This window comes from Pleurodeles waltl, chromosome 3_1 (assembly GCF_031143425.1).
Source record: "Pleurodeles waltl isolate 20211129_DDA chromosome 3_1, aPleWal1.hap1.20221129, whole genome shotgun sequence".
Taxonomy (NCBI): Eukaryota; Metazoa; Chordata; class Amphibia; order Caudata; family Salamandridae; genus Pleurodeles; species Pleurodeles waltl.
Window position 1 is genome coordinate 1453259075 of NC_090440.1, and position 72089 is coordinate 1453331163.

Sequence of the window (72089 nt, forward strand, 5' to 3'; positions counted from 1 at the left end):
TGGGCCCTCCTGGGCACTGACTCCGGCGGTGGCGGTGGTCTCCTGACCAGTGACGATACTTGGGCCCTCCTGGGCAATGACTCCGGCGGTGGCGGTGGTCTCATGACCAGTGACGATACTTGTTCCTCCTGGGCAATGACTCTGGCGGTGGTCTCATGACCAGTGACGATACTTGGGCCCTTCTGGGCAATGACTCTGGCGGTGGTCTCATGACCAGTGACAGTACTTGGGCCCTCCTGGGCAATGACTCCAGCGGTGGCGGTGGTCTCATGACCAATGACGATACTTGGGCCCTCCTGGGCAATGACTCTGGCGGTGGTCTCATGACCAGTGACGATACTTGGGCCCTCCTGGGCAATGACTCTGGCGGTGGTCTCATGACCAGTGATGATACTTGGGCCCTCCTGGGCAATGACTCTGGTGGTGGTCTCATGACCAGTGACGATACTTGGGCCCTCCTGGGCAATTACTCTGGCGGTGGTCTCATGACCAGTGATGATACTTGGGCTCTCCTGGGCAATGACTCTGGCGGTGGCGGTGGACTCATGACCAGTGACGATACTTGGGCCCTCCTGGGCAATGACTCTGGCGGTGGTCTCATGACCAGTGACGATACTTGAGCCCTCCTGGGCAATGACTCTGGTGGCGGTCACATGACCAGTGACGATACTTGGGGCCTCCTGGGCAATGACTCCGGCGGTGGCGGTGGTCTCATGACCAGTGACGATACTTGGGCCCTCCTGGGCAATGACTCCGGCGGTGGCCTCATGACCAGTGACAATACTTGGGCCCTCCTGGGCAATGACTCCGGCGGTGGCGGTGGTCTCATGACCAGTGACAATACTTGGGCCCTCCTGGGCAATGACTCTGGCGGTGGTCTCGTGACCAGTGACGACGGTGCTAGCGGTGGCGTTCCGGACGCTGGGAAGGATGCCGCCCTTCTCCGCCGTGATGCTCACACCAGGCTGTGCAGACTTCTTCTGGCCCTTCCCCACCTTTGGATGAGTCACAGCAGACTCTCCAATCCCCCTGGGACCCCTGTGAGTTGTTTTGCCTCCAGGAGTCTTCACACGGTCCCGTCGGCCACTTTCCAACTTCAGAGCCTTTACAGGGGGTGGACTGGCAGTGCCTTGGCTCCGTGTCACACTGCCTGCCCTGGTGGCTGGTGCACTCCACACACCTTGAACATGCACCACTGGTACTGGAGGCTTTTTAGCTGAGGCGCTACGACGGGACTGATGAATTGGAGGGGGGGTCGGGGCAAAAAGGTCAACTTTGCAGAGGGACAGTTTCTGACGAACACTGGGATGGGTAGCTGGAGGGGGTCTGGGAGTGGAGGAAGAGGAGGTGGTTGCAGGAGCTGTCACTTTAGGTGTTTTGGGTGCAGGTGCTGGTACTGGAGGCTGTCGTGAGGTGGATGGATGTTGGGTGTGTGGGTGCCTGCGTTTGTGTACTTTGGGAGGGGGCGTCACAGACACACTGGGAGAGGACACAGGGGACGTGTAAATGGGAGTGGAGGTGGTGATTGCAGGTGAGCGGGGTGTGGTGCTGGGTGTTCTGGTGCGAGTCCTAGTGCCTGTAGATATAGTGCATGCAGGTGAGAGTGTAGACGACACTGGGAGGGAGGAGGGAGACGATGAGGAGGGGGACACAGTGGAGGCAGTGGATGTTGCTGTGTCCGTATGTGTGTGATGCTTGTGTGAGTGCCTGTGGGATGTGTGGTGTCTATGTTTGCCTGTGCTACTTTTGTGTGTTGAGTTGTGTGCATGCTGGTCTGATGGTGTGCTTGGGATGGGCTGGGGTACAGGGGATTGGGTCTGGGTGGAGGAGGTTGGAGAGGGGAGGCTAGACACAGGGACAATGGCTGCCATCAGTGCTGAGGCCAGAGATTGCAGGGTTCGCTGAAGGACAGCTTGACCAGAATGAATGCCCCCCAGGAATGCATTACCGTGTTGCAACTCCCTTTCTACACCCTGGATGGCACTGAGGGCAGCAGGGGTGACTGGGGCAGGGCCTGAGGTGCCTGGGGCGAAGGTGATGCCCACCCTCCTGGGTGAGGGGGCACGGGGCGAACGCTGAGGGGCTGCTGGGAGGGCGGTGCTGGTAGGGGAGGTGGCGGCTGTACCTGTAGAAGTGAGGCGCACAGATGGTGCTGCCACCACAAGGGAGCTCCCATCGGCGGACGAGTCCATGTCGCTGGTTAGTGATCCGGTGGCCGACATGAAGCTCCCCTCGCCCTCTGTCCCACTGGTGCATTCTGAGTCCGTGGTGTGGCTCTCCATGGCCATGTGGGATGCAGCTCCCTCGTGCTCCGGTGCCACTGTACCTCCGCCTGATGATGCTGATGCACAAAAGGACAGGGAGAGCACAAAAAGGGGGGGGGAGACAGAAGAAAGACAGGTTGAGTGCATGGCATACCGCTACAGTTGGCGGACAATACAGACACAGCAGCCCCCTGCACTACGCCGTGCTCCTGGCCTCTACAGATGCAATTTCTGGAATCTGGCCTACATGGCTATGGTGGACATCTGCACACATGGATGCCACAGGGGCATGTATACCTGTACTTGGCACTCTACTGCGGTGGGGTAGAGTGCCACATGGCCTGCATTACGGAGGGGCCTAGCCTATGTATTTCTGCGTGGCCTAGGTACACCCACAGCCCTCCTCCCTCAGCCAGCCCCTCCACTGCGCTCCAAGTACCCAGAATGAGGTTGTACTCACCCCCTTGTGTCTGCTGTGATGCCCTCAAGCGCCCATCCAACTCCGGGTAGGCCACCGCCAGGATCCGGAACATCAGGGGGGTCATGGTGCGACGGGCACCCCTCCCACGTTTGGAGGCCATCCCCAGCTGAGCCTCCGACGTCTTCTTGCTCCAGTGGCGAATGTCCTCCCATCTTTTCCGGCAGTGGGTGCCCCCTCTCTGGTGGACCCCCAGGGTCCGGACGTCCTTGGCGATGGCACGTCAAATGTCCTTCTTCTGGTGGGCGCTGACCTACATGACATGCACAAGGGAAGAATAGAAGTCATTACCAACTGCACCGTCGACGTGAGTGTCCCCCCTCCCTACCGTAGCCATGTGGCACATTCATTCACATGTATTAATGTTCCCTGAACTCTGCCCCCTTACAACCAGCCCTCTTCACCCAGGCCTAGCCCATAAAATGTGCTACCTGTGTACTAACCTGTTGGTCTGGAGGACCGTAGAGTAGCGTGAACTGGGGGAGGACCCCATCCACGAGTTTCTCCAACTCCTGAGCAGTGAAGGCAGGGGCCCTTTCCCCAGACGCAGCAGCCATCGTCGCTTCCAGACCGAGGTCACAGCAACACTTGCAGTGTAGGTCCTCTCCTGTCGAAGATCAGGTATCTAGTGATTGAACAGATAGAAAATTGCGGTGACGTCCGCGGCGGTGACGTCCGCGGCGTCGCGTATCATCACCGCCGGCGCACTTGTTCATTGGCTCCTGGGACCCATAGGGTCCAATGTTAACCAATGCAGCATTGCGCTGTGGTCTACGACCGCCTACTGCGACAGTGTGCAATGGCAACGCAGTTACCCCACAATCCCATTGTCCCAGTTTAGAGGTCAGTCAGCCGCCATTTCACGGGCCCACATGGTTTCATTTACTTCTGCGTCACACATAGCTAGGCCTACACTCAATACACATACAGGAAGGGTTTTGTGTTTGGTGTCAAGTTCTGTGTAACTGTGGGTACATACCTGGAAAATAGTTGACTCTGTGGTCGCTGTTGTCCTTCCTAGGCACCGTCATTTGGGACTATTGAGAAGATGGCGGAATCCTCCGGTGTACCGACCGCTGGTGGACCTGTTGACAATGGAGGAGCGACATTTAATCGTCACCTACAGGTTTGACCGTGCCACTATCCATGGACTATGTACCCAGTTGGAGCCAGACCTGATGTCACCAATCCGCCATCCCACTGGAATCCCCCCTGACGTGCAGGTGCTGTCAGTGCTCCATTTCCTTGCAAGTGGGTCTTTTCAGACAACAGTGGCCATGGCATCAGGGATGTCCCAGCCTATGTTTTCCAACGTGCTGTCCAGAGTGTTGTCTGCCCTGCTGAAATACGTAAGGAGATATATCATTTTTCCTGAGGTGGAAGATTTGGCTACAGTCAAAGGTGACTTCTATGCCCTTGGACATATCCCCAACATCATAGGTGCTATTGATGGGACCCATGTAGCTCTGGTCCCCCCCCACAGGAATGAACAGGTGTACAGGAACCGGAAGAGTTATCATTCCATGAATGTACAGATGGTATGTTTGGCAGACCAGTAAATCTCTCAGGTAAATGCTATGTTTCCTGGCTCAGTGCATGACGCCTACATCCTGCGGAAAAGCAGCATCCCTGATATGATGGGTCAACTCCAAAGGCACCGTATGTGGCTATTAGGAGACTCTGGTTACCCCAACCTGTCCTGGCTATTGACCCCAGTGAGGAATCCTAGGACCAGGGCAGAGGAACGGTACAATGAGGCCCATGGGTGGACTAGGAGGGTGATCGAACGCACCTTTGGCCTCCTGAAGGCCAGGTTCAGGTGCCTCCATATGACAGGTGGTTCCCTATTCTACTCACCGAAGAAGGTGTGCCAGATCATCATCGCCTGCTCTATGCTTCACAATCTTGCATTGCGACGCCAGGTGCCTTTTCTGCAGGAGGATGGTCCAGATGACGGTGTTGTGGCAGCTGTGGAGCCTGTGGAGCCTGTGGACAGTGATGAGGAGGTAGCTGAGGAAGAAGACAACGACAACAGGGAGTCAGTCATACAGCAATATTTCCAGTGACACACAGGTGAGAAAATTTTCATTTTTACCATTACATTCACTCTCACACGTCTTCCTCTATCCTGTGTGTAATTTCATAGGATTATTTGGTAACTGAGTTGTTCCTTTCCATTACGGTTTCACAGGTGTGCTTACCAACGCGTGTCATCTGCATGCATCCTTCAAGGACTTGTGATGTGTGACTTAGGTATGTTGCCTTTACAACTAGAAACGCATTTTTACATTGTCATTGATAATACATTTTACCAAATCACAGACTGACTCCAGATTGTTTTGTGGTTCAAGGGTGTTTATTTAAGTGCTCAAAAATAGAGGGGGGTTGTAAAATGGTGAGGGGTGATGGTGGAGGAATGTCCATGGCACAGTCCAGTGTATGAGTCTCACAGGTGCACTGCCCATATGGGCATAGGAAGTGGAGCTGGGGCAGTTTAAGTATGGACAGGGTAACAAAGTGGGACAGTGGGAGGACAATCAGGGTGGTCTCAGGAGTCTTGCCATCTTGCTCTGTCCTGTTCCTGGATCTCAGGGACCGCTTGCATGGTGGTTGTCCGTCTGCAGGGGTGGGGTGCTGGTGTGGTGGTCCTGTGGCGGGCCGTCCTGTCCCCTAGCGCCAGCAGAGGTGGTGGGCAGTTCATCGTCCATGCTAGTGTCAGGGGCCCCTTGGAGTGCCACGGTGTCCCTCAAGGTCTGCTGTATGTCCTTCAGCACCCCTACGATGGTGCCCAAGGCGGAGCTGATGGTCCTGAGCTCCTCCCTGAACCCCAAATACTGGTCCTCCTGCAGGCACTGGGTCTCCTGAAACTTGACCACGACCGTCACCATCGTCTCCTGGGAGTGGTGGTATGCTCCCATGATGGAGGAGAGGGCCTCCTGGAGAGTGGGTTCCCTTGGCCTGTCTGCCCCCTGTCGCACAGCAGCCCTCCCAGTTCCCCTGTGTTCCTGTGCCTCCGTCCCCTGGACCGTGTGCCCACTACCACTGCCCCCAGGTCCCTGTTGTTGTTGGGGTGGTGGGTTAACCTGGGTTCCCTGTAGTGGTGGACACACAGCTGATTGACCTGTCCTGGGTACGGAGGTTTGGGCCCGCTGGGTGGGTGCTGTGCTGGTGTTACCAGAGGGTGGAAGGTCAGTGTTGGGCTGTGCCTGTGCAAGGGGAACAGATGGTCCAGCTGGTCATCAGGATCCTGTAGGGCAGAGCTGCTATCGTCACTGTGGGCCTCTTCTGTGGGTGGAGTGGAGTTGTCTGGACCCTCCGGTGTGGTGACGGTCCTTCGTGATCCTGCAGGGGCATAAGAGCATGATTATTGCATGTGTGTGTGTCATGGTGTGCAATGGGTGGGTGTGCGTGTACCCCAGTGCAAGCAGTCCTGTGTGGGGGCTTGTATGATGATCGTTAGGGGTTGTTATGGGTATGTGCAGGGAGCATGCTTTAGTGATGGGTGTCCATGCTTAGTTGTGTCATGCAGGGCTTGGTGTTGGGATGTGTGGTTTGTGTTCTTAGTACATTAGTGAGGAGTTTGGGTGATAGGGGAGGGTGTGAGGGTGGGGGTATGTGATAGCATGCAGGTAGGGTGGGGGATATGATAGTTAAGATTTGACTTACCAGTGTCCATTCCTCCACCGACTCCTCCGAGGCCCTCTGGATGCATGATGATCAAGACTTGCTCCTCCCATGTTGTTAGTTGTGGGGGAGGAGGTGGGGGTCCGCCGCCAGTCCGATGAACCGCGATGTTGTGCCTGGAGACCGCTGAACGCACCTTCCCACGTAGGTCGTTCCACCTCTTCCTGATGTCCTCCCGATTTCTTGGATGCTGTCCCACAGCGTTGACCCTGTCAACGATTCTGCGCCATAGCTCCATCTTCCTGGCTATGGATGTGTGCTGCACCTGTGAGCCAAAAAGCTGTGGCTCTACCTGTAGGATTTCCTCCACCATGACCCGGAGCTCCTCCTCGGAAAAGCGGGGGTGTCTTTGGCGTGACATGGGGTGGTGTGTGTGACGTGTGGGGTGGTGTCAGTGTTGATGTGTGTGGTGATGTGTAGTGTGTGTGGTGTTTTGTGAGTGGATGTTGTGTGGGTGATGGTGCTGTGTGCCTCTGTGTGGTGGGATTCTCTATTCTGGGCTGTCTCTCTGGCCTTCGTGACAAATTTTTGGTCGTAGGGGTTTGTGGGTGATGTGGGTGTGTTTTATATAGTGTTGGGTGTGTGGGAGTGTTGTTTGTATGTGTATCAGGTGTGTGTATTTGGAATTGTCCAATGTGGCGGTGTTTTGGAGATGTGTGTGTATTTTGAGCGCGGCAGTGTGTACCGCCAATGGAATACCGCGGTTGAAAGACCGCCTCATGGATTCGTGGGTCGTAATAGCATGGGCGTGTTGCTGTTGGCGTGGAGATTTTGTTTTCGCCAGTTTAACACTGACCTTTGGTGTGGGGGACTTGTGTGGGTGTCTGTATTTCGGGGGATTCCGAGATGTGTGTCATAATAGCTGTGGCGGAATTCCACAGCCGCGGCGGTGTATTGGCGGTCTTCTGCACGGCGGTAAGTGGCTTTTACCACCAATGTTGTAATGACCCCCAGAATGTTATTTAACGTGTAAACACAATTGGACAATGTGTTAACACCATTATCAACAACGGTTAGAGCTTTCTCTGAATTCTCCTTATTTTACCTTAAACAGGCAGCAGCTTCCATTTGTGAAAGCTTCCATATTTCATTATATATTGCATATGAGAAAAGTTTTAGCATGGTTTTCGGGGACCTAGCAAGACATCTTGTAAGTCTACATCTTCGGAAAGGAGACTACGGTGTTCTTTTATAGCTGTTAAAGCGTACGTTTTTAAACATTGTTGACAAAGATTACCTAAGCTGTATGTGGTGACGATACCAGAGTATTGTGTAATGATGTTACAAGGTGTTTTGCTTTCAGTAATGACCGAGCTGACAAAAATCTCTGGAATGCACTTCTCAGTTCAAAGAAGACATTTATTATTATTTCACCATGAGGTTCCTAAAAGGAGATTAGTAGGTCGGAAGCACACATGTAAAAATAGTCAGAGCAATCAAAGGAAAATATACCCAAAATGATTCTCAACTGCAATGTACACAGCAAATATTTGTGGTTATATTATATCATAATTGCAAAGCAGAGAATAAAGTATAAACCGTAGAGCCTGCCAAGCTCTTCATCTTTCTCATGCCAGCAAGAAGATGACCCAGTTCAACTGCGAGAAAAAGATATCCACCCTCACGAGACAAATGTCAGGTTTTCGACATCTAATCCTGGACGAGGTCTTGGAAATTCCACCCCTACTGAGCAGGGCCACCTTTTTCTATCTTAACAAACCGAAAGGGCTTTCTGGATAAAACCCTCCCATGAAAGATACATTTTCAAACATGCTGGCTACTGTAGGTCAGAGTTGAAAGGAATACATTGAGAACTGGCCAACATCTCAAGGCATATCTCCCAATGCCAAACCGTTCCCTGCACTGAAAAAAACAAGTCTGGTACATACTTATCATGCTGACTGACTAAATGTTCGGTGATAATATGTCCTAGCTCTTCAGTGAGAAAAAAATACGAAAACAGGCAAAGTTTACCATGTGGAATATTCCCAGCACTTTTAACATGGCAGTGTCTGATGCTATGATAAAGTCAATAGGCAGCTAAACTGAATACAAAATGTAATCTGCAATTGGTGAACACTGAACAACTAAGCCAGATGCAAAGTGGTACAACACAAAGTCAGTGGTCAAAAATACATATTTCACTACATTTCCACCCTTTGATCAATGACTTTGTGTATTTTTCTCTTATTTAAAAAAATTAATAATCATAAGCAAATCAGGTTTGCATTGTATACAGCAACATAATGAAATGATAAAAGCAATCAATAGAGAGCAATGGAAGTGGATTAACGTATTGATCTTATAAACATTTAAATCAGACACACCTATAATAAAAAGTCTGAAGCTTATATATTCTGATTGGGATAATAACTAATTGAATAGTGTCTCTAGGACAGCAAGTTGGTGTAGAATTAGATGAAAACATCATGGGCCATATTTATACTTTTTGACGCAAAACTGCGCCGGCGCAGTTTTGCGTCAAAAATATTACCACAGGCTAACGCCATTTTGGTGCGCCGTGCGGGCGTCAAATTTATACTTTGAAGCACAGCGGTGCAAACCACAGGTGGGAGTAATTTATTTTGACGTACACCGCAGCGTCAAGTCGTAAAGCAAAACTACGTTAACGCGGCGGAAATGATTGTGGGTCGATTTACGACCCCGCAAACCGGATATGCGCAGTTTTTTTACGCAATAGCATAAAAAAAACGCGAACACTGCCATTTCACCAGAGGAGAGTCAAAATGGATCCCAGATGCCACTACAGACCCCAGGAAGATGACAACAGACCAGGAACCAGCCAGGAGGACCCACACAAGAACCAGGACACTTATAAGAAGAAAAGAAAGTGTCGCTTCAGTGCAGAGGAGCAGGAAATTCTGGTTAAAGAGGTGACGGAACACCAGCACCAACTGTTTGTCACTTCAAAGTTGCCAATCAGTAGGAGAGAGGCAATATGGCAACAAATTGTTGACAAGATTAACAGTGTGGCTGAAGTACGCAGAACTGTCATCGAGTGCAAGAAACGCTGGCATGACTGCAAGCGCAGGACCAAGGAAAAGATGGCCAGGAACAGGAAGGCAGCACTGCAGACTGGAGGGGGGAGTCCAGTACACCAGGAGGCCCTGGACCACATGGAGGAGATGGTGGCAGCCGTCATCCCTGAGTAGATCGTCACAGGGATTCAAGGACAGGACAGCACAGACTACCAGGAGACAACACACATGCAGGGTAAGTTGCATGGGGAATTGAAATTCACTAATGTCAACTGCAACCGGGGGGGGAATACCTACTACACATTGCATGTAAGTCATCATATACATGGAGTGGCATAGGTAAAGGGGCACGGCATGGGGGCATGGCCTGCACAGACAGAAGCTGGGGCACACCATTACACTACACCCACAACAGTCCCATGGGGGCATGCTGCCATGCCAACGATGGAGCAAAGGGAAAGCCACGCCAGGAGGGAAGGGCACAACTTCAAACTGACATCCCGGCACACGTCAGCCACCATACCCCCCACATTAACTAGGGCCCTCTTAACAACCTCTAGCCATACCGACAGCTAGAATGTAACTGCGACAACAGTTGCCACTACCACTTCCGCTCTGTGTGCAGCTCAAGTAGCCAATGGCAGTAACCACCCCATGGATCATACACACCTAAATTAGAGGGTTGAGGATGACAACTTCAACAATCCCCTGAAAAAAGACAAAGGCCCCAGTACTGTCAAATGTCAATGCCCATAGTTGTTGCAAACATCAGCCAATGTCAACAACAATAGGAGCTACACAGCACTAAGGACATACCCATGCTGCATATGTCAGGGTCCATCCTGTGCCTGGGTCACAATGTAACATCCAAATGTCATACTGCTCAGACAACAGCATTGAGAGGGGGGCACATGTAACTGGTAACTGAAATACACCTGCACAGTCAGAGGAGGAAATAGGACACTGATACGATTATCAGAGCAATCCAATGTACCACACATTCCCAACATCAGCTATACACATTACCAATGCCAACATCCATATCGTGTCATAACATTGCTATGCATAGGATATGCTACATGTCAAATACATTTAAGTGTATGTGAAAGATCAGAGACTGGGGCAGGTCCAGATTGTTAAGTGTGCTGCCAGTGCCATCAGAACACCCACAGCCAGTGAAAGGTCTCACCATGAGAATGGATGTACACGGAGGGTTGAGTGGGAAAAGAAGGTGGCAAATCACTATTTGGCCTAAAAGTACACCTAGAAGAGATGATACCGACAAGTCTAATAACTGAATAACGTACATGTGACATGCAGGTGGGCCATAGGCCTGGGAGAATGCCCATCTGAATGACTGGAGCAATAAACACGAAACAAGATCACAATGTGAATTCATCACAAGGCAGGCATGTCACATCACTCATGCCACAACACAGACACACTAATTGTACCCTGTTTCATTGCAGAGGAAGATGGATCTGCTGCGGATATGCCTGTCCCAGATTACCCTGATGACATGGATGACGAGCTGATAAACATTCCCCAGGAGACTATCCAAAAGGTCCTTGAAACTGTCCAGACCCCACCTTCAGTCACAAGGAGGAGCACAGAACAAGCAGCCATCGCAGAGGATCCACCCACCACCCCAATTGTAAGACCTGCCAGCTCCAATACAGCTGAGGACTCAGACGACACAGGCACCAGCTTTGAGAGAACTGTAGTTGGGGTACAGCGGGAGCTGGCCAAGGAGGTGCGGTGGGGATGCAAACTATGGCAGCCAGCCTAGAGGGGGTGCGTTCGTGCATGATGTCATCTGCAGATCAGGAAGCAGCTATTCAAGCCCTAATATCTATCTTGCAGGAACAGCAGAAAACCCAGAAGGAAATCAGCACAGCTGTAATACAGTTGACCCAACACCTACAACAGCAATCCTGTCAACGCATGCACGAATGCAACATTGAACCCCTCAGGGCTGGCCTGGCTGCCTACCATGTGATGTGGCTGCTATTCTTAAGAATCAGCAGATCCTCCTTGCTGCAGTACTGCCCTTAAGACCTTCACAGGTAGCAGCGACAGGGATGTCTGACTCTACGTCTTCTAACACTGAGGTGTGTGTTGCCCCTTCACAACCACCACTGCCAAAAACAGAGGAGGCAACACACACATCAGAGGAAGAAGACATGGAACAGATCACCTTCACACGGAAAAGTACCCGGAAGCACTAGTCCCTGCCAGATGGCCAACTATAACCAAGGTTTTGTAACATGCCAGCCTTACAACAACTCTACTCAATGACTGTTCTGCTAACCACTGTATATCTTGTCAGCCTGCCCAGTGATTGTCTCTCTCTTACTCATTGGCAAATCCTGTCCCTCTGCACTGTCTGAAACATCACCCCAGCATGTCAAAATCATTTCCTTAACCCCTTGTGTAGGATCACAATGCAAGATGTCACTCTAATAGACTCACAATCATGAACAATGTACAGATAGCACTACAGCACTTTTCAATATATAGCACTTACACAACAAATCTGTCTCTGGGTAATGTGACATATCAACTGTGCAGTGGATAACTGAAATGTGCCTACTGTCAAATTACGTAGCTTGTCATTACAACTGTGCTGATATTATGTAGTCAGATACATCTGCACAGTGCCCATGATTGCATCATAGTCTGTCTATCCTGAGGGATATATTTGATGAAGTGAGAAACCATACACCATTATGCTGTGTTGGACAGAATAATGCTTCCTCAAGGGATATCTAAGTCAGAAAATAGTGGCAGCAAAATGTTGTCACCATGCAATACTAACACATATAACACTGCACACTAATCTGAGCAAACACTACAAAAACTGCATGAATGGAGCTGTCTGAGTTTACATACAAATAGGTAATCATGCTGAACTGTTTCACAAATGATCAATGTGAGTCATGATAGTTAGAGATGAAGGTGTGCAAAAATGAATAGCCAAACGATGATATGGTGATTATTATAGGTGTTTATTTAAATTAGTTCAGAAAGTGGTGATGGTGATTATATTTAAAAGAAATTGTTCACGATATGTTGCCGCCTGCGTATACCAGCGGCCGTGTTCTGTAGTTCCCCCTCCTGTTGCAGGCCACCATCCTCCTCTTCCTCCTCTTCAGGCATGTGTGGCTCTGGTTCCAGGAGGGGATTGTTCCTTTTGATGCAAATGTTGTGCAGAATAGCACATGTTAGGATGATCTTACAGAACATCTCCGGGGAATATAGGAGGCTACCACCAGTGATGTCGAGGCACCGGAACCTTGACTTGAGGATGCCGAAGGTCCTCTCGACTATGGTGTGTGTCCTCCTATGTGCGTCATTGTAGGCATGCTCTGCTGCAGTACTCGGGTTGCCAAATGGTGTCATTATCCATGGCTGGATGCAATACCCCTGATCAGCTGCAAGAGAAAATGAATGGGATCAAGTTGATGTAGCTAGCCCCATTGAAATGACCTTTCATGGCAGTAGTTGTCTTGTGTTGTCTGTGACTCTTTTGTGTTATTATCTCGCATCCTAGGCTTGTAGGATGTACCATCTGCATCGTGTTGTTTCCTTGGCTGAACAAGTGTTTGGCTGCTGACCGTTTGTCAGCTGTATGTTTTGGGATTTGCAGTACAGTGTGCCCTCCCTAGCATTGTGACTTGTGATACAGGTGTCCATGTGTCTTCACTGGGGGTGAGATGATAGTTCCATACACAGATTCATTTTGACAGTGTTGTTAACACGTTCATATCAATGTACCCTGGACATCCCATACCTTTAGACTTATGCAATGGATTATTGTAAACGTCATTGGGACACTTACAATTTGCAAGGTGACACTTAGGCAACCCACTCCACACGTTGTGATCTTTGATGTCTTAACATTAGACTGTATACTAATTTCAGATGTGTGACAGGTTCAATGGTGACCTAAGAAACATGCCTAGCGATGTCATGACCTCAGTGTGTTCCTGTCGACATGTTGCTGTTGTGGAGAATGTGTTGTGTGTCCTCAAGGGTTGCTGTGCAGTGTGTATATAAGTAGGTTTTTGTACTTACCAACAAGTAGTCCATTGCCATACCGTCCATCCTGGAAGTGTTGGTGCAGTGACGGAAGACGAATGAGTCATGGACACTCCCAGGATATTTAGCCACGATGTTGGTGATCAATCCTTGGTGATCGACAATGGCCTGCACATTGATAGAGTGTGTGTGCTTCCTGTTGCGTTAGAGGTGTTCAGTTGCAGCAGGTAGCACAAGGTGTACATGTGTGCAGTCGATTGCACCAAGGACGTGTGGGAAGCCACTAATGAGGTAGAACCCCTGTTTTGTTTCCTGCTGCTTCTGAAGTGTGTTAGGGAAGCAGATGTGGCTGGGTGTAAGTCCAATGGTGGCATTCAGTACTTTGGGCAAAAAGGCAGAGAATGATGGTTGTGATATTCCAGCAACCAGGGCACCAGTTGTTTGAAAAGAGCCACTTGCCAGCCTGTGAAGTACGGCAATCAGCTTGGTTTCTGTTGGGATGGTGCGGGGTGTCAGCAAAGTGGGTGCCAACTGTGGCTCAATGTTTCGCAGCAGCTGCTGAATGGCCTGCCAGTTCAACCTGTACCTCTGGATGATGTTGTGTTCCCTGAGGCCATAAAGGGTTGTTCTGGGATGGAATATCTTCTCCTGCCTTCTGCGCTGCTTTTGGGGTCCCTGCTGGTGTTGTGGTAGCTGCTGTTGTAGCAACTGGGCTCTGCGTCTGCGTGCACGCTGGATAAGAATCACCTCCATGTCTCCCTTTTGCTGCTCTGCTGCTCTGCTGTTGCTTCTGTGTGTTCTGATTAAATACATGTGTGTTTGCCCCATTTTAACGCCTGCCCTGACCCAGGCGTTAACTTTTATACGCAGATCGGGCTGTGTGTCATTTTCTGGGTTCACCTCCCGGCTGTGCGTCATTTTTGCCCAAAAGCATAAATACGACGCACGGCCGTTTAAGTCATTTTTGGGACGGGAACGCCTACCTTGCATATCATTAACGCAAGGCGGGTTGCCACATCAAAAAAATGACGCACACAGCGGACTTTTGTCGTCCGCGGGCTCGAGCGTCAAAGTTTAAATACGGGGCAACGTTTGCACTGAATGTGCGTCAAAATTTTGGATGCACATTCAGCGCAGATGGAATATAAATATGCCCCCTTGTGTTCTAATCATGTAAAGGTACACGGTTCACCTGAAAGGTTTGCTGGAATATAAGTGTTACCATTCCAGACTAGTCGGGCAACTGGTAACTTAAACATGCTTAATGAGACTGTCAGCAGTCATCAAATGATAACAAGCCATGGGTTACTTCCAGTGGAAAAATTTAATCAAACAGGTTGACAGAACATCCATGGTACTCTGTATTGTTCCCATGTAGAACTTTAGATTTTGTACTTTAAAAGCAGCAGGAGCATTGCACAAAGGTTATCAATCAGGTTCAAGTTGGAGGTGCGGTCTCTCCCCCAACCCCACAAACAAACGCCCAAAGGGAGACCACACAGCACACTCATGGTCAGTGGCAAGTCGCAGTAAGATCTGTAAAGGAACAAGTATGATTTTTCTTGCAAATAACATTTGTCATCTGAAATGTGCTCTCCTTTCCTTGTTTTATAATCAGCAGGACGTTACTAGGGCCCTTTGCTATAATTTCTGCAGGTTCTGAAGGGCCATTTGAGGATTCAACCCACACCTTAGCACTGAGGTTTTTATCTGCTGAATCTCAGCTTCCCTTCCTTGCGCTGTCAGAAGGGCCAGGGCAGTCCCCTTCCTTATCAATCCTCTATACACTGCGAGTATGAAAAGTTGGACAATTCTTTCTCCAATCTGTATGAATAAATCAGGTTCTCCATTATTGAACAGAATAGCTTTGATTTCTATCTGTCCTGGTAACTTTCCTCTGCCCAATTGATCTTTGTGGGGCAGATCTCTATTGTGCGTGCTGACAAATAGGACATTGCAAAATCACAGTTTTAATCAAACCCAGGGGAATGTGCATCCCTCTAATCTCTGCCCACCTGTAAGTGCTTTTTCTCCCAGGTGTCCACATTTCTGATGCGCCCACTTAGCCATCCCCACCAAGTCAGAATTCTGGGTTGACATTTCTTCCTCTGAACCTTTGTCTTTGACGTCTGCAAGGGAATTGAACCAGCGTTCTAGTGAGTCAATGGGACAATGAGCATCTGTGACTTTACTCTGGTCTAACATTTCCCAAATTTCCTGCTACAACTCTTTGCTCCACACCTCCTTTGAATGAATGAACCAGTTATGTGCATGCCATGTGGAAGCCAAATGGCTAATCCATTGGCACTGGACCAAGAATCAGTGTAAAAATGACATTGTCCCAGGCAGCTTTTGGTTCAGAGCCTGACACACAGTGTACAACTCTGTGTATTGGCTACTTATTCCTTAACCTGTGGTAGATAACAACTTTTCAGTAACTGGAATGTATGACACTGCTTTCCAATGTCTTTTAGTACCCACGTATTTGAATGAATCATTAGTAAAACAAACATGGTTTCTATCCTAAGGGGACAAGAATTCAAATGTGCACTCCATTTCACTGGTGACTCTTTTACCTGTGGTTCCTTCTGCTCTCTTTCGTCATCCTGTACAGGGGCTTGTGACACTTGTTCATGTAGGGCTGCAGTGCCTGCCTGTCCTACTCAAGCCCTGTCTTGTAGCAGACCCAGTGTATGATACTAGTCTCTTGTGCATGTAATATACAGTGAGATTTAGGTGCACTCATCACCCCTGCATGATTGGTATTTCAGGGCTCAGAATTACATTATGACCTAGTGCCATTTGCTCATTACTCACTAGAGCCCAATAAAAAGTCAAAAGCTGTTTTTCAAAAGGAGTATAACACTCCCCAAAGTCAGGTAGTATTCTAATCTAAGCACCCTCGTCCTCCCCTATTTCTGCCACAAACTCCAGTTTGCATATTGTCCCTGACCAGTTACATGTAACTCAATGTCTCCCTCTTGCACTGTACACAAGTCTAAAGTCTGTTGAATTATTTCATTTGCCAAATCAAAACCACACAGCTGCTCCTCACTCCATTCAAACTCATGTTTTCTCCTGGTTACTTTGTACCAAAGGGTTACATTTTTACTCAGATGAGGGCTATACTTTTTCCAAAAATCAAACAATCTCATGAAACTCTGGCCCATATTTATATTCTGCTTGTGCTGGATTTGCGTACTTTTTTTTAACGCAAATTCGGCACAGAACTAAGACCATATTTATACTTTGATGCTAGACACTGCTAACGTCAAAATATCTCAGTGTGCATCATTTTCTGGATGCGTGAAACCGCCTTGTGTTAATGACATGCAAAGTAGGCTTTCCCGTCCAAAAAATGACTTAAACACCCGTGCGCCATATTCATGCAACCGGACAAAAATGGGGCACGACTGGGAAGCAGAGCTGGAATATGACGTAAATCCCGATTTGCGTCAAAAATTAACACCTGGGTCAGGGCAGGCGTTAAGGGACCTGTGGCTCTTTTCCATGGTGGGAGACCATGGAAGCAGTCCACGGGTGCCCTTCCCTGCACCCAGGGACACCCCTGCCACCTTAGTCCACCCCTGGAGGACACCCATTGATGGGGGGACCCATCTATGGTGAGTGCAGGGAGTGCAGGTAAGTATTTTTTTTAATTTATTTTAAGTGGCATGGGGGACCTAACTTGGGCCCCCCTACATGCCACTGTGCCCAATGACCATGCCTAGGGGACAGAAGTTTCCTGGGCATGACCATTGGGCAGGGGGACATGACTCCTGTTTTTGCTGAGACAGGAGTCATTTCCATGGGGGTTGTGCGTCAAAAAATGGCACAAGTCAGGTTAGATCCAATTTTTTTTACTCTAACCTGACTTGCACCATTCTTTGACGCACAACCCCCATTCTTCCCTATGCCTCCGCTGCCCGGTTAGAGTCATTGATTTTGACAAAACCAGGCCACAGCACTGGCTAATGTCATTCCATAAATAAGGTGCCCAGCTGGTGCGTTGGAATGGCGTTAGCCGGCAGTAAACTTTTTGATGCAAATCTGCCCAAGCGCTGATTTGCGTCAAAAAGAATAAATATGGGCCTCTGTGTCTCTTGCTTAGTGCAAATCGTAGCAAACTCTACAATCTTTTGTTTGACTTGAACCAACATCTCTCTATAATCTGGATTCCACTGAATGCCCAGAAACTGCACATTTTGCTACAGTACCTGTGTCTGGTCTGAATTAATTATACACAACAAACTTTGCAAACGTTGTTTGAATATATTGGTAACATCGTCAACTTCTTGCTAAGTGTAATCTTTTAAAGAATGCATTTCAACTCCTGCCAAAAACTGTGGGCTACTCTGTGCACGAAGTACGCTCTGCTCATGCAGCTCACACTGGCCCCAACCTTTTTTAACCTCCTCATTACTGGAATGTGAAAAGCCAGATTCTCCTGTAGCAGCTTGGCAGATTTCAGCTTTATCTTGCAATAATTTGTTCTGAACGACTTGCTCCTTTAAATTCTTATTTTTATATTCTAACTGTTTAAATCTCTCATGCATTTTTCTGTAAGCAGACAAAAGTATCCAAACCCTCCTGTCAAGAACAAAAGAGACATCATTCTGTTCAAAAAACACCTTTTCTAAATATGTAAAAACATTCAACACTTTTATTTTTTCCAAGCACCCATCCCAAAACTTAGAAATTCCTGATAAACAAGAAAACAAATTTGCTATAACATCATAAGGCATCGTAATTTCACAGGCATTTTCAAACATGGTTTGAGGTGCTTCCTTTAATTCTCCGTGAGATTACCGTATCCGTTTCATGACCTCTGCTGCACTGTCTAGCAGAGTCACTGCCCACATCCTGATCTCAAAATGTGTGGCATGTTTAGCCAAAATTGTCTCAAACCTTTGCTTTTTGAATTGGGGTTTTTGTTGTAGAAGTTTCTCTTCCTTTTTCGTGAAACTCTCCGAAGAGACTCCATTTTCAGTTTCACATACTTGTTTTGGTGGTCTGATTGCCCTCCTCTCTCACTTCGCTTCTCAGGGGAGTCCTGAAAGGAATGAGATGGGGAAGTATCAGCATACTGATATACATCAGGAGTTTTTAAAGTTTCACGATTTCTAAGATTGTTTCCTTTTTCTGTGCTCTCCGAATGTGGCGGTTCTCCTCTTTGTTTTTGTTTATCTTTACTTTTCAGCTTATCCCAGCATTTTTTAGAACCCTCTTGTGCTTACTTGGAATTATCCTTAATGGACTTACCTTGTAATTGTGGTTTACCTGGTCTGGCTCCCAGACTACTCTGACCTATACTGGAATAAGTCTTGGAGATAATCTTTGGCAGCTCGCTTTGCTGGTCTAGTGGAGGAACACCCTGGAGACAGTGGCCTATTGCCAATCCTACTGCTTCCCCTTTATTATTACTCAATATAATTGAGACTGTTGCAAAATTACCCATTAATTGTATCCCCAGATCCAGAGCAGGGGCCTCCCCGTACCTAGCTTGAATTTGTTTTAACAATTACAGAAGATTCCTAAGTGTTGGTAGTATAAATGGTAGCAAATACTGAGCCCCACGTGGCACAGTTATCTACTGAGGGAACCACCTCAAAAGGCAAGCACATTGTGAGAATTCTATGTTTGGCTTGGGGTCAGGCATAGGGAAACACTGCTTTTAGGGTGTTTATTTTTTGTACTAATCAAAACAGAATTTCCTCATATTTAGTGGGAACCTTACACATTATTGAATGCACAGTCGTGGGGTTTACCCTGGTTGTAGCCAAATGAGGTGCTGGAGCAGCCATCGCTGGGGTGGTATTTAAGGTCCGCATAATGAATTGTATTAGTTGTCTTTATACATCTACTAAATTATTATATAAGGGGTGTACATACGCTACTGGCATATTTTATACATTGGGATGTGGTGTATATATGGCTAAGACTGGCCATGAAGGATCATCATTAATTAGGGGACCTAATCTAACGGTATGTATAACATGTGGCAGGGTGCCTCCAAACCAATCCTGGTGTTCCTAATAAGAGAGAGGTATTTTTAATTATGCGTAAGCTCTGTATTGTGCAGGTGCGTTTGCTATTGTATAATCATGAAAATGGTGTGTATTTCCATCTACTGCAGGAAATGTGACCCAGGAATAGAAAGTTTCTCTTCTATATGCATTTTGTGCCTCTCCCACGAATGTTGCATCCCCGGCTTCATCACTTAGGCTATGAGTTAATAAATGTTGTGTGAGAGGTTGTGTCCTATTTACTGGAATTGCTACCCATTGAGGGTCTGCCATATTTTAAAGTGGTGGGTTCAGAGAATAAACACCAATTTGGAGAAACATTTTAAGGCCCAAACTTGAACAACCTACAGACTAAGATAGGTTCTACCTATTTAGCCGAGCAGGATTTTTCCCTAATACCATGGATGTGTCTGTATAAGGTAATTAGAGTACTGTTAGCATGCAAGAGAAAGGCACTCAGGAGATCCATTACATTTGTGCCTGACTAAAGGTTGGTGCTGCTATGTTGTAGGACTCCTCTACCTTGGGAATAAGACTGCTTAGTTTAGGGACTGGGTCAGTCCCACACTGACTTGTAGCTATCGGCCTGACTATGTCGGCTAGGTAGCAGCACCTCACCCAAATGTAGAAGGTAAGGGTGATTTGTGTCAGCCTAGAAACTTGACACTCTAACTCCTTAGGTAAGTCATGGTGGACCAGATCATAACTCTTTCTCTCAGTTACACAAAGTCTCACAGATGCTAAGGGAGACACAGGGATGGAGATTAAGGGGGTCATTACAAGCTTGGCGGGCGGCTACTGCCACCCGGCAAGTGGTAACCACTGTGCGGCCGCCAATGCGGCCGCACTCCCGCGGACCCCATTACGACATCCCCGCTGGGCCGGCGGGCGCAAACCAAGTTTACGCCGGCCGGCCCAGCGGGGATGAGGCCGCAACATAGGAGCCGGCGGTGTTGCGGCCGTGCGACGGGTGCAGTAGCATCCGTCGCGCTTTTCACTGTCTGCTATGCAGACAGTGAACAATGGCTGGGGCCCTGTTAGGGGGCCCCTGCACTGCCCATGCCAGTGGCATGGGCAGTGCAGGGGCCCCCAGGGGCCCCAGCACAGCCCTTACCACCAGCCTCTTCCTGGCGGTGCAAACCGCCAGAAACAGGCTGGCGGTAGTGGGGTCATAATCCCCAGGGCAGCGCTGCTTGCAGCCCTGCCCTGGTGGATTATCACCGCCGGGGCTAAAACGGCGGGAAACCGCCGGCCCCGGCGGTGCGACCGCGGCGCTACCGCCGCGGTCGTAATACGGGTCTCCGTACCGCCAGCCTGTTGGCGGTACGGACGCCACATTACCCCTGGCGGTCTCTGACCGCCAGGGTCGTAATGACCCCCTAAGTTTTAATATTTATTGAAGCAATTGCATCCAATATTAAAAAATGTGAGCTGTGATTACTAGGCAGATGAAACATAATACAGTGATGATTATGACCATTAGAGTTAAAAATATAAACAATCCCACCATCCTAATCTAATCATAAGATCTAGGAATTCCTACCTACACCGTAATGTCTATACCTGAGAGCAGAGTGGTGTTAGCTTTTCTGCCCATACTGGTCTATGGAAGGACCCCCAAGCCCATACCTAAAAGACGGTCAAGGGTCTCCCTGTTGTCTGCCAGCAATTCTCCAGGTTGGCAGGAAAGACAAGGCCAGGATCAACAAAGCTGTTAACGGAGTGGTGTCACCCTCAAACGGCCATGGCCCTCTACTCTCCTTTGGCTTATGAGGTGTTTATATAACAAAACATTTTGGCCCATATTTATACTTTTTGACGCAAAACTGCGCTAACGCAGTTTTGCGTCAAAAAAATTAGCGCCGGCTAACGCCATTCTGAAGCGCCATGCGGGTGCCGTATTTATTGAATGACGTTAGCCGGCGTTAGCCGCCGGCGCCGTCTGGTGTGCGTTAAAAAAAACGACGTACACCAGGCATCGCCGGCGTAGGGGGAAATGGGGCTTGGGCGTCAAGAAATGGGGCAAGTCAGGTTGAGGCAATTTTTTCGCCTCAACCCGATTTGCGACATTTTTTTTTCACTCCCAACTCCCATAGAAATGACTCCTGTCTTAGCAAAGACAGGAGTCATGCCCCCTTGCCCAATGGCCATGCCCAGGGGACTTCTGTCCCCTGGGCATGGTCATTGGGCATAGTGGCATGTAGGGGGGCACAAATCAGGCCCCCCTATGCCACAATTTTTTTTTTAAAAAAACACTTACCTGAACTTACCTTAATGTCCCTGGGATGGGTCCCTCCAGCCTTGGGTGTCCTCCTGGGGTGGGCAAGGGTGACAGGGGGTGTCCCTGGGGGCATGGGAGGGCACCTCTGGGCTCCTTCAGAGCCCACAGGTCCCTTAACGCCTGCCTTTTGCAGGCGCTAAAAAACGGCGCAAAAGCGGCCGTACGTCATTTTTTTTGACCCGCCCACTCCCGGGCGTGATTTTTGCCCGGGAGTATAAATCCGACGCGCATGCCTTGGAGTCGATTTTTTAGACGGGAACGCCTACCTTGCATATCATTAACGCAAAGTAGGTGTCCACGCTAAAAAATGACTCTAACTCCATGGACTTTGGCGCTAGACGCGTCTAACGCCAAAGTATAAATATGGAGTTAGTTTTGCGTCGAAATTGCGTAAAAAAAAACAATTCCGGCGCAAACGGAGTATAAATATGCCCTGTTATGTTCTAAGAACAGGCCTGATGTTATGATATGTCTATGGTTGAGGGGTGACTACGTAACGCTCGGAGTGACAATACTTGGTAAACTTATTGTGTACAGAGCATGACAGCCTTGAGTGGGGCACAGAGTGAAATGTCATGCAAAGGACTGATAAATGTAAAACACAAATGACTATGCCTTCTCAGGTAGGCAGTCGATTTAAATATAAAAACAACTAAGCTAAAAAGCAAGCTGTACCAAAATAAATAAACAAATAAAATGTGTATGTGTGTAAAGGGGCACAGACTCCGGGCCTACAGCTAAAATAGGGGTGCCCAATCTAGGTGTTAAAAGGAACCCACAACACCATAGAGTTTTGTCCCGATCAGATTTTAATAACATTTGCCAGGAATATAGATTTTGGGGGATATATATGAATCTCTTGATAGTATAGATAAGTAGCATAGGTATTTTGAAAGCTATAAGGCATTTTCATCTGTCTGTTGTTACAGTACTTTCAGCAAATACAGTATGTCACGAAAGTAACATGGCACATAGCAATGACAAGGCATTATGTGATTGGCTAATGACTGCCTTGCAAAAGTTAAAGGCAGCTATTTTGTATACTTTGGCTGTGTTCTGGGTTATGGCCTTCAATAAAGGCAAGTTTTAGGTTTTATTTCTTCCCTACCTATTGCCACTTTCTGAAAGTGGTAATAGGTAGGGAAAATTAAATATTTATATTTATTTTTAAAAAATAGACAAGTACCACAGTATTTCTTAGGAAGTACTGTGCTAATCAACACAAATTAAAAAAGAATCAATATGTTACAAAATGAAACATACACTGCACTACACTATGGGCCTCATTATGACCCTGGCGGGCGGCGGAGGCCGCCCGCCAGGATGCCGCCCTCCATAACACCGCTCCGCGGTCAGAAGACCAAAAGACCGCCCGCCAGCCCAGGGAAAAACTCCCTTCCCACGAGGATGCCGGCTCGTAATCGAGCCGGCGGAGTGGGAAGGTGCGACGGGTGCTACTGCACCCGTCACGTATTTCACTGTCTGCTACGCAGACAGTGAAATACTAGCGGGGCCCTCTTACGGGGGCCCCTGCAGTGCCCATGCCATTGGCATGGGCACTGCAGGGGCCCCCAGGGGCCCCACGACAATCCTTACCGCCATCCTGTTCCTGGCGGGCGAGCCGCCAGGAACAGGATGGCGGTAAGGATTGTCAGAATCCCCTCGGCGGCGCAGCGAGCTGCGCCGCCTGGGAGGATTCTTAGGGGCAGTGGAAAACCGGCGGGAGACCGCCGGTTTTCCCGTTCTGACCGCGGCCAAAGCGCCGCGGTCAGAATGCCCAAGGGAGCACCGCCGGCCTGTCGGCGGTGCTCCCGCCCCCGTTGGCCCTGGCGGTTCTCTACCGCCAGGGTCATAATGAGGCCCTATATCTTACAAATATGTGCCCTCATTGTAACATTGGCAGAACATACCGCCTACCGCCGCGGCAACGGCTGCCAAAAGACAGTCGCCGCGGCGACCAGCCGCCAGCCTGATTATGACTATAGCCGGATTTCTGCCAGAAGGATGGCAGAAATCCGGCTGTGGTCATGCCGGTGGACGGCGGTAAGGTGGAGCTGCTGCCAGAAGCAGGGCCACATCAGTAGACTGCCTCAGACCGTATCATGACCCATGATACTGCCTGGTGGTGTTCTGCTAGTGGACGCTGCTGCTGGCAGCAGCGCCCCGTCCCGTCCCGTCTCCTGCCAGAGGACCCCCTGACATCAGGTAAGTTGGGTGCTCTGACAGGGGAGGGAGGTGGGGGGTGTTATGTGTGGGTGTGTGTGTGTGTACATCTGTGTGTGCGTGTATGCGGATGTGTGATGCCTGTTGTCTGTGTGTACGTGTATGGATGTGTGATTGCATGTATGATGTGCTCTGTGCATGCATGTGTGCATGTATGTATGTCAATGTGTGTGGATGTGTGTATGAATGGATGTATGCATGCGTGGATGCCTATGGGAATGAGTGTGTACATTGGTGTTTGAAGGTGCGTGTATGTCGTGGGGGGGCTGGAGAGGGAGGGGGGCTGGGGAGGAGGGGAGGGGTGGGGAAGACCCCTATCAGTGACAAGGAAGGAATTCCCTGTCACTGATGGTACCTACTGCTTGGTTTTCGTGGCGGTAAGGTTGCCACGAAAACCATGCTGGTAGGCAAGGTCATAATTCTGCTGGCGGCTAGTGACGGCCGCCTGGCTGGAGACTCAAGTCTCCAGCCCGGCGGTCGTTACCGCTGTGGCGGACGGTGTGGCAAGCCAGACCGCCAATGTCGTAATATGGGGAATAGTACTGACAGCCTGTTGGCAATACTTTTTCCCATTTTACCGCCATCCGCCGGGGTTATAATGACGCCCATTGTGTACTACAGTGTATTTGTTACATATTTAATTCTTTCCAAAAAAGTCTACGGAGTTCTGCAATGATATCTACAAATTACAGTGCCACTGCAAATGTATTTTTTAAAAGGCACGGTTTACAGATTGATTCCTGACACCATTCCCATGTATGGGGGTAAGGCTTATGCTATAGATCGGGCAGGCAGAAAGGCACACCCGCTGTCCTCTCAGTATAGTCTTAGGGTCAGGTATGAACCTCTAAAATGTCTAGGACTCATTTCCCATGGTTGGATTGTTTACTATCTTTACCATGTTCATTAAGCTGGTTGACTTGCTTTGTTTCATTTGCCCAATTATTGCAGCTCATTCTCTCTATGTAAGATTACGATTGCTGCAATAAATGTATTGAAAACATATTTTAGTATATTGTGCACTAGTGCCAGTCCTTGGAACTCAATGTATCACAAATTTTATTTTGCCACTGCTTGCTGGTTGTAAAGACATACGCTTTGTCTCAATTAATCAAGTAAAATCGCATCATGAGGCTGATCCTCCACAGTAGACCTTGAGGACTCTTGGGTAGTTCCTTAACTCCTCTCACTACCATACAGGAAATACCTCTTTAAGCATTAAACAACATCAGTGTTGTTTCTCCTAGGTTGGAGAGGGTGGAGAGTTAACTTTTGTTGATTCCAGTCACAACTCCCTACTACTTCACAAAGTAACAGAGTTGTTTATGATGAACCACCTTTGGAGGTGTTTTCACACAGATTGCTTCAGGGTATTTTGTTGACATGGACAACTTCTCTACTGATTATTGTACCACTTAATTTCATGGAATACACACAATTCTTCACTGGCTTAAATGCACTTATCTGATCTGTCTATGGTCCTATTGTGGATTATATTTGCTTTGTTTCCTTTCTTCTTCTAGATTAGATCTGTTACTGTTTTCTTTCTGTTTATTAATGTGCATTATCTTCCAGAACATTCTAATGTGGGGCTGGTAGCTGATGTGTTGAAGCCTCATTTGTTTTAGCAAAAGTGAGACCTGTCCCATGTGAACATTTCTGCTGTTCCAATTCTGAATGGGATTATTTGTGATAAGGTCCCCTAGGATATTTTTGGTCCAACAAAGACTATCCAAATTCCATATGATGTTATAACACCTCGTGTTGTGCCTGACGAAGGAGATGTAAAGATAGTTTTTTCAAAGCTTCCCAAGCTTGAATATTATACTGTACTTGAAAGTGAGGGTATGCACATTTACTCAGCCAACTATGGTGAATTTTCTTTTACCGTCGCTATGCATACCATTACCTACCTACAGCTAGTACTCCAAGTACAATTTTCAATTATGCATAATGGGAACATTGCCCAACTCTACCAGTGGGTAGTTCAAAAACATATTTGGACAAAATTCCCTTATTTTTCTGGGCATGATCCTTCAGATCTTGTGGCTTATTATTTTAAAATAGCACTCTCAAAAGCAATAAATATTCTAACCAACACAAAATTCATTTATTTAAATTTGTTTGTTTCCCAACTAGCTAGTTGACTATTCTGGAGAACAAAGGATTGGCAAATGCAGGGCATGGATGGATTATTTAAAGTGTGTCTAATTCCATTGCAAATGATTTTTCTGAATGACATGGTGCAACAGACTACTTGCACCAGTCTAGCAAAAATATAAAAAAATGAATGTGCCCAGTGTTCCTTCAATAGCATGATTTAATAATTGGCAACATTTAGTAAATTCCATCAACGAACATCTCAATTGTATTGTTTAGAATAGTACATTCAATTCTACAATTTAAGGTTGCAGCAGATGGTTTTTGTGGCCAGTGGACACAAATGGTTGGCATGCATAGTTTTTAAACTCCCTGCAGGGTTTTAAAGCTACCAGACCTGACCCTCATTATATTCTGTCACAGCACACAGCGATTGTTACTATTTACTGTGTAGGGAAGCTATGTCACAATGGTTGCAACTTTCCACATTGTGAGCCGTAAAAGAGTACCTCTCTCGCCGCTCTGATGACATGGATTTGCAAGATTTCTTGTTAGGTCATAGGTCTCCCTTCCCCAAAATAATCTTGTCCACCATTTCAATGAAATATGGAAGCTTTCACAAATGGAAGCAGATATGTGTTTGAGGGAAATGGATCTGGCTAATGTAGAAAAAGCATTGGCTGTTGATGATAATGGAATGAACACATTGGTCACTCATATTGATACACTAAATACCACTGTGTCTTCTGTAATTTACATCATACAAAATAACATGACTTTTATAGCCTGGACAAAGTCAACTTAGATCCATCATGTAGCTGTGTTGGATATTACAAGTTCTTAAATAGATCCACGTGTCCTGAAAGCAGGTGAACACGACAGAGGTGTTCTTGCTATTAATTTAACATAAAAGCAACTAATAATGGTGAATAAAGAAGCTACCAACACAATGTGTAATCTAGAAAAGTTAAAGAATTGCCTTTCACTGCAGCTGAAACACCATCATCAGCATGGCTAACACACAGAGTTATCTCACTGCCAATTTCCACATTTCAGTTTAAATCATGTTTAAAACATTTTCCAGTAGGCAGATATGAGGCTTTAGAGTTTCTAACAGAAGGTGTGGGAATTACCTTTTGATTATATATGTATGAATGAGGAAAAAGAGGTTTTTCTTAGTGGAAACAAATGCAAAACTTCTCTAAGCCACTCAATGATTTGTAAACAGGTGACATTGCACTGTGTCTGTAATGCATCCGTGGCCAATCTGGCATGTTACTTCAAGGGAGTACCAGTTTCCTTGAGTCACCCAGTGTTTCAGCTACTTTCAAATGGAAGTTACTTGATACTGAATGATCAATGCTGTTGTGGGATCAAAGCAGGTGTCCCTCATGTGGTTTCTGTTTCTCAACTAGTGACCTTCTGTGGTAACATGCTTTTAGCTCCCATGCATGAGATTAGGGTAGTTAGCTTCGGATCTTCCATTCCTACCTTTAATGTTAAGTTTGACAAGCTGAGCTGACTGAAAGTAGCATTGTTTCAGAAAAACATGGCGCTTACATCCACCCATGAAACTTTTGAGTTGCCAGTTGCAAGGCCATCCTCTGAAATACAGTCCCTTTTAGACGCTCACTTTCAGAGACATTTCGGTGAGCTTGTGAGTTGCATTTTTAACGTCTCTAACACCATAGGTGTTGTGTACTTTTTAAAAGTGATTGTGCCTGAGTTTGTCAGCACTTTCCAGAAAGCTTTTGGAGTAATTCTATGTCTTATACACTCTTTGTTTTTGAGTGTATTTGGAGGCATACCACTTGTATTATTCCTAATTGGTGGTATTTTTATTCTACTTTTGCTGCTCCGCAATGGATGTCCCATCTCAAAGCCAAATGGTGATGGAACTACCACCCATTCAGCGGTGTCATGAATGTATGATATAGTACTTTGACATACATTTATTGGAGGAACTAAATGACAACTGGTCTTTGTCTTTCCGGCCACTATTGTTCTACTGTGTGCAGCGTATGTTCTGCTGTCTTTGGTGCCCTTTTGAGTGTGCACTCGACATCTGTCTTGCAACGCAATTGATACTATCTAAAGACATGAATCTGCTAAGGCCCACATTAAGGGTTCATTTTTGTAGTTGTCCTATGAGACTACAATTGCTTCAGGATGCCTTTTGTGAGCCATTCTAAATGGATATGGATGCTACAGTTCCAGGAGTCCTTCCTTGTGGCTTACCCATCGTAAACACTGCACAGGATGCTACCACCTCAGCAGCGGTTGAGGCCATCGACCATGTTTGTTTCTTCGACTTACTAACCAAGGCTCTTGTGGTTCTATCATCTGAGGAAGCCGGATCCATTTTGGATTCTATTGACATTGTCAATATGGATGACATCTTGAAATCCAGCACTAACTTTTAAATTTGGCTTTTGTTTTTAAACACATTGTTTATGTTTTAATCTGCTTATTTGTTAAGTCAGTTTGTTTGCTTTGTTTGTTAGAGTGAAAATATATTCTTTTTATTCCTTTTACAGTATGGGCTTTTAGAATACTATTTCACAAGCAAATGTAGGGTGTCGTGAGGACCTCTTGCACCCATTTGGCTTCCCCTGTTTCTTAGCTTCATTTTAAATTTCATATTTTACACGTTTTCAGTGCATCACTTTTAGCTGTGGCATTTGACACACTTTATTTCACTTTGCTTTCATTATATTATTCTATGAATATATTGTATGTTTTGTTTGTTTTACTTAGCCTTTTCTCAAAATATAATAGGAGGATTTCCTAATGCTTGCATTGCCCTTTCGGGAGACAGCTTCTAACATCTAAGCAAAGCATTGCTTTAGAGCTGTACTTCTAATAGAGTGTGGTTTTATTACAAAATCTATACACTTCCCCCTAGAGGGGCAGATGGGCATTCCAGCCACGACCATCCTGGGACAAATGCTGTGTTTGATATGCAGTTCTGTTGGTGCTAAACTGCCAGCTTTCTGAGTGGTTTCCTACACAAACTACAGGCTGATTTCTGACACCATTTCCAGGTCTGGGGCTAAGGCTAATCATATAGATCGAGCAGGCAATATGTTACGCCCGCTATACTCTCAGTATAGTCGTAGGGTCTGATAAGTACTACTAGAGCCTCTCAAACTCATTTATCATGGTTGAATTGTTTATTATCGTTACCATGTTCATTATGCTTGTTACCTTGTTTTGTTTCATCTGCCTTATCATCGCAGCTCATTCTTTCTATGCAGGATTACAATTGTTCCAATAAATGTATTGTAAACTTATTCTCATATCTCTTGTGTTTTCTCTGGGCATGCATGAGTAATATAACGAAAGGGTGAGATCTGTTTCCACGACGTCCCTGAGGAGCCAAACTGTTATCTCCAGTTTGCCATAATCTCCTTTCACCCTGGCACTGTTGGGGGTATAAGTGATGCACTGTGAGCTGGTTAGGAGTTGGGCCGGCAGTATATGATGGTGTGGAAGGGCTCAGTTCCCCACATTCTGAAGTTCTGCCATCCTAAATATGCAGTCCCATTATCTTAGTAGGAACCATCTAACGATAGTAACCAATATATAGGGCCCTAACCAAGAACTCAGTGAAAGGTTACTGAAAGCTACATAGCTGCCTATCATGTTTTGTAAAGACAGCCAGTAGCCAATCAGATACTGCCTTGTCATCGCTATGTACTGTGTTATTCCACAAAGTTACTGAGGTATGCTGCGCTACAATACATAGGTAAGTATTTTAACACTGCAACACTACTCTATGTGATGTTTTCCACTATGCCATTCCTCTCTATGCCACTCCACTCTACTCCACTCTACTATATGCCACTCCACTTCACACAACTCTACTGCACGCTAATCCAGTCTACGCACACTTCACCCTGTACTAATCCACTCTATACCACTCCACTGTACACTATTCCTCTCTACGCCAATCCACTGTACCACACTTCACTCCATGCCACTCCACCCTAAACCACTCCATTGTATGTGATTCCACGGTATGCCAATTAAGACCACTTCAGTGTACGCCACTCCACTGTACACTACTACACTGTGCCTTGCTCCACTCTATGCCACTGTACTTTACACCACTCAATTCTACATCATTTTATTGTAGTTAATTCCACTCTCTGCCAATCCACTATACGCTATTCCACTTTACGCAACTCCACTCTACACCACGCCACTGTATGTCACTCCACTCTATGCCATTACACTCTACGCTACTGCACGCTACGGCCCTCTGCTGTATGCCACTCCACTCTACTTCACACCAATCTAGCTATTTTCCTCTATACCAGTCTACTTTATGCTAGTCTACTGTACATTATTTGAGTATATGGCACGCTACTGTACCCTGCTATTCTCTTTGCTACTCCACTCTACGTTATGTAACTCTATGCTACAACACTCTATACTAACACACTGTACGCCACTCCTCTCTACGCTATTCCACTGTATGCCACTCCACTGTATTCCAATCCACTGTACACCATTTCACTTTATGGCATTCTCCTGTAAGCTCCTACACTCTGCCACTCCAGTTCATGCCATTCCACTCCACTCTACGCTATTGTGTTGCATACCACTCCTCTTTGCACCACTCCACAGTAAGCCACTCCACTCTAAGTCACTCCATTTTACGCTACTCCAGTATACTCTATTCCACTTTACACCACTCCAGTTTATGATATTCCACTTAATGCCACTCCCATCAATGCTATTCCACTCTATGACACTCCACTATAAGCGACTCTGCTTACAATAATGCTAATGAGATTTCCAATCACATAATTTGTGAGTACACAGTGCATAGGAGAGTGGTGAGCTATAGTTGCTACGAGTTTAATACAGTGTGTATGATGGTGCGCAAGTTATAATAATTTGGAGGTGTTGCATAAGATAGAAGTTGATGCTTATGTATAATTTAGAATGTCTATTTTTTGTGTACTGAAGGCCTGATGCACAAAGGTACCCCATATACGTTTGTGTACATTTGCACTTGCTGTAGTAACTTCACTACTGTTTTGGTATTTGCAAACAATGAGTGTAATTTACTACTAGTAATTTTACAACTGTGATTTTACTACTAGTACTTCCTAGCTGAAGTGTTGGCAGCGAATCATATCTCTGCCCGAGATCGACAGTATTTGCAAATTTGACACAGCCCTAGATATACAAATTTGGATTTCCTTACATTTCTCCTAAACTATTGAATGGATTTACACGAAATCATTAAAGCACAATCTGCGTACCAAGACCTAGCTTCCTGCCAACTTTGGTGCAATTCCGTTCAGCAGTTTGGGCTGCAGGCCTGTCTAAAGAGTCTATGGGAATTACAATAGGAAACTCACTTTTTTTTAACCCCTACCCTTTTTCTCAGCCCGTGCTTGACGGATCATCTCAAAACCTTCAAGCTTTCCATGCACAACGAGATTCTTTGGAGACGTTTTTTGGAAAATTTTGTGAAGATTCCTCAAACTGTGCAAAAGATATAGGGAAGTAAAACAAAATGCTTTTTCTATAGGAACTAAGGCCCTCATTCCGACATTGGCGGGCGGCGGGCGCCGCCCGCCAAGCGGAAACCGCCATTTGGCCGCTCCGCGGTCAAAAGACCGCGGAGGCCATTCTGGCTTTCCCGCTGGGCCGTCCGTCTCCCGCCAAAGGAGCGCCCGCCGGCCCAGCGGGAAAGGCCCTGCAACAATGAAGCCGGCTCCGAATGGAGCCGGCGGAGTTGCAGGGGTGCGACGGGTGCAGTTGCACCCGTCGCGATTTTCACTGTCTGCAATGCAGACAGTGAAAATCTTTATGTGGCCCTGTTAGGGGGCCCCTGCACTGCCCATGCCATTGGCATGGGCAGTGCAGGGGCCCCAGGGGCCCCACGACACCCGTTCCCGCCATCCTGTTCCTGGCGGTAAAAACTGCCAGGAACAGGATGGCGGGAAGGGGGTCGGAATCCCCATGGCGGCGCTGCAAGCAGCGCCGCCATGGAGGATTCCCCCAGCCGGGGGAAATCCGGCGGAAAACCGCCAGACCCGTCTGGGCGACCGCGGCTTCACAGCCACGGTCGGAATACAAAATGAAGCACCGCCAGCCTGTTGGCGGTGCTTCAGCCAGCCTCCAACCTGGCGGTCATAGACCGCCAGGGTCAGAATGAGGCCCTAAGTCTTAACTATAACTTCCTCCTGGCAACTGCCAGTAGGTAAAATATATATATGTTAGGTAATAATACTGGAAGCCGCCAGGTGGTAATTATAGTTAGGACCTAGTTTCCAAAGTTAACGGCAAAGCAAAAAACACTCTTCCTAAGGAAACTAGGTCCTAACTATAATTACCTCCTGGTGACCTCCAGTAAGTAATTTAAATATATATATATATATATATATATATATATATATATATTATTTTTTTCACAAAGGTTACAGGGATGTTATAGTTAGGCTCACATTTTAAATGCACAAAACCATAGAAATTCACCTGTGATAGTTATCTCAAGTGACTATCACTCGTGTCCTACGGTTACTATAACTCGCGCCCCTGATATTCACAGTTTTTCATCAAATATTTTACTGCAAATACATCACAATGATATTATCAATGATGTTATCAAAGATTTCATGAGTACCGTAATTTGTGGGTCAATTAGCAGTGCATGGCGAGAGTGAGTTATAGTTACCTTAGGGCACGAGTTATAGTTACTTGCAATAACTCTAACTATAACAGGTGAATTTCTATGGTCATGTAGGTTTAAAATGTGAGTCTAACTATAACAGTCCCTGTAAACTTTCGTTTTTAAGTGAATTTCTATGTTTAAAAAAAAAATTCTATTACCTAACTAAAACGTCCCTGTAACCTTTGGCTTTTTCAGTGAATAGTTATGGTTTTTCTAAAGTAAAGTATTTTTTATTACCGTACGTTAATCCAAACACCACTATGCACGGCCTTTGGCCATGTGGGGTGGGGATTGGCCACAGTGGCCAGGTTCTACGGGCAACCAACTATAACTACCCAAACTCACACGCAAGAGGGATTGGTCGTAGGGCCTGACCTGTGACCGAGCCCTGTGCCCATCCCCCTATAACTCCCCATCCCTGTGTCACACGCAGATATAGGCCATGTGCTGCAGGGTTGGCCGCAGGGACTGGCAACCCCACCAACCACCCAACCTGATACTGCACACAGCCTTTGTTCTTCCCAGAAGTGGAGCTTCAACTGGGGCACCTCCTACATTTATATTTGTAAGTCCTTCCTGTTGAGGTTTAATTTCTGTGAAATTAGCATGTGGGGCAGAATGGCCTAGACTTTTAATATTTTTTTGGGGGGGAGAGCGGGCCGCATGGCTCTGATTTGGGCTCCAGGTCCCCATCCCTCCCAGGGCCCGACCTTTTATTATAATTTGTTTTGGAGGAGGAGGGGGGATGTGCTGCCTGCCATCCCCCAGGGCCCAGACATTTATTATTTTTTCATACTTATTTGGGGAGGGGAGACCCATGGCCAACCACTACAGGCTGGTTTTGGTCCTGGGGATCCCATCCCCCTGGGGCCTGGCCATCAGTCCTGGGTGCCACACCCAGTCTGCATTGGGTTCTGCGGGGGGAGCCTGGAGGCCCCTGAAGTCCCAGCCAGTTCTACGCCTCTGGTGGGAGACAGCATTGTTTTTGTTCACTGAGAGCTGCTAAAGATGCAGCTCCCTATCTGCAAAAGCCCTTGTTTCCTCTGTTTGACAGCTCTCACTTGCTGCGAGCAGGGTGTTTCCTCTGACTTGGCAGCAGCTCTCAAAGGCGCTTCCAAGTCAAAGCAAACAGCTATGCCCTGGGGGTGGGCACCCTGTCACATACCAGAAGCCGGCCCTGCGGAGTGGTGATTCACCGGTCCATTACTGGCTCCACAAGGGGGACTGCTCAGCCCCCTTCCAACATTCAATTTCGCCCCAGAGGTGTTGGTCCCCGGGACAGGGGGTCTACAACAGACCCCCGTATCTTATTTAAAGTCAGCCCCGGAGAGGTGCACAGGACCCCCCCATACTTCAAATACTACATTTTGCCTTGGGGAGGCGGTGGTCCCTAGGGCAATAATAAGCCGAGGAGGGGGGGGGCCGATGCACCCCCCCCCCTTATTTTTTATATGCCCACGGGACCTGGCCCACCCGGATGCCATAAAAAAACCTAGCGTGTCAGACAGCACTTGTTTATTTTTTATTTTTTGTCATGAATTTGCAATGCCTTTTCTTTTTTTTTACTGTTTTTCTGGGACTCGGCTGAAGCAGAGTCCCAAGATGGATGCCAGCACTTCCCGGTTGAAGTGTTGGCAGCCAGTCAGAGCTGTGCATTTGCCTGCACAAGCTCAACATTATTCGCTAAGGGTTTGCAACCTCAGACATTTAGATTAATTTTCCCTTTAATATCTCAAAAACAACTGAACATCTTTACACTGAATAACTAAAAGCACAATCTGGGTATCAAAAACTAGCTTTCTGCCAAATTTGGTGAAATTCTATCCTGTGGTTGGGGCTGCAGTTGTTTTTAAAATTCTTATGGTAGTTAACATGAAAAACACATGTTTTTTTACCACACCCCCCCCCCCTTTTTCTCCCCAGGGCACTTTTTTGGGGGAAATTTAGTGAAGATTCGTCTGACGGTGGCAAAGATATAGGCAGGTCAAAAAACACTTTTCTATAGTCCTAACTATAATTACCTACTGGCAATCTATGTAAGGAAACATTGCACCCTCAATCCCGGACACAACAAAGATCGCACTCCATGAGGGCATTCTCAGCATTTTTACTGGTGAATAAAATTGCTGAGAACGCGATCTTGGAGTGTGATCATTGTTGTATCCGTGACTGAGGGCGCAACGTTTCCTTACATGATTGAACGGGTCTCACGCCTGTGATGTGCACCAGCCCTGTGAGGTGGAATAAACCAGCAATGTGAGCAGCTTTTTCCTGCAGCTATATATATATATATATATATATATATATATATATATATATATATATATATATATATTAATATATATATATATATAATCTACTGGCACTCACCTAGAGGTAGTTGTAGTTAGCACCTAGTTTCCATAGGAATAGTATTTTTTGTTTTGTCAATAACTTTGGTGCCGCTTCACGAATCTTCATAAAAGTTTGAAAACGTATACTTCAGTGGGTTTAGCTGCTGTGTTGAAAAAAGAAAATATATTTTAAGGCCAGGCCAAGTTGGGCACGCGGAGAACGGCCATGCCTGCCCTCCCCTATTACAATCTGAAATCCTTGTGAAGGTGAATGCATAAATGATCTATTGGAGCACAATCTGTATGTGACTGTGATGAGTGGGGTCTTTCTTGTACTCTCCTGGTGAAAGCATAGTCCATAGTTCTCCCTTTAAATAGAAAAAGTAAAGGTTATTTATCTGTATAAATCAAGAGTACAATGACAAGAATCCAATCAGAACGTTATGAGAGATTCACTAAAGTTATTAAACAGTTCTTTTAGCAAAATGTGTGGTTCACACTGAGGAGAACCCTGCGATGCAAATGCACTTCTTTTAGAGAGAGTATGGTAAAAGATTCTCAGTTGCTCTTCACTCTGGAGTGCGATCAGGTGCTGTGGGTGAAGATGTGAGCAACGCAGAGGAAATGGCATCCAGCTCCCAACCGGCTCTGTCATAGAACTTGGTGAGTGTCTGCTAGGTGCTGGAGTTCTATACGCATGAGGAGGAAGAAGGCTGCCCCGGTCATGGCCATGGAGCCACAATCACTGCTAACATATAGCATGCTCTTGTCCAGCACACAGAATCTGGCTCCCCTGAACTTCTCTATGCCTGCAGGAGGGCTCCTTAGAAGCAGCCATGTTGCACTCAGCGGCTGATGAGTGGGGAGTTCTCCTTCTCTCCGGTCGAAACGCAGCCTGGCGGGTACACCGTGCAGGTTGCAAGAAAGTGTGTGACAATCTAGCGTGCTCTAGCAAGAAGACGCTTGTTACTATGGCTGAATATTGGTACCTCGGATGTCGGGAGAGGTGCATGGAGCAAGGTCTTTGATATTTCTGGGACCTAGCAAGAACAGGGGGCAATCAGGCAAGCCCTTGGAGTCACTCTGGGGGTAGTTGTTGGTTCTTGGTTGCAGGGAAGAGACCAACAGGCAGCAAGTAAGCACAACAAGGCAGAGCAGCAGTTCCTGGGAACAGTCAATCCTGCCAGAGTGGTGATCTTGCAACACAGCAGCCTTTACTGCAGCAACGTTTCTTTGAGTCCAGAAGTGTACTGATTTTGTGTCAGAAACCCAGTACTAAAAAGGGCCTTTGATGTGGGGGATGCCTTCAAAAGGTTTCTCTGAAGTGCACAGGTCCCCCTTTCAGGGTAGCCCCAGCTCCAGAATATCAGTGGGAGGTAATCAGCCCTTTTGTCTAGGCTCTGACCACTGTCCTTTGAAATGTGAGTGAGAGCCCTTTCCAACCTCCTCCCCAGGAAGACCCATCAATATTGAGATGAATACAGATGCAGTTGAGTATCCTGTGTTGTGGGTGTCTGAAGGGAATGCACAAGAGTGGCTGTCACATAGCCCATACCAGACACATATTGGAGACAGGCTTTAGGCAACCACGGCAGCGAGGTCAGAGAAATGCCCACTCTAAAAGTGGCATTACTAAAATAGTAACAATAAATCCGACTTTACCAGTAAAGAAGATTTATTATTACCATTTCAATGATACTAAACATGAGGCAGCTACTCCTATCTGATTAGGAATTACAGCCTAAAAGTATTTTAAGACATTCCCAAAGTTGGCCTATGAGAGGAGCAGGCATCACAACGACTTTGGAAATTTTTCATTACCAGGCCACGTAAAACTAAAAGGTACACGTCCTGTCTTTTACCAACATGGTGCCCTGCCCGATAGGCTACCCAGTGCCTGCATAAGGGGTGTCTTATATGCAAGAAAAGTGGAGTCTATGGCTTGGTAAGAGGTTTTGAATGCCAAGTCTAGTTGGCAGTGAGACTGCACAAACAGGCTCTGCAGTAGCAGGTCTGAGACATGTTGACAGGGCTACTTAATTGGGTAGAACAATCAGTGCTATAGGCCCACAATAACATGTAATTGACAGGCCCTTGGTATATGGTATACCACTTTAAAAGGGGCTTAGATGTAAATGAAATACACCAATTGTGGAAACACCAGTGCTACCAGGTTTAGCACATTCACTTTAACACTGGTTACTATTTGGATGACGTGATAATTGGCCACTAAGAAAAAAATAATCTCAAGTTTCATAACAGTAAAAGTGATTGCCTTTCATTGAGTTGTTCCTTCATATGTAGCACAATCCTACTAAAAGTAGCAAGGAAGCCCAAAAAATAAACTAGACTGCATATGTAAAGTTTCAGATTTACTACATGAACAACTGAAAGACCCATTTATGGTCACATGTTAATGGAAACCCATAAACAGGGCTCCTGGTTTTATGGTATTTATTTTTTAACATTTCTCTCTTTATTTAGCCATATTTATTTTTTGACCATTTTATTGGTATTTATCCATATTTATGTTATGTTTTGAGAATAAATGATGTCGTAAAATGGTATATTTCCACATTTATTTGACTAATAATCATGCACTCATACTTCGATAAATGCCATGTTTTAGAAAATTAGGCAGCCAAATATAACAAAATACTATACTGCAAGGTAAATATTAGCGTTATATACAAATAATATGTTAACATATGCCTGTATTTAAAGGACACTCATTCTGTTTTTAATCTCCATGAAATCTGTTGAATAAGTAATTCAAGAGTGACAATAAGGAGTCACTGATAAGAAACACCATTTTCTGTATTTTTCTGCTTTTAAAAATAAAATAAATACATGCAGGAAATAGGTTGTTTTCAGTCTGTATTCATCTGCAAAAATCAGTAAAAACAGAAAACTGGAAGACTTACCTATAATAAAATAGAATATATCTCAGTCTACATAAGTTTCCTTTGCAGGCTATCTGGCTCACAAAACATTTACCCTAGCAGTGAGCCACACAAACTACTATTTGGAGAACATAATAATTGGCCACTAGGAAAAATATATAATAATATCAATTTTTATAACAATAACAATGATTGCCTTTCGTTCACCTTGATCTTCATATATAGCACAATCCTACAAAAAGCAGCAAGAAAGCCCAAAGAATAAACTAGACTGCAGACTAAAGTTTCAGATTTACTACATGAACATCTGAAAGACCCATTTATGGTCACATGCTAATGGAACTCTTTAAAGAAATACATTATGAATAGAAAACATCTTATTCTACATAAGTTTTCTTTGCATGCTCTCTGGCTCACAAAAGAAAACCGTGCCCAATGGGCCAACCTAAACCCATCTTCCCTATGTACTCTTTTGCAACAAAAATGGTAAAGTGACCTAGCAGTGAGCTACACAAACTATATGGAGGACACGATAATTGGCCACTAAGAAAACAAATTATCTTATTTTTTATTCACTCTACGCCCCCCCTCAATACCGCTCCACTGTTCGAGACTCTACTCTAAGCCACTCCACTCTACGCTTATACACTATACGTCATACTATTGTATGCCACTTTAGTCTACATCACTCCACTGTATGGCCCACCACTATACGCTATTCCACTGTACACCAATCTACTGTACGCCACTCCATTTTACTCTATTCCACAGTATGCCACTCAACTTACAACACTCCACAAATAGTCTATTCTACTGTATTCCACTCCACTGTATGCTACTCCACTTTACGACACTCCAGTTTATGGCACTCCACTCTACACTCTTCATTGTATGCTATTTGACTGGGCCCCACTGCAATGTTAGCCACTCCACTGTATGCTACCACACTCCACTCTACCCCACACCACTGTACGCCACTCCAGTCTACACCACTCCATTATACACAACTCCACTTTATGTTATTCTACTATACACAATTATATTCAATGCCACTCCACTGTACAACACTTCCCTCTACGCCACTCCACTGTATGCTATTACACTGTACAAAACTCCACTCTAAGCCAGTCCAATCTGTGCTATTACACTGTATGCAACTCCACTCTACGCCTCTCCAGTGTACGCCACTCCACTGAATGCCACTCCACTCCACTATATACTATTCCACTCTATGCCTCTCCACTGTATGCCCCATGCCATTCCACTCTATGCTATTCCATTGTATGCCACTGAACCGTATGCTACTCCACTCTATGCCACTTCTTTCTATGCTTTTCGATTAAACTCGACTCCGAATTTACCCCACTCCACTGTATGCTATTACACTCTATCTCACGCCACTGTATGCCACTCCAGCTACACCACTCCAGTTTTATGCCACTCTGTTGTATGCTACTCCACTATACACTATTTCACTCTACGCCACTGCACTGTACAACACTTTGCTCACCGCCACTCCACTCTATGCTATTAAACTGCACCCCACTTCATTCTATACAAGTCCACTCTGCGCTATTATACTGTATGCAATTCCACTCTATGCCTCTTCCGTGTGTGCCACTCCACTGTATGCTGCTCCACTATATGCCACTCCAATATATGCTAGTCTGCTCTACACAATATCACTGTATGACACGCCACTGTATGCTGTTAGACTCTGTCCCATCCAGTGTATGCCACTCCAGTCTATGCCACTTCACTGTATGCCACTGGACTGTACGCTACTCCACTATATCCTATTGCAGTCTACGCCACTCTTCTGCACACCTCTCCACTGTATTCCACTGTATGCCACTGTCCTATGTGCTACTCCACTCTACGCCACTCCAGCATATACCACTACACTCTATGCCACTCCCTTCTACGATAGGCCATTGGACAGCACTCCACTCTACACCACTCCACTCCACTATATGCTACAGTACTCTACTCCACTCCACCGTACATTACTCCAGCCTACACCACTCCACTGTATACCGCTCCATTCTATGCTATTTTACTCTATGTTATTCCACTCTATACTATTCTACTCTATGCCACTCCTCTGTACTCCACTCTATGTGATTCCACTGTACACCACTCCATTCTATGCTATTGCACTATACTTAACTTCAATCTTTACCCCTCTCCTGTATGATATACCACTGTACCCCAATCCACTGTATGCTATTGCACTCTATCCTACCTCACAATATACCACGCTAGGCTAAACTACTTCACTGTATGCCACTCCACTGTACGCTACTCCACTCTACAATATTTTACTTGATGCCACTTTACTGTACGTTACTCCACTCTACATTATGCTACTCTACACCACTCCAGTGTACTCTCCTCCACTGTCTATAACTCAACTTTACAAAACTCTACTACATTCTATGCCATTCTAGTGCACTCTACTCCACTCTATCCCCCTACACTCCACTGTCCAAATTTGCACTCAACTCTATGCCCGCACACTCTATTGTACAACACTCTATCCACTCTGTGACAGTTTCAAACACTGTATGACACAGCAGTCTTCTCTACTGTAAGTGATGCCACTCCAGTTTATAACAATTTCTTTGACTCTATAGTATACCACTTCAATGTATGCCACCCTACTCTATGCTAATCCACTGCACCCTACTCCACTCTACACCACTCTACTGTACACCCCTCCACTCTATGCTATTCCATTCTAGGCCACTCCACTCTTCTACATTTCACTGCATAGTATCCCACTGTATGCTTTTCCACTGTATGCTACTCCACCATATTGTAATCTACTCTACACTACTATAATGTACGTCACTCCACTCTATGCCACTCTGTTGTATGACACTCTCCTCCACTCTATATAGCTCCACTTCATAAAAGTCTACAACATTCGACCCCACTCTATCCCCATACACTCCACTGTCTATCGCTATACTCCACCTTTTGGCCCTATACTCCAATGTGCAACACCCTATTCCACTACAACATGTTTCTATTTGATGCAGCACTCTAGTCTAATGTACAAGACCCCACTCCAATTTATAACCGTTTACTACCTATGCTACACCAGTACACTCAACTCCATGACACTCAACTCTACAATACACTCTATTGTACTTTAGTCCACACTACCATAGACCATCCCACTTGACTTTACTCAACTGTATGAGACTACCTCACTCTATGCTACTATACAACATTCCACTCTATGCAGCCCTACTGTTTCACACACTACTGTACTCTATGCAACTCCCATCTACAACACTCTACTACACTTTATGCCACTCTCCGACACGTAACTCCTGTCTACACCCGTTCACTGCACTATTCAACACTCTACTCTGATAATCTAGTCTACTGTACAACACTGTATGCAACTCTTTGTTTGCCACTCCGCTCCACTTTACTCCACTCTTCTTTAACACAGTACTCCACATAGCTCTACTGTTCCGCTGTATGCCATTCCACTCTATGGCACTCAGTGCCATTGCACGCTATATCACAGTATGCCAATCTACTGTACCACAGTGTAAAACACTGTACTGTACTGGACTGAACAGCACTATACTCTTCAAAAATCAACCAGAGTGTATACCACTGTACTTTACTGTAGCCTACATCACTTTCCAATATTGTATGACACCTCCTCCACTCTACTGTACAACATGTTACCCCAATTTATGACACTTTACTCAACTGTATGCTACACCACTCCACTCTACTGCACTCCATGCCACTATAGACTTGAACACGGCATTCCACTCTATGACACTTTACTCCACTCTACACTACCGCACTCCAGTGTACTCCACTCCACTATACCAAACTCTACTACACTATAATTCACTCTATGCCACTGTACTATACTCCAGTCAATGCCGATCCACTGCCCAACACTGTATGCAACTCCACTCTACAACACTGTTCTCCATTCTATGCCACTCTACTCCACTCTATGCCATCCACTCTACACCTCTGTACTACACTATATCACACTTGATGACACAACATTCAACTTCTCTTTACGATATGGCACTCCGTTATATGATACAACACTCTACCTCCACTCTACGACACACTCCTCCACTGTACTCTATGACACTCTAGTTGATGATACTCCACTCTATGACACTCTATCTCATGCAACCCCACTGTACTCCACTCTATGACAGTCTAAGACACCCTACTCTACTGTTCTACACGCCATTCCACTGAACTACTCGCTGCTCCAATTTATGATACTTGACTCCACTAAATGCGACACTATGCCACTATACTGTATAACACTGTATAATATGCTACTACAGTCTACTCTTTTCTACTCAATTCCAATCTACAATAGTCTAGTCTATGACAGCAGACTTCACAGCACTCTCCTTCACTGTACTGTGCCACACTCTACATAGCAACTCTCCACTTGAGACACTAGACTCTACAATTTGAAACACATTTTTATTTTAAAAAAAATAAAACATTGAAATTCAATTAAAAAAACAAAGGTTAAAGCTTAGTTACAGTTAGAAAATCTCATTTTTCTTACACAAACCAAATTTGAACTACACACATTTTAAAACATTGTAAAGTTATAGTTATAATTTGCATTTACAATTTATCCACTGCCTCTAAATTAAAGTAGCGGACATCATTACATACTCTTTTCAGCTCGCTAACCAGACAACACTAACTTTAACTCACCACTCTACCATGCACCGAAGAAACGAGCAGCTCCCATTCAATCCCAATTTTCTTCATGCATGCAATTCAGTAGTGTATACAAAAACAACCCAACGCATTTAAGCGTAACAATGCCTTGATCTTGAAATTTACTTTTGGTTTGTATAGAAAGAATAAATAGTTTTCCTAGCTATATGAAAGGTTTAATCTTTTGTTTGTGTGTGTGTATATATATATATATATATATATATATTAATCCTCAACAGATGGAACAATGACCATCTGACGGCTGCACCCCTCCCTTGGTTAAATCCCAATACTTAGGACGAAGTTAAGTTCAACAATACGGAGTTAAATTGTATCGAGTTTATTCTGTATAATAGTGTAATAGTTGAACAGTATCCTGCAGTGAAATGTTATATATATATAAATTCAATGGAAAAAACAAATGTTAAAGCTTAGTTATAGAATTTTCTTTTCCCTGTACAAACCAAGGTTGAACTACACTAAAGTTATAGTCTAAACTTTTATTTACAATTTAGCCACCACCAAATTATTCTAAAAAGCAGACTTCATTACAGTCGTTTCAGCTCGCTAACCAAATAGCACTAACTATATCTCACAAATTTACAATGCACTATGTTGTGACAAATAATATCATTTCAGAAGTTATGTGTTGTTATGAATGTTATGATTTCACCTGTTATAAGTGATGTAGCATGCAAGGGTATAAACAGTGCATGGAAAAGGCATAAGTGTTAGCTAATGTAGTGTGGTGAGTGAGGTGACAAGACTGTTCAGAGGAATGTGACTTATAGTAAGTTGAAGGTAATGCGTAAGTTATAAATTGAAGCCATAAATATAAGTTCACAATTTTTTACGTTTGTGTATGTTAAGTTAGGTTTGTATAGAAAGAATACTTAAGGTATTTTTCACTATAAATTATCCTTAACCATTGTATTTTCATTATATGTTAATGGTTTTTATTTTTTAATAAATATGTGTTTCAAATCACAGTGTGGAATGTCATTGACTGGTGTGTCATAAACTGGAATATAGTACAGTACACTGAAGGAGAGTGTTGTAGAATCTAGTGTCATAGAGTGCAGAATTGTAGAGTGGAGTAGAGTGGAGTGATGTAGTGTACAGTGGAGTAAAGTGTTATACAGTAGAGTGAAACTGTATGCCGCGGTGGCAGCCGCCAAAAGACTGCTATGTTTGCGGTCACACAGACCACTGTATAATGAGTTACGCAGCCAGGACCACCAAAACCTAGCCGAAAAAAACACACCGCCAGAACTTGGGAGGGTAGGAAATAAGCGGTCCAACCCCCAGCACCGCCAGCCCATCAATCTCCCTTACCTTTTAGATTGCTATGGCGATGCCCCGATTTTGGGTGGGCAGAAGGTCCCCTGTCTTCTGTTCGCAGATGAAACCCTGTTACTCTCACGAACTGCCATGGGCCTTTCCAGATTGCTCTCCCAATTTTTGGAGTTTTGCAAGGACCATGGGTTGGAAATCAACTCAGCAAAAACTAAATATATGGTCTTTGGGGACAATAGGTGCAAAATGAAGAGGCCGGTATACCTAGATGGCGCTCCCTTGGAAAGAGTGGGCACTTTCGACTATTTAGGTATCAAATTGGAAGACTCACACCTGTGGCATGCACACCGCCAGAAATCGTTATTGTGCCTGAAGCAAAGGGCTGGTGGCATCGTAAGATTTGCTTCTAGATCTCCCAAATTTGCAATGTCTCCCGCCCTTGAAATATACAAATCTCAAGCCCGGGGGTGGGGGGGCCCAATATGGTGCAGAACTTTGGGGCCATTGTAACCTGGTGGATTTGGCAAGGGCGGAAAACCAATTTTTGAAACTGTTGTTAAAATTTCCCTCCAGTACTCCATCTCTGCCCATCCATATGGATTTAAATCTTTTTTCTATCTCGCAGATTGCTGCCTTAAGGCCCTTGCTATATTGGATCCGGCTTTGGTCAACAGACGCCCTTTCTCCATTTCGCTGTGGGCTTCTCAAACTGATGGGCAGTAACACTATCAGCAAAACGAAATGGTGTGCTTATGTCAAAGAGAACTTAATCCATCTAGGTCTAGGGTCCTATTGGTTGGACCCATTTTCCATTCCTAAAAATGCTGTGCAGTTACTGAAGGATGCTTTTTGGCATAACGTTCAGATTGTGCAATTTACTAAGATTGTCCCGCTGTCTATGTCTGATAGTTATTTATCAATCAAATGCCATTACGAATTTGAGCCTTTCATGGATATAGCACTATCCCCATTTGCGCGAGCTCTTTTTGTTAGATTCAGAATAGGGTCCCTCCCTCTGTGCTCCTTAACGTACAAATGGCTTTGTCCCACCAATAGATCCAAGTTTTGTCCGATGGGTTGTCAACGTGAAGAGTCTATTTCACATGTTCTCTTTCATTGCCATGAATATCACAAACAAAGAGCTCTTTGGATCATTCCGCTTTGCAAATCTATAGGCGCCAGGTCCTATCTTCATGTTGAGAGAATTTTAAAATCTGAGGTAGTTTTACCAGTGGCAAAATTTCTCGAATCAATCTGGCGCCTTAGATTAGCAATTCTAAAGAATAAGACTGGGTAGCTAATTTTTAGACTTATGTATGTATATTTATTGACTCTTGATGTCTGATTTTAGTACTCAATTTTTAGTATAAAGACATTGGGCCTCATTCTAAGTTTGGCTGGCGGCGGGCGCCGCCAGCCAAACGGGAACCGCCAAATGGCCGCTCCGCGGTCAGAAGACCGCGGATGTCATTCTGGCTTTCCCGCTGGGCCGGCGGGCGACCGCCAAAAGGGTGCCCGCCGGCCCAGCGGGAAAGACCCTGCAACAAGGAAGCCGGCTCCGAATGGAGCCGGCGGAGTTGCAGGGGTGCGACGGGTGCAGTGGCACCCATCGCGATTTTCACTGTCTGCAAAGCAGACAGTGAAAATCTTTATAGGGCCCTGTTAGGGGGGCCCTGCACTGCCCATGCCCACGACACCTGTTCCCGCCATCCTGTTTCTGGCGGTGAAAACCGCCAGAAACAGGCTGGCGGGAAGGGGGTCGGAATCTCCATGGCGGTGCTGCAAGCAGCGCCGCCATGGAGGATTCCCTGGACCAGGGGAAAACCGTCGGGAAACCGCTGGTTCCCCTTTTCTGACCGCGGCTTTACCGCCGAGGTCAGAATGGCCCTGGAAGCACCGCCAGCCTGTTGGCGGTGCTTCCGTGGTCCCCGGAGGGTCGGAATGACCCCCATTGTCTTATTGTAATATCGAACATCTATGGGCGCAGGGAATAGGGCCCTTGTTGAGTGGAACATTCCATTTTTAGGAGACATATATTTTGATTACTCTGTTTGGTTTTTAACTTCCTTTTATCTTCTTAAATTCTTTATTGTGCTTATATTTTTAGTGTTTTACCAATCTTAAAAATCAATTTTTTTTTTATGTTTGTACTGTACTTTTATGGTATGTTTTTACTTACCGAAATAAAGTTAAATGATGATACCACTGAATCTATTACGAGTCACAAATCACAATGGCAGTTCTTCAACGGTGGTCCTCCAATGGCCGTCCAAACCACAGCAGTCCGCGGTAATTCCTGTTCAATACAACTCCACATTGGATGGATTTGAGAATAACACAGCTGACACACATACACATACCCGACACACCTACAAACCACACTATAAAACACCCTTTCTCATACCGCAATCCTTTGTAACTACTATGCAACACACACAGACAGAGGTAAGAAACAATATCCAAAACAAAGAATAGGCATCCCTCCAACTTTCTCAACCACATATCCCACACCTGCACAATATATCCACCACACACAATAGCACCTCTACACCACATGTCATTGCCATCAGCCCCTCACCACACAGCTCCTAAACCCCATCTCTTAACATTTGTCTTGTATCCCACCACCATGTCTCCATAAAAACATCTCCATTTCACAGATGCCAAGTTAAGAGTCATGGTGGATGAAATTATCAGAGTAGAGCCACAACTCTTTGGAGCACAAATCCAGCAGACCACTATGTCTAGAAAACGGAAATGTGGCAAACGATTGTTGACAGAGTAAATTCTGTAGGCAGCTACCCGCTCATAAGGGACGGCATCAGGAAGAGGTGGAATGACCTCAGGGGGAAGTTACGCTCCATGGCTGCCAGACCCCAGCTGGCGGTACACAAGACTGGCAGTGGGCCCCTACCTCCACCCTAAAGTTCACATCATGGGAGGAGAAGGTCTTGAACATCCTGCATCCTGAGGGACTGACAGGAATACTTGGTGGAGTGGAGTCGGGTAAGTCCATATACCAACAATGTCAGCTAAATGTATTTGCATGCATGCTCACGGATCACTGTTTGCCACCTTTACTGTCACACCAGTCACCACCCCTGTGTACAACTGTCCAAGGGCCCCTGTCTGTCATCTCACACGTGGAGAGAACTTTTCTGGGGGCTCAGTATTTGGGTGTGGATATTGCAAGGACTGATAGCACTACAGCTCCCAGCAGGCACTGTTTCACCATAACAAAATTAACAACTGTGTACCAATTTGTAATAGACATGCTCAGAAATTTAACAATGGAGTATACTCTAATGAATGGTTCACATCAGTATACGCTGTGGGTATAGGACAGGCAATGACAGCAATGCAATGGGCAGCTGCCCATATCACGCCACATACACAGTGCTACAACTGTATCTTCTGCTACTCTATCCCTTCTACCTCCCATCACCCAAAGAACTGCACTCCCCTTGTGAGATGATAATGGTATAGTCTGTGGCTATAGGACAGCTAATGACAGGCATGCTAAGGACAGCTGCCACTGGGATACTATTTACACCCTGCTACTATTTGTGTCCAGTGATACTCTGGTCCTTCAAACTCCCATCACCCATAGAACTAAACTCACCTGGGGAAATCTCATATTTATGCAGTGTGTTATACTTGGTGTAACCTGTATCATGTAGCCAGGTAGAATGGTCAATCCAATTCTGATGTCCACATCAGTGTCTACATGACAATGTGCAGCTGTCTGTTAACTTAAACATGTTGCTTATCTAAATGGGAGGTAGCATGTAACCGATGATGATCCATTTCTGCCAAGATATGGGTCTATGAATAGACATACAAGTGGCAAGATACCCAGACATCCTGTAGCCAGGTGACCTAAGAAAAAATCCTCTGAATTCCCAAAGGGCAGCACCCTGATATTGAAAATTAGAGTCCCAGTCACATAAGGGCATCAAGCAAGGCCAACCTGTACATGGCCCAAAGCATAACTAACTTGAATGAAAGGATGGCAACTGTCACAATATAACCAGTAACAATCTGCTTTCCATCTTCAACAGGTCTACCTGCCACTAGGACCATTCAAACCACTCCTGATTGCCTATCCCCTCCTGGATGAAGACCTCAGTGAGGACACCATTCCTGGCTGTGTGGATGTTGCGGAAGTATCTGGCCCTTCTGGGGAACCTGATCAGATGACATTTCTCAGCCTCACTGTGTCCTCATCAACTCCTCCCAGCCCTGCTGCATTGACATCACAGGCAACCAGGCACCCCCAAACCTGTGTCCCAAGGACAATTACTACCATCTTGTGCCCCCTAGTCCAGGTACCAGAGTCACAACTTAAACTCCCTGACAATGGTGGACCTAGCACTATTGACAGTGGCCAAACTATGCCAAGAGTGCAGACATGTGGGGGTAGGGACCTGGGAGGGATGGTGTGGGTCAGCGCCATGAGTGTTCTAGGGACAGTTCTGGCCAGGACACAATCTCCCATGTCTTGGGTGCTTACCAACAATCCCAGCGCGTGATGGGCTAGGTATTTGCCATCCTGTGGCAGATCAAACAGACGCAGAGGGACAACCACCAGGAGGTCATGCAACAGTGGTTGGCCCTCAATGGCCACATGGCCTCCCTCACAAGGGTGCTGAGAGACATGAACAACCCCCTGAACAGGGATAGACAAAAACATCACATCCTCTCCATTGCCCATGTTACACAAGCCCCTACTACCGCTGTAGTAACCAGTGGAAGGGAGGCCCTGCCAGGGAAAAAATCTGCCACAGACACGCCTGCCTCTGTAGCTGGAGAACCCCCCACAAACATGGACGTCCACCAAGACAATCAGGACGTTCTGATGCCAAGACACTAACCACTGCCAGGAAGTAACCTCTAACTGATGGTACCCCTTGGTTTGCCACAGATGCACCCTGTTGACATTTCTCAAACCACTTTCCATTTTTCATCATGGTAGGACACTGGATTTGCAACTACAAATGTTGTACCTATTACTCTGATGATAACATCCATCATGCCTGATCCCTTCACTGTCCTACTTTTTGTTCACACACAATCAGCCCAATATCATGTGCACAAGAAAATAAACAGTACTAAAACACCATCTATGTATTGTGAGCATTTATCACCAGTGTGAGTGGATGTTTGTGAAATGTGTTACATGCTCCTGATTTGAACATAAGAAGGCAATGTCAGGAGGGACATGTCTTAGATAATGCCATGACAAGGATCCCTAACAACAAAAAATTCCCAAGTTGAAATTTTCCCAAAAACATTTTCATTACACTGTGCAGCACACAGGCAGCACAATTGTCAGGCCTTCCGTAGTGAAGTCTGTCCAAAATATGTATAAATTTGCTCAGGTATCTGTAAGTACCATCACACTGATCACTGAAGTCATTCACATGTCAGGCTGTGTCTGTGACTGAATAGGCCAAGAGAATGGTTGAATTTGTCATCAGCTTCAACCTTATCACATATCTACACCATGCCTAGCAAAACTACATACCCCATTATACAGACAGAGAACAGTACTGCAGTCCCTAGTCAGAGGTCGTTCCCCCTACAATGGCCATACATCTGTAGGCATGTGACACGCCTATGTCAATGTTATGTCACAGGCACTGTGGCCTGCAATGAGGGAACAGAATGACAGCTACATACCAGTCACACAGGACAGTTGTCAAAACAATGTGAAGGTAGAGGGAATGGTTTGCACTGAAATACATGACAGGGACACAAAATCACAAAAAGGACACTATTGTACCCACTTACCATGGCACAAAAGTCCACTGTGTAGCACAGGTCTCTGCCCTGCCCTCCCATTGTTCTGGCAGCCAGGGCATGAGACTCATAAATCCCCATTAGTTTTAAAAGTAACTGCATCAATCCATGTCCACTTCACATGTTAGACCAGCTCCATCCATTTTCCAATGCCAGAACTCAGATATGTCCCCATCAGGATGGCATAGTGAAGAGACCTAGAAGGATAAAAGTGAAACACAATAATGTTAGCCAGATGAAGGTTTACATGACCTACAGGTTTCCATAACAATTTGTTACTTAACTCAGATTGTGCTGTGCAATGCCCCAAACTAAGGTGTACCTCACTAATGTCACAAGTGCAAGTCGGTAAAACCTAGAAAACGTCTGCTGCATACTGCATAGCACCAAATGGCCTGTCAGATGTTCACAAAGAGACCCTTCACATATGTTGAACCCCATAAAACCCCTAGGAATCAGTAAAATCACACATTATTACATACTTACACTCAGGTGAAGTACTGATTGATGAGATCAGCCCGCACGTCTCCCCCTTAATCCACATCACTGTCAACATCAAGGGCATTTCTGCAATCTCACCCGGTGGCACTGCTAGCTCCCCCTCATCTGGGATGCATGGGATCTGTCTCCTCAGGACCAGGTTGTGGAGCATGCAGCAGGCCACAATAACTTTAACACACTTTAGCAGGAGAGTAGCGGAGGGCTCAACCAGACTTGTTGATGCAGTGAAATCTTGCTTTCAGGAGCCTAAAAGCCCACTCCAGGGCACGCCTTGTCCTTCTATGAGCCTTGTTGAAGCGGACTTCCCCTGGCGTGGTTGGGTTCCTCACTGGTGTCAACAACTGGGGACAGTTTGGGTATGCAGAGTCCCCTGTAAGGGAATGCAACATGGGTAGAACATAAGTTATAGGGTATCATCATATCTGGCAGCAGACATAGCATACTAACACACATGACATATGTGACTCACCAGCAAGCCAGGCCCTCTCTGGGTACAATTGTGTCACCAGCTGTGGAATAGCATTGTTCTTCATGATGAAGGCATGATGGACTGACACGGGGTACCGGGTACATACTTACAGATCCACCAAACAAACTACCTGGACATTTATGGAATGGACGTTTGTCCTGTTTCTGATAGTCATGTTCACTGCCATGTGGAGGAACCAAGGCAACATGGGCACTGTGTATGGATCCCACTACATGCAGGATTTGTGCCAAACCATAGAACTCTGCTGTCACATGGTCAAAATACCTACATTTAGGAAAACTGATGTAGCTGTCCAGGTATTTTTAACAATGGAGATAGTACATCCTTCAAGACAATACTAAACATAGGCTGGAACCACTGTATTTTGGAAAGGACCTTTAGCCAGGAAATGCAGCACAGACATGACTTGCACAATGGGTGGTATGCTATTTGGATGACAGATGGCATTAGATCTGGCTCCAACTGATGATAGAGATCCTTGATTGTCTGCCTATCCATTCAGTAAGTTTGTAGAATATGATGATTCTCCATCGTCTGCAACTCTGCCAGTGGGAAGTACACAGGAGGTTTTCTGACTCTTCAAATTCCAGGAAAACTATGTGAGAGAAAATAAGAAGGTATTTCCGTCAATCATTGCGTCATTTGCACACGACAATATATGTCTCACATAAAAACTTTGACATGCAAATTGAAACAGTGAAAACATGTCACACATAACATACCAATGGAATCAGTGGGACCATACTGACATTTCTTCGCATTGTCCACAGTAAATAGATATATCCTTGACATCATACAGTGACAGTATGTGAAATTTACATTACACGTTGGCTGTGGTCAATTGTCCAAAACAGATGTCTGCCTATGGCTGAGAGGATGGTGACAGTACCCCCTCAATTTCTATTAGATGAGCATGCCAACATAACATGACCCATCTATCAGTAAATGCGCATGTTTGAAGTCAAGGCCAACACAAATGTGGAGGATGTAGTACTGTTTTAAACATCGTGGCACATCCAAAATTAAAAAAATGTCCTACCATATAAAGCCATTAAAATAGCTACTACCTGACCTACTCCACTGGAAAATGGGAAACGAAGGCTGGCGGAAATCGACATGGTGGTAGGTGGCTGCTACCACAGCTGACATACCCACTGGATAACGTTGCTGCCTATGACAGTCCTGGGCCAATGGCAGTGTCCACCGTCTGTGACAGTCGTGTATGTGGCTGATGTGACTGCCATCTCCAGCTGAATCTCTCACTTCACTCCTGACACTGCTGCCACCAAGACCTCAGTGACTTGAGCTGCTGTTTACTGCCTCTGGGATCAATCAAGTCATGTTCTACAGGTGAAAGGGCCCCTGCCTTGCCTTATCACATGAAGAGGTGGAGAAGCTTGTGGAGGCGGTCCTTCTCCTATATGGACAGTTTGCTGGTACACCAGAGGAGCAGGTAAGAGCACCATGTGCAAATCTCTTTCTGTTGCTCGCCTCTAACATTAGTTAGTCCTGCCCCGGTGTATGGGTTAAAAGTGAGATTGTGCAATTTAATCTCAGTAGGTACTATCAGTGTGCATACATGGTATAGTTACTGTGCATGTAATTACATCTGGTGAAAGATCTGGAGTCCAGAGACAACATGTAAAGTGTTCTCTGACCCACTATGAAAATGATACACATGTGTAACTAAGATGTGTGATGGGCGCCCTTATGGTGAGTGTGTGCAGGGATTTCCCTCTATATAATGACTACTATGTGCCATAGGTGGACAGGATTTTCAGGACAAGTTCTCATTGACTTGTTGCCATTAGTTGAATATGACACTGGCTGATCTTGTGTGGAACTTGTGAACATGATTTTCTTTCTTGTCTGCTGCATCCCTGCAGGTCAACACCCATCAAAAGAAGGGGATTTGGTGTGCCATCGCCAAGAAGGTGCAGACCCTGTTGGACCACAGCCAGCATAGCACACACTGTCGGAAGAGGTGGGAAGACCTGAGACCCTGGGCCCGGAATTTTGCAGAGGACCAGCTGGGGCAGTTCTCCCAACAAGGGTGCCCATCAGACCATGACCCCCTAATGGCCCGCATATTGGTGGTAGGCTACCCAGTGTTGGGTGGGTGTTTGCAGGCAACACAGCAGACACAAGGGGGTAGTGCAGTCCTAACTCATGTTTGACCACTTACAAGGGGAATGAGTGAGGGACTGAATGCTACATCTCAGTATGTGGGAAGTGTCATGGGTCACTGTTGTTCTGTGCCCACATTGGTGTACTGGACTCATGTATTGCCAACATGTGTGCCCATCCATTTGGGCTCTGGACCTGGTATATACCATGAATTCCCCTCAGTCCTATACTACAGCATGACTTACATTTGAAATTGTATTGTCTTAGTATGATCAGCTGAGACTCCCTCGGTGGGTATAACTTCACACAAATAGGTAGATCAACCCTAATGTTACACAAGGAAGGTGGGTAGGTTCTAGCACACAGTCCACTATTATGTATCATAGGATATGTCCACGTGAGTTTGTGATACAGAAATGGGAAAGGCATCTCGATTGAATGTTACTCACTGATGTATCACAGCTTTATGTGATGTATTTGTGTCCATCATACATGTTACATGATTTTCAGAGATGAACTTTTGTCAGCTATTGCAGGGTTATTTCCCTTGGTAAGTGAGTTATGTACATAGCCCTGTGTAACGTTACACCACAATTGCCCAAATGGATGTTAAACGCATGTGTGCTTGAGCAACGTTCCACTGTGACACAGTATGGTGTATAAGATGTAAGCATATGACAGCCTTGATGTTGTTCTCAAGCATGAGACTTCTGACAATGATGTCCTTCTGACACAATTAGTAGGAATGGTACATGGGAACTGGATGTCCAATCACAGCAATGGACCAGATTGTCATGTGTCAACATCATGCGTATACTACCTTCAATGATCACACCTCACTGATTGCATTTTCTAATATGTCCCTGCTATAGCTATGAACGATCCAACACATGTGACTAGGTTTTTTGTCCATGTTATGTTTAAAATATGACATCATCAAGCCTGTTGTGCTAGTTCTAATACACCTGTGTATAGTTTGGGATGTGTCTACTGAGTGTGTCTTCCCATCATGGATTGTGTTCCAACTATGTTCATCTTACTGATGTAGTGAATCTGGGTTAACCCAACGGAAGTTTGCCATGCTCACCATGTCTGATTTGTGTGTACTGATGTTTTTCATTCTGCTGGCATTATGGGGGTTATTACAACTTTGGAGGAGGTGTTAATCCGTCCCAGAAGTGACGGTAAAGTGACGGATATACCACCAGCCGTATTACAAGTTCCATAGGATATAATGGACTCGTAATACGGCTGGTGGTATATCCGTCACTTTACTGTCACTTTTGGGACAGATTAACACCTCCTCCAAAGTTGTAATAACCCCCTATGTGTATTCCATGTAGTGATAGCAGGCTCTGTTTACCTACTCCTGCACAATGCTGTTGACAATGTGATACAAAGACCAAGGATACAATTATCTTATAACATTGGGCAGGTGTTACATGTTTATATGTCATTTGATGGTATGTGTCCATGGTGATTTGGATTATCCAAAGTCACTTGATGTAGGTATGGCTTGCTTATACCAGGGTAGCCTGCCTTTACTTGAGAATCTATGTAATGGTTTGATAAACGATTTCAGGACAAGGTCTTAGTGAGGATGGCATTGGGTCTATGTTAATCTTTAGCTACCTTGGCAGTGGGAATACATTGCGGGCCATATTTATACTTTTTGACGCAAAACTGCGCTAACGCAGTTTTGCGTCAAAAAAATTAGCGCCGGCTAACGCCATTCTGAAGCTCCATGCGGGCGCCGTATTTAATCAATGACGTTAGCCGGCGTTAGCCGCCGGCGCTGCCTGGTGTGCGTGGAAAAAAACGACGTACACCAGGCAGCGCCGGCGTAGGGGGATATGGAGCTTGGGCGTCAAAAAATGGGGCAAGTCAGGCTGAGGCAAATTTTTCACCTCAACCCGATTTGCGCCATTTTTTTCGACTCCCAACCCCCATAGAAATGACTCCTGTCTTAGCAAAGACAGGAGTCATGCCCCCTTGCCCAATGGCCATGCCCAGGGGACTTCTGTCCCCTGGGCATGGTCATTGGGCATAGTGGCATGTAGGAGGGCACAAATCAGGCCCCCCTATGCCACAAAAAAAAAAAAAATGTATGCCACCCTACTCTATGCTAATCCACTGCACCCTACTCCACTCTACACCACTCTACTGTACACCCCTCCACTCTATGCTATTCCATTCTAGGCCACTCCACTCTTCTACATTTCACTGCATAGTATCCCACTGTATGCTTTTCCACTGTATGCTACTCCACCATATTGTAATCTACTCTACACTACTATAATGTACATCACTCCACTCTATGCCACTCTGTTGTATGACACTCTCCTCCACTCTATATAGCTCCACTTCATAAAAGTCTACAACATTCGACCCCACTCTATCCCCATACACTCCACTGTCTATCGCTATACTCCACCTTTTGGCCCTATACTCCAATGTGCAACACCCTATTCCACTACAACATGTTTCTATTTGATGCAGCACTCTAGTCTAATGTACAAGACCCCACTCCAATTTATAACCGTTTACTACCTATGCTACACCAGTACACTCAACTCCATGACACTCAACTCTACAATACACTCTATTGTACTTTACTCCACACTACCATAGACCATCCCACTTGACTTTACTCAACTGTATGAGACTACCTCACTCTATGCTACTATACAACATTCCACTCTATGCAGCCCTACTGTTTCACACACTACTGTACTCTATGCAACTCCCATCTACAACACTCTACTACACTTTATGCCACTCTCCGACACGTAACTCCTGTCTACACCCGTTCACTGCACTATTCAACACTCTACTCTGATAATCTAGTCTACTGTACAACACTGTATGCAACTCTTTGTTTGCCACTCCGCTCCACTTTACTCCACTCTTCTTTAACACAGTACTCCACATAGCTCTACTGTTCCGCTGTATGCCATTCCACTCTATGGCACTCAGTGCCATTGCACGCTATATCACAGTATGCCAATCTACTGTACCACAGTGTAAAACACTGTACTGTACTGGACTGAACAGCACTATACTCTTCAACCAGAGTGTATACCACTGTACTTTACTGTAGCCTACATCACTTTCCAATATTGTATGACACCTCCTCCACTCTACTGTACAACATGTTACCCCAATTTATGACACTTTACTCAACTGTATGCTACACCACTCCACTCTACTGCACTCCATGCCACTATAGACTTGAACACGGCATTCCACTCTATGACACTTTACTCCACTCTACACTACCGCACTCCAGTGTACTCCACTCCACTATACCAAACTCTACTACACTATAATTCACTCTATGCCACTGTACTATACTCCAGTCAATGCCGATCCACTGCCCAACACTGTATGCAACTCCACTCTACAACACTGTTCTCCATTCTATGCCACTCTACTCCACTCTATGCCATCCACTCTACACCTCTGTACTACACTATATCACACTTGATGACACAACATTCAACTTCTCTTTACGATATGGCACTCCGTTATATGATACAACACTCCACCTCCACTCTACGACACACTCCTCCACTGTACTCTATGACACTCTAGTTGATGATACTCCACTCTATGACACTCTATCTCATGCAACCCCACTGTACTCCACTCTATGACAGTCTAAGACACCCTACTCTACTGTTCTACACGCCATTCCACTGAACTACTCGCTGCTCCAATTTATGATACTTGACTCCACTAAATGCGACACTATGCCACTATACTGTATAACACTGTATAATATGCTACTACAGTCTACTCTTTTCTACTCAATTCCAATCTACAATAGTCTAGTCTATGACAGCAGACTTCACAGCACTCTCCTTCACTGTACTGTGCCACACTCTACATAGCAACTCTCCACTTGAGACACTAGACTCTACAATTTGAAACACATTTTTATTTTAAAAAAAATAAAACATTGAAATTCAATTAAAAAAACAAAGGTTAAAGCTTAGTTACAGTTAGAAAATCTCATTTTCCTTACACAAACCAAATTTGAACTACACACATTTTAAAACATTGTAAAGTTATAGTTATAATTTGCATTTACAATTTATCCACTGCCTCTAAATTAAAGTAGCGGACATCATTACATACTCTTTTCAGCTCGCTAACCAGACAACACTAACTTTAACTCACCACTCTACCATGCACCGAAGAAACGAGCAGCTCCCATTCAATCCCAATTTTCTTCATGCATGCAATTCAGTAGTGTATACAAAAACAACCCAACGCATTTAAGCGTAACAATGCCTTGATCTTGAAATTTACTTTTGGTTTGTATAGAAAGAATAAATAGTTTTCCTAGCTATATGAAAGGTTTAATCTTTTGTTTGTGTGTGTGTATATATATATATATATATATATATATATATATATATTAATCCTCAACAGATGGAACAATGACCATCTGACGGCTGCACCACTCCCTTGGTTAAATCCCAATACTTAGGACGAAGTTAAGTTCAACAATACGGAGTTAAATTGTATCGAGTTTATTCTGTATAATAGTGTAATAGTTGAACAGTATCCTGCAGTGAAATGTTATATATATATAAATTCAATGGAAAAAACAAATGTTAAAGCTTAGTTATAGAATTTTCTTTTCCCTGTACAAACCAAGGTTGAACTACACTAAAGTTATAGTCTAAACTTTTATTTACAATTTAGCCACCACCAAATTATTCTAAAAAGCAGACTTCATTACAGTCTTTTCAGCTCGCTAACCAAATAGCACTAACTATATCTCACAAATTTACAATGCACTATGTTGTGACAAATAATATCATTTCAGAAGTTATGTGTTGTTATGAATGTTATGATTTCACCTGTTATAAGTGATGTAGCATGCAAGGGTATAAACAGTGCATGGAAAAGGCATAAGTGTTAGCTAATGTAGTGTGGTGAGTGAGGTGACAAGACTGTTCAGAGGAATGTGACTTATAGTAAGTTGAAGGTAATGCGTAAGTTATAAATTGAAGCCATAAATATAAGTTCACAATTTTTTACGTTTGTGTATGTTAAGTTAGGTTTGTATAGAAAGAATACTTAAGGTATTTTTCACTATAAATTATCCTTAACCATTGTATTTTCATTATATGTTAATGGTTTTTATTTTTTAATAAATATGTGTTTCAAATCACAGTGTGGAATGTCATTGACTGGCGTGTCATAAACTGGAATATAGTACAGTACACTGAAGGAGAGTGTTGTAGAATCTAGTGTCATAGAGTGCAGAATTGTAGAGTGGAGTAGAGTGGAGTGATGTAGTGTACAGTGGAGTAAAGTGTTATACAGTAGAGTGAAACTGTATGCCGCGGTGGCAGCCGCCAAAAGACTGCTATGTTTGCGGTCACACAGACCACTGTATAATGAGTTACGCAGCCAGGACCACCAAAACCTAGCCGAAAAAAACACACCGCCAGAACTTGGGAGGGTAGGAAATAAGCGGTCCAACCCCCAGCACCGCCAGCCCATCAATCTCCCTTACCTTTTAGATTGCTATGGCGATGCCCCGATTTTGGGTGGGCAGAAGGTCCCCTGTCTTCTGTTCGCAGATGAAACCCTGTTACTCTCACGAACTGCCATGGGCCTTTCCAGATTGCTCTCCCGATTTTTGGAGTTTTGCAAGGACCATGGGTTGGAAATCAACTCAGCAAAAACTAAATATATGGTCTTTGGGGACAATAGGTGCAAAATGAAGAGGCAGGTATACCTAGATGGCGCTCCCTTGGAAAGAGTGGGCACTTTCGACTATTTAGGTATCAAATTGGAAGACTCACACCTGTGGCATGCACACCGCCAGAAATCGTTATTGTGCCTGAAGCAAAGGGCTGGTGGCATCGTAAGATTTGCTTCTAGATCTCCCAAATTTGCAATGTCTCCCGCCCTTGAAATATACAAATCTCAAGCCCGGGGGTGGGGGGGCCCAATATGGTGCAGAACTTTGGGGCCATTGTAACCTGGTGGATTTGGCAAGGGCGGAAAACCAATTTTTGAAACTGTTGTTAAAATTTCCCTCCAGTACTCCATCTCTGCCCATCCATATGGATTTAAATCTTTTTTCTATCTCGCAGATTGCTGCCTTAAGGCCCTTGCTATATTGGATCCGGCTTTGGTCAACAGACGCCCTTTCTCCATTTCGCTGTGGGCTTCTCAAACTGATGGGCAGTAACACTATCAGCAAAACGAAACGGTGTGCTTATGTCAAAGAGAACTTAATCCATCTAGGTCTAGGGTCCTATTGGTTGGACCCATTTTCCATTCCTAAAAATGCTGTGCAGTTACTGAAGGATGCTTTTTGGCATAACGTTCAGATTGTGCAATTTACTAAGATTGTCCCGCTGTCTATGTCTGATAGTTATTTATCAATCAAATGCCATTACGAATTTGAGCCTTTCATGGATATAGCACTATCCCCATTTGCGCGAGCTCTTTTTGTTAGATTCAGAATAGGGTCCCTCCCTCTGTGCTCCTTAACGTACAAATGGCTTTGTCCCACCAATAGATCCAAGTTTTGTCCGATGGGTTGTCAACGTGAAGAGTCTATTTCACATGTTCTCTTTCATTGCCATGAATACCACAAACAAAGTGCTCTTTGGATCATTCCGCTTTGCAAATCTATAGGCGCCAGGTCCTATCTTCATGTTGAGAGAATTTTAAAATCTGATCCATCTGTCCAGGTAGTTTTACCAGTGGCAAAATTTCTCGAATCAATCTGGCGCCTTAGATTAGCAATTCTAAAGAATAAGACTGGGTAGCTAATTTTTAGACTTATGTATGTATATTTATTGACTCTTGATGTCTGATTTTAGTACTCAATTTTTAGTATAAAGACATTGGGCCTCATTCTAAGTTTGGCTGGCGGCGGGTGCCGCCAGCCAAACGGGAACCGCCAAATGGCCGCTCCGCGGTCAGAAGACCGCGGATGTCATTCTGGCTTTCCCGCTGGGCCGGCGGGCGACCGCCAAAAGGGTGCCCGCCGGCCCAGCGGGAAAGACCCTGCAACAAGGAAGCCGGCTCCGAATGGAGCCGGCGGAGTTGCAGGGGTGCGACGGGTGCAGTGGCACCCATCGCGATTTTCACTGTCTGCAAAGCAGACAGTGAAAATCTTTATAGGGCCCTGTTAGGGGGGCCCTGCACTGCCCATGCCCACGACACCCGTTCCCGCCATCCTGTTTCTGGCGGTGAAAACCGCCAGAAACAGGCTGGCGGGAAGGGGGTCGGAATCTCCATGGCGGTGCTGCAAGCAGCGCCGCCATGGAGGATTCCCTGGACCAGGGGAAAACCGTCGGGAAACCGCTGGTTCCCCTTTTCTGACCGCGGCTTTACCGCCGCGGTCAGAATGGCCCTGGAAGCACCGCCAGCCTGTTGGCGGTGCTTCCGTGGTCCCCGGACCTGGCGGTCATGGACCGCCAGGGTCGGAATGACCCCCATTGTCTTATTGTATTATCGAACATCTATGGGCGCAGGGAATAGGGCCCTTGTTGAGTGGAACATTCCATTTTTAGGAGACATATATTTTGATTACTCTGTTTGGTTTTTAACTTCCTTTTATCTTCTTAAATTCTTTATTGTGCTTATATTTTTAGTGTTTTACCAATCTTAAAAATCAATTTTTTTTTTATGTTTGTACTGTACTTTTATGGTATGTTTTTACTTACCGAAATAAAGTTAAATGATGATACCACTGAATCTATTACGAGTCACAAATCACAATGGCAGTTCTTCAACGGTGGTCCTCCAATGGCCGTCCAAACCACAGCAGTCCGCGGTAATTCCTGTTCAATACAACTCCACATTGGATGGATTTGAGAATAACACAGCTGACACACATACACATACCCGACACACCTACAAACCACACTATAAAACACCCTTTCTCATACCGCAATCCTTTGCAACTACTATGCAACACACACAGACAGAGGTAAGAAACAATATCCAAAACAAAGAATAGGCATCCCTCCAACTTTCTCAACCACATATCCCACACCTGCACAATATATCCACCACACACAATAGCACCTCTACACCACATGTCATTGCCATCAGCCCCTCACCACACAGCTCCTAAACCCCATCTCTTAACATTTGTCTTGTATCCCACCACCATGTCTCCATAAAAACATCTCCATTTCACAGATGCCAAGTTAAGAGTCATGGTGGATGAAATTATCAGAGTAGAGCCACAACTCTTTGGAGCACAAATCCAGCAGACCACTATGTCTAGAAAACGGAAATGTGGCAAACGATTGTTGACAGAGTAAATTCTGTAGGCAGCTACCCGCTCATAAGGGACGGCATCAGGAAGAGGTGGAATGACCTCAGGGGGAAGTTACGCTCCATGGCTGCCAGACCCCAGCTGGCGGTACACAAGACTGGCAGTGGGCCCCTACCTCCACCCTAAAGTTCACATCATGGGAGGAGAAGGTCTTGGACATCCTGCATCCTGAGGGACTGACAGGAATACTTGGTGGAGTGGAGTCGGGTAAGTCCATATACCAACAATGTCAGCTAAATGTATTTGCATGCATGCTCACGGATCACTGTTTGCCACCTTTACTGTCACACCAGTCACCACCCCTGTGTACAACTGTCCAAGGGCCCCTGTCTGTCATCTCACACGTGGAGAGAACTCTTCTGGGGGCTCAGTATCTGGGTGTGGATATTGCAAGGACTGATAGCACTACAGCTCCCAGCAGGCACTGTTTCACCATAACAAAATTAACAACTGTGTACCAATTTGTAATAGACATGCTCAGAAATTTAACAATGGAGTATACTCTAATGAATGGTTCACATCAGTATACGCTGTGGGTATAGGACAGGCAATGACAGCAATGCAATGGGCAGCTGCCCATATCACGCCACATACACAGTGCTACAACTGTATCTTCTGCTACTCTATCCCTTCTACCTCCCATCACCCAAAGAACTGCACTCCCCTTGTGGGATGATAATGGTATAGTCTGTGGCTATAGGACAGCTAATGACAGGCATGCTAAGGACAGCTGCCACTGGGATACTATTTACACCCTGCTACTATTTGTGTCCAGTGATACTCTGGTCCTTCAAACTCCCATCACCCATAGAACTAAACTCACCTGGGGAAATCTCATATTTATGCAGTGTGTTATACTTGGTGTAACCTGTATCATGTAGCCAGGTAGAATGGTCAATCCAATTCTGATGTCCACATCAGTGTCTACATGACAATGTGCAGCTGTCTGTTAACTTAAACATGTTGCTTATCTAAATGAGAGGTAGCATGTAACCGATGATGATCCATTTCTGCCAAGATATGGGTCTATGAATAGACATACAAGTGGCAAGATACCCAGACATCCTGTAGCCAGGTGACCTAAGAAAAAATCCTCTGAATTCCCAAAGGGCAGCACCCTGATATTGAAAATTAGAGTCCCAGTCACATTAGGGCATCAAGCAAGGCCAACCTGTACATGGCCCAAAGCATAACTAACTTGAATGAAAGGATGGCAACTGTCACAATATAACCAGTAACAATCTGCTTTCCATCTTCAACAGGTCTACCTGCCACTAGGACCATTCAAACCACTCCTGATTGCCTATCCCCTCCTGGATGAAGACCTCAGTGAGGACACCATTCCTGGCTGTGTGGATGTTGCGGAAGTATCTGGCCCTTCTGGGGAACCTGATCAGATGACATTTCTCAGCCTCACTGTGTCCTCATCAACTCCTCCCAGCCCTGCTGCATTGACATCACAGGCAACCAGGCACCCCCAAACCTGTGTCCCAAGGACAATTACTACCATCTTGTGCCCCCTAGTCCAGGTACCAGAGTCACAACTTAAACTCCCTGACAATGGTGGACCTAGCACTATTGACAGTGGCCAAACTATGCCAAGAGTGCAGACATGTGGGGGTAGGGACCTGGGAGGGATGGTGTGGGTCAGCGCCATGAGTGTTCTAGGGACAGTTCTGGCCAGGACACAATCTCCCATGTCTTGGGTGCTTACCAACAATCCCAGCGCGTGATGGGCTAGGTATTTGCCATCCTGTGGCAGATCAAACAGACGCAGAGGGACAACCACCAGGAGGTCATGCAACAGTGGTTGGCCCTCAATGGCCACATGGCCTCCCTCACAAGGGTGCTGAGAGACATGAACAACCCCCTGAACAGGGATAGACAAAAACATCACATCCTCTCCATTGCCCATGTTACACAAGCCCCTACTACCGCTGTAGTAACCAGTGGAAGGGAGGCCCTGCCAGGGAAAAAATCTGCCACAGACACGCCTGCCTCTGTAGCTGGAGAACCCCCCACAAACATGGACGTCCACCAAGACAATCAGGACGTTCTGATGCCAAGACACTAACCACTGCCAGGAAGTAACCTCTAACTGATGGTACCCCTTGGTTTGCCACAGATGCACCCTGTTGACATTTCTCAAACCACTTTCCATTTTTCATCATGGTAGGACACTGGATTTGCAACTACAAATGTTGTACCTATTACTCTGATGATAACATCCATCATGCCTGATCCCTTCACTGTCCTACTTTTTGTTCACACACAATCAGCCCAATATCATGTGCACAAGAAAATAAACAGTACTAAAACACCATCTATGTATTGTGAGCATTTATCACCAGTGTGAGTGGATGTTTGTGAAATGTGTTACATGCTCCTGATTTGAACATAAGAAGGCAATGTCAGGAGGGACATGTCTTAGATAATGCCATGACAAGGATCCCTAACAACAAAAAATTCCCAAGTTGAAATTTTCCCAAAAACATTTTCATTACACTGTGCAGCACACAAGCAGCACAATTGTCAGGCCTTCCGTAGTGAAGTCTGTCCAAAATATGTATAAATTTGCTCAGGTATCTGTAAGTACCATCACACTGATCACTGAAGTCATTCACATGTCAGGCTGTGTCTGTGACTGAATAGGCCAAGAGAATGGTTGAATTTGTCAACAGCTTCAACCTTATCACATATCTACACCATGCCTAGCAAAACTACATACCCCATTATACAGACAGAGAACAGTACTGCAGTCCCTAGTCAGATGTCGTTCCACCTACAATGGCCATACATCTGTAGGCATGTGACACGCCTATGTCAATGTTATGTCACAGGCACTGTGGCCTGCAATGAGGGAACAGAATGACAGCTACATACCAGTCACACAGGACAGTTGTCAAAACAATGTGAAGGTAGAGGGAATGGTTTGCACTGAAATACATGACAGGGACACAAAATCACAAAAAGGACACTATTGTACCCACTTACCATGGCACAAAGGTCCACTGTGTAGCACAGGTCTCTGCCCTGCCCTCCCATTGTTCTGGCAGCCAGGGCATGAGACTCATAAATCCCCATTAGTTTTAAAAGTAACTGCATCAATCCATGTCCACTTCACATGTTAGACCAGCTCCATCCATTTTCCAATGCCAGAACTCAGATATGTCCCCATCAGGATGGCATAGTGAAGAGACCTAGAAGGATAAAAGTGAAACACAATAATGTTAGCCAGATGAAGGTTTACATGACCTACAGGTTTCCATAACAATTTGTTACTTAACTCAGATTGTGCTGTGCAATGCCCCAAACTAAGGTGTACCTCACTAATGTCACAAGTGCAAGTCGGTAAAACCTAGAAAACGTCTGCTGCATACTGCATAGCACCAAATGGCCTGTCAGATGTTCACAAAGAGACCCTTCACATATGTTGAACCCCATAAAACCCCTAGGAATCAGTAAAATCACACATTATTACATACTTACACTCAGGTGAAGTACTGATTGATGAGATCAGCCCGCACGTCTCCCCCTTAATCCACATCACTGTCAACATCAAGGGCATTTCTGCAATCTCACCCGGTGGCACTGCTAGCTCCCCCTCATCTGGGATGCATGGGATCTGTCTCCTCAGGACCAGGTTGTGGAGCATGCAGCAGGCCACAATAACTTTAACACACTTTAGCAGGAGAGTAGCGGAGGGCTCAACCAGACTTGTTGATGCAGTGAAATCTTGCTTTCAGGAGCCTAAAAGCCCACTCCAGGGCACACCTTGTCCTTCTATGAGCCTTGTTGAAGCGGACTTCCCCTGGCGTGGTTGGGTTCCTCACTGGTGTCAACAACTGGGGACAGTTTGGGTATGCAGAGTCCCCTGTAAGGGAATGCAACATGGGTAGAACATAAGTTATAGGGTATCATCATATCTGGCAGCAGACATAGCATACTAACACACATGACATATGTGACTCACCAGCAAGCCAGGCCCTCTCTGGGTACAATTGTGTCACCAGCTGTGGAATAGCATTGTTCTTCATGATGAAGGCATGATGGACTGACACGGGGTACCGGGTACATACTTACAGATCCACCAAACAAACTTCCTGGACATTTATGGAATGGACGTTTGTCCTGTTTCTGATAGTCATGTTCACTGCCATGTGGAGGAACCAAGGCAACATGGGCACTGTGTATGGATCCCACTACATGCAGGATTTGTGCCAAACCATAGAACTCTGCTGTCACATGGTCAAAATACCCACATTTAGGAAAACTGATGTAGCTGTCCAGGTATTTTTAACAATGGAGATAGTACATCCTTCAAGACAATACTAAACATAGGCTGGAACCACTGTATTTTGGAAAGGACCTTTAGCCAGGAAATGCAGCACAGACATGACTTGCACAATGGGTGGTATGCTATTTGGATGACAGATGGCATTAGATCTGGCTCCAACTGATGATAGAGATCCTTGATTGTCTGCCTATCCATTCAGTAAGTTTGTAGAATATGATGATTCTCCATCGTCTGCAACTCTGCCAGTGGGAAGTACACAGGAGGTTTTCTGACTCTTCAAATTCCAGGAAAACTATGTGAGAGAAAATAAGAAGGTATTTCCGTCAATCATTGCGTCATTTGCACACGACAATATATGTCTCACATAAAAACTTTGACATGCAAATTGAAACAGTGAAAACATGTCACACATAACATACCAATGGAATCAGTGGGACCATACTGACATTTCTTCGCATTGTCCACAGTAAATAGATATATCCTTGACATCATACAGTGACAGTATGTGAAATTTACATTACACGTTGGCTGTGGTCAATTGTCCAAAACAGATGTCTGCCTATGGCTGAGAGGATGGTGACAGTACCCCCTCAATTTCTATTAGATGAGCATGCCAACATAACATGACCCATCTATCAGTAAATGCGCATGTTTGAAGTCAAGGCCAACACAAATGTGGAGGATGTAGTACTGTTTTAAACATCGTGCACATCCAAAATTAAAAAAATGTCCTACCATATAAAGCCATTAAAATAGCTACTACCTGACCTACTCCACTGGAAAATGGGAAACGAAGGCTGGCGGAAATCGACATGGTGGTAGGTGGCTGCTACCACAGCTGACATACCCACTGGATAACGTTGCTGCCTATGACAGTCCTGGGCCAATGGCAGTGTCCACCGTCTGTGACAGTCGTGTATGTGGCTGATGTGACTGCCATCTCCAGCTGAATCTCTCACTTCACTCCTGACACTGCTGCCACCAAGACCTCAGTGACTTGAGCTGCTGTTTACTGCCTCTGGGATCAATCAAGTCATGTTCTACAGGTGAAAGGGCCCCTGCCTTGCCTTATCACATGAAGAGGTGGAGAAGCTTGTGGAGGCGGTCCTTCTCCTATATGGACAGTTTGCTGGTACACCAGAGGAGCAGGTAAGAGCACCATGTGCAAATCTCTTTCTGTTGCTCGCCTCTAACATTAGTTAGTCCTGCCCCGGTGTATGGGTTAAAAGTGAGATTGTGCAATTTAATCTCAGTAGGTACTATCAGTGTGCATACATGGTATAGTTACTGTGCATGTAATTACATCTGGTGAAAGATCTGGAGTCCAGAGACAACATGTAAAGTGTTCTCTGACCCACTATGAAAATGATACACATGTGTAACTAAGATGTGTGATGGGCGCCCTTATGGTGAGTGTGTGCAGGGATTTCCCTCTATATAATGACTACTATGTGCCATAGGTGGACAGGATTTTCAGGACAAGTTCTCATTGACTTGTTGCCATTAGTTGAATATGACACTGGCTGATCTTGTGTGGAACTTGTGAACATGATTTTCTTTCTTGTCTGCTGCATCCCTGCAGGTCAACACCCATCAAAAGAAGGGGATTTGGTGTGCCATCGCCAAGAAGGTGCAGACCCTGTTGGACCACAGCCAGCATAGCACACACTGTCGGAAGAGGTGGGAAGACCTGAGACCCTGGGCCCGGAATTTTGCAGAGGACCAGCTGGGGCAGTTCTCCCAACAAGGGTGCCCATCGGACCATGACCCCCTAATGGCCCGCATATTGGTGGTAGGCTACCCAGTGTTGGATGGGTGTTTGCAGGCAACACAGCAGACACAAGGGGGTAGTGCAGTCCTAACTCATGTTTGACCACTTACAAGGGGAATGAGTGAGGGACTGAATGCTACATCTCAGTATGTGGGAAGTGTCATGGGTCACTGTTGTTCTGTGCCCACATTGGTGTACTGGACTCATGTATTGCCAACATGTGTGCCCATCCATTTGGGCTCTGGACCTGGTATATACCATGAATTCCCCTCAGTCCTATACTACAGCATGACTTACATTTGAAATTGTATTGTCTTAGTATGATCAGCTGAGACTCCCTCGGTGGGTATAACTTCACACAAATAGGTAGATCAACCCTAATGTTACACAAGGAAGGTGGGTAGGTTCTAGCACACAGTCCACTATTATGTATCATAGGATATGTCCACGTGAGTTTGTGATACAGAAATGGGAAAGGCATCTCGATTGAATGTTACTCACTGATGTATCACAGCTTTATGTGATGTATTTGTGTCCATCATACATGTTACATGATTTTCAGAGATGAACTTTTGTCAGCTATTGCAGGGTTATTTCCCTTGGTAAGTGAGTTATGTACATAGCCCTGTGTAACGTTACACCACAATTGCCCAAATGGATGTTAAACGCATGTGTGCTTGAGCAACGTTCCACTGTGACACAGTATGGTGTATAAGATGTAAGCATATGACAGCCTTGATGTTGTTCTCAAGCATGAGACTTCTGACAATGATGTCCTTCTGACACAATTAGTAGGAATGGTACATGGGAACTGGATGTCCAATCACAGCAATGGACCAGATTGTCATGTGTCAACATCATGCGTATACTACCTTCAATGATCACACCTCACTGATTGCATTTTCTAATATGTCCCTGCTATAGCTATGAACGATCCAACACATGTGACTAGGTTTTTTGTCCATGTTATGTTTAAAATATGACATCATCAAGCCTGTTGTGCTAGTTCTAATACACCTGTGTATAGTTTGGGATGTGTCTACTGAGTGTGTCTTCCCATCATGGATTGTGTTCCAACCATGTTCATCTTACTGATGTAGTGAATCTGGGTTAACCCAACGGAAGTTTGCCATGCTCACCATGTCTGATTTGTGTGTACTGATGTTTTTCATTCTGCTGGCATTATGGGGGTTATTACAACTTTGGAGGAGGTGTTAATCCGTCCCAGAAGTGACGGTAAAGTGACGGATATACCACCAGCCGTATTACAAGTTCCATAGGATATAATGGACTCGTAATACGGCTGGTGGTATATCCGTCACTTTACTGTCACTTTTGGGACGGATTAACACCTCCTCCAAAGTTGTAATAACCCCCTATGTGTATTCCATGTAGTGATAGCAGGCTCTGTTTACCTACTCCTGCACAATGCTGTTGACAATGTGATACAAAGACCAAGGATACAATTATCTTATAACATTGGGCAGGTGTTACATGTTTATATGTCATTTGATGGTATGTGTCCATGGTGATTTGGATTATCCAAAGTCACTTGATGTAGGTATGGCTTGCTTATACCAGGGTAGCCTGCCTTTACTTGAGAATCTATGTAATGGTTTGATAAACGATTTCAGGACAAGGTCTTAGTGAGGATGGCATTGGGTCTATGTTAATCTTTAGCTACCTTGGCAGTGGGAATACATTGCGGGCCATATTTATACTTTTTGACGCAAAACTGCGCTAACGCAGTTTTGCGTCAAAAAAATTAGCGCCGGCTAACGCCATTCTGAAGCTCCATGCGGGCGCCGTATTTAATCAATGACGTTAGCCGGCGTTAGCCGCCGGCGCTGCCTGGTGTGCGTGGAAAAAAACGACGTACACCAGGCAGCGCCGGCGTAGGGGGATATGGAGCTTGGGCGTCAAAAAATGGGGCAAGTCAGGCTGAGGCAAATTTTTCACCTCAACCCGATTTGCGCCATTTTTTTCGACTCCCAACCCCCATAGAAATGACTCCTGTCTTAGCAAAGACAGGAGTCATGCCCCCTTGCCCAATGGCCATGCCCAGGGGACTTCTGTCCCCTGGGCATGGTCATTGGGCATAGTGGCATGTAGGAGGGCACAAATCAGGCCCCCCTATGCCACAAAAAAAAAAAAAAAATGACTTACCTGAACTTACCTTAATGTCCCTGGGATGGGTCCCTCCAGCCTTGGGTGTCCTCCTGGGGTGGGCAAGGGTGACAGGGGGTGTCCCTGGGGGCATGGGAGGGCACCTCTGGGCTCCTTCAGAGCCCACAGGTCCCTTAACGCCTGCCTTTTCCAGGCACTAAAAAACGGCGCAAAAGCGTCCGTACGTCATTTTTTTTGACCCGCCCACTCCCGGGCGTGATTTTTGCCCCGGAGTGTAAATACGGCGCACATGCCTCGGAGTCAATTTTTTAGACGGGAACTCCTACCTTGCATCTCATTAACGCAAAGTAGGTGTCCACGCTAAAAAATGACGCAAACTCCATGGACTTTGGCGCTAGACGCGTCTAACGCCAAAGTATAAATATGGCGTTAGTTTTGCGTCGGAATTGCGTAAAAAAAACCGATGCAATTCCGGCGCAAACGGAGTATAAATATGCCCCTGCATGTCTACCGCTTCTTTTTTATTGCAGTATATGAAACCCTTTATTGGTAGATAGGTCACCTAGGTATGGCTTAATTGGTGTGGTTATTCTAGGTAATCTGTGCTAATGTGATTTTCAGATAGGTAGCTCTGAAGGTGTGTTTACCTAATGAATGTGATACACGTGTTATTTTGTATTGTGATATGATGTTGGCATTTTTTGGGCACTTCCTACTGTCGGTCAGTTTTTCTTAGGACACATTTTGTACATCTGCATAATGATGGAAGTGTTATTATGTTTATGTTCTGACCCTACTTCACTATCTGTTTTCAGCATCAGCCCCGGCAGGCAAAAGAGACGGGACACAGCCAAGAGGGGAAGTTACTGGCATGGGACCTCCGGCCAAGATACCACAGACAGTGAGGGAACCTGTGGCCCAGAGGGCAAGGGGAGGTCCACTATGGAGACCAGATCTTCCAATGCATCTTCCGAATCCTCCTCCAGTGGCCAATCCCTATTGGCGGCAGACCCATCGGGGACTCCCGCAGTACTGTCTCTGTCTGCCACCCCCATTCTATCACCGACCTTCCTGTAGCTCCACCACCCAGTTGGCTGTGCCCGCTCACCCAAGAGGGTCAGAGTCTAATTTTCCCCAGGCACTTCTGCCCCAGCCCCAGTTAGCCCGCTGCCCTCAATGAGGAGGCTATTGATCTCCTGAGGGTGATCTCTGTGGGTCAGTCCACCATCCTTAATGCCATCCAAGGACTGGCAAGCCATATCCAACAAAGCAATTCATTTCTGGAGGGCATTTACTGTGCAATGGCTGGCCTACAGAGATCATTTCAGGCTCTGGCCTCCACGCTAACGGCAGCAAGTCAACCCTTGTTTCCTGTCCCCACTCCACCTTCCTCTTCCCAGTCCAAATTCCCCCTTCCCTGACCCAGCCAAAGGACAGACAGATTTGCAATCATCTACCTCAACAGACAAGGGAAGCACACACGAACACAAGCACCACAAGACACACCACAGGCATGCACAAAAACAACATCCACCTGGAGACACATCAATAGTCACAACTTGCCCTGACACCCCCTCCATTCTCAGCATCACAGACACAACACCGGGCACACCAATAGACACCATACAAACATTCACTGATACAGCCCCCACACTCATCCTACCCACATACACCACCGCAGCAGACCCTCAGTCATCTACCCCAGTCACCACACCGCAGACATCAAAACCACAGACACTCTTACACGCAGCACATCTACCATACCTGCAGTCACCACCCCAACAATCAGCCACCCACCCACCAGGGCATTCCCCAGCACCTCTACCCCCCTCAAACAAGACACTTAAACACCCTCACCTACCCACCCAGCAAACACACACCACACACAAGCCCAACTCCTACAAACATGTACACAAAACATCCACACTTACACATTATACAACCACTCTCTCACCCTCCACACCCAAACCCCCTTCTGATGATGTCCCCGTGTATCTAAGAAAGCTTTCCTATGTAATCTGGACCTTTTCCCTACTCTACACCTCCAAAAGATCACTCACCCTCGCAAAGGCCATCCGTTCTATCACAAAGGTCTCCCCTACCCCCGCCACCATCCATGTCCCTCCCTCCACCAAGAAGAAGTCTACCCCTCCCAAGAAGGTCCCCCCTCCCAAACCAAAACCTAAACCCACTCCTCCTAAGCCCAAACCTCCCCCATGCCACCCCTGATGTCCCCTGAGGTGCCTGGCTGCCCCCTTGATGCCCCTACCTGTGGAAGTTACATGGCAGTCAAGAGTCACGTTGGGGCATCTTTTTGTGCCTTTGGTGCTTATGGCACTATTGTGGACTAGTCAATGGCCTTGGGCTATAACATTTGTCATCCCTATGACATTAAAACCAACCAGTTCTTGGTTTGTTGGTTACATCTTTGTCCTGCATTTGATTCCCTAGGTGTATGTTGTTTCTGGCTGGCATTGGTTGAGTGTAAGTATTTGTGTGTGTGTGTGCTGCTTGCTGATCTATGTGAGGTGGATTTATGTACCCGGGTTTGTGTGCAGTGCTGTGGTCCCCCAGGGGAAGGGTATA